The following is a 72089-nucleotide window of genomic DNA, read 5'->3' as shown; positions in this document are numbered from 1 at the left end:
AAAAAAGAAAACAAGGGAATAGGTACGAGGGTCTTATTAATATCTGCTTAGTATAAGTCAGGTGCTAAATTATCAATTCAGGACGCTGTTTGAAGATAATCTGCCCTCCCATATTCATGTGGGGATGTTTTGGCGTTATCTATTTCGAGTTTGAATCATTCGAGCTTCACCTTATAATTAAAATCCAATAATGAACTTTTATCAGTTTGTGAAGTCGGCTTAATTTTTAGTAATTTACATTTGAGTTTAGATAGTAGATTAAGGTTTTAATTTGGAGGGTTCACGTTTTCATGGGTTACTTTTTTTTTCTTTTCGTTTTACATGTAACAAGACTGTATTGGTTAATAGCATATTAGACAAAAAAAAGAATTCAGAACAATAAAGGGGGGGAACAAAACAAAAAATCATGACAAGATAGATAAACTTAAGTTACGGGGTTTTAACTCAAAGCTGCAACAAGGAAACAGTTAGCGGTAATTAGAACAAAATAGATGTCAAAAGTTAGATAGAAACATTTTTTAACCTTGGCTTAAGAGCCTGGAAAATGTAACCTACCCATTTTTAGGTCATATCGGAAATGAGAGGCTAACAGAATTCTAGGTACAGAACGATATGGAGGACGTTGTGTGTGTATGTTGGAGAGGGGGTAGTGCTTTTATTTTATTTATTTTTGTATTTTTATTTTTTATTGTCATTCTATTCTTCTTATTATTTAAAACATTTTGTGTCCCGCTCTTTCGCGCGAGAATTAATTCAATAGAAGATTAATTCTATACATACGCAATCTGCATAAATTAAATATGTTAAAGCGCATAACACAACCGGGTAACGCCAGACGTCCAGCTAGTTTTAAATAAGAAATTATTTTGTATGAATAGACTTTATTAGTCTTTCCGTTGATATTGACTTCCCCCCCTACAATCATGCTTTACTAAATGCTTATAAAATAAAATTTATTATTGAAACAATAAAAAAATTTCTATTAGTTCATAATATGTCATAAAAAACAGCTAAATTAGTTAATTAAACATTTAACAAATGCCAATTGTAGAAAGAGATGCTCTTTTATGTATGCTGTTGTGTCATGCGTAATAGTGATGCAAGGAAGAAAATGGACACTGGAATTATTTTCGACCATTTCGTAAATTTCACAATCAAATTGTAGATGCATAATCAAGGAAATTAAAACAGTTGGCCCAAAATAATAACCACGTTCTTAACTGCACTAGTTTGCTCATTAACTGTAATTGTGGTTACAATCAATTCTAAGTTATATTCTTCTAGAATTCTAGAACGTATTCCCCATTAGAATAAAATGCAAACTACTAAATATATTTAGTTGGTTCTGGTTGACAAAATGTGAAAACTAAAGAAAATCTCATTCCGCGGACAAAAAACAAAAAACAAAAATTCCCTTCAAAATTTTTATTGTATACCCAAGTTAAGTATACCCGAGATTTAAACGATGAACCTGAAGATAGTCGAATTTACATCAGTCGTAGCACTGTCAAAATAACAACCAAGATGAGTATAGTAGTCCGAAATTCTTAATAATCTAAATTATTATTTTTTTATATTACTTACATATTATATGTATGTCAAAAAAAAATAAAAATATATGCAGCTCATATGAGATCAGAACAATATTAAATAGTGATTCGACTCTCAAAAAACACCTTCTACGAGTCAAGCTCCCGACCGAAAATCTCATGACAAAAAACAAACAAACAAACAAACAAACAAACAAACAAAAAAACAAATTGTATATATCAGATTTCATGCAAATGCGTAAAACTATACAAAGGTGAAACCGGTCGCTCCCTAAAGGTAGCCCTAGTAGAACACCGTAAAACCGTGGCACGAGGAGAGGTCGAAAATTCGAGACTAGCTGATCACATATGGAGAGAAAAAGGAACACACCTCCCTTTGTGGAACGAGGTCAAAATAATTGACAGGGATGCAAGGTGAGAGTTAGACAACTCCAGGAGGCGGTTCATATGATAAAAAGAAAAAAAAATACTAAGCAGACCAAGCCTAGAAATTAGTAGCATCTGGGAGCATCTAATTGTAGGAAAAAAATATTGAACACCTTTAAAATTAAGGCGCTGGAAGGAAGATAATCCCGTCCATCTTTATTAGAGTTGCCTCCCTTTTGTCAACCAATTTTTCACAAATACGAAAAAATAACCATATAATACAGACTAACTCAAAGAATACGAAAATATCTACGGAGTCAGTAATTTTTCTTTTCCAAACAAATAATATACATGAGGATGGTCGAAGGCTAATCCGACCGAAACGTGGCACAGATAACACTTAAAATGAGCACAATAGTCTGATTAATACAAGTAATATAAACAATCAACCATCATCTAAAAAGTTAAGAAATTTAATGTACTCTTCTTACCCACAAAACATCATGCTAAGCTCATCACATTACTCACTATATAATAAGAGAAAGAATATTACTAAGATGCGCTACAATTCTTTGTATATCTAGCCATAAAATGCTAATTTTAACTTAAATATAACAGAACAATGTACATACACGGAGGAGACGCCCCTTTATAGAGGTCGAAATATTACGCTACAATGTCTATCTTTCAAGGAAAAACTCGTATGTTCAATAACACTAGTGTAATGGTTTATGCATATAACAGTAAGCGAAATTTAAAACATGGATATAATTCGTTATAAGGGAGTCATAACTGTTTGATCATAATCTTTAGTCGAAGTGCGTACACACGATCTTAATCTAGAGGCTTATCAAATTGGCTGCTATATTCATATTTTGATGGCTGCCGGCGGCGATGACATTAATTTGCGTAATTCTTCCTTGTCAACAAGAAAAACTCATTATCTTATCCGCACCTGTTAATAAATCCATAAAGATAATCAGAAAGTTTGAGAACAGAGTGCGAGAGAAAACAGGGGAAAACGAAACAAAAAGAACTAATGTATGTAGACACTAATATCTATATAGCTTAGTGGTAGGGGGCGCCCGGCGTTGCTAGATCGTAGCATATGCTTAAATATGATATTATAATTTATCCAGATTTATATATTATATACAGTCAATTCTTTATCTATTATTGTATATGATATTTTAACCAATATATAGATGTGATTTCAAAATTAAATATGACTTAGATACCATCAGCTAGAATCGAAACTGAATCCGTAAGCAAAATTTGTAGCGTCCGAGTTGAACATATATATACAATATAACAAATATATTTGCTCATGCGTAGAAGAGCACGTTTAATCGACTTACACTTGACGAGTTCTGATGTATTTCAATTTGGAGCCCATTTTAATCCCTTAGCAACTATTTTAATCGCTTAAAGATCAATAAAAACGGTTCTACAAAAAATGCAATAGTCTGAGCCACGTCTCGCCGGTTTGCGACCTTCTGTCTTGGATGAAATACAGTTTGAAATAATGGAGATAGATACAAAAACATAGAGTTTTCTCAATGAGATTAGCACAAAATTTGATCCAGTGATTATACATAAATGAAGCAAAGTTTAATGTATTTAAATTTACAACTTAAAACAACCTTACGCTTTGGCTTTAAATTTCCGACATTTTCTAAAATAAAAATAATGTCCTAGATTTTTGTCAGATTAGCATAGAATTCTAGATTGTTGTTTAATAGCATAACATCTCGATTTTATTCAGGTGCCATAAAATACAATATTTTCTTATTCAGGGAATAAAGTATTCTTAGCCTTGTGTATGCACTACATATATGAATTAACTTTAGCCACTCCAAGACAAGTATTGTACACTACATATATGAATTAATTTAACTGACCGTAACCTTCTAGTCTGAGACGTTATCATGTCAATTATTGTCAGTCGTATATTAAATTCTTTAAATAAATAAGCCTCAATGTACAAAATGTCTGAATATTTGTACATGCGGAGAAAAGCAGTTAAAGTCGACTATCGATTTGCAAGTTCTATGTCTTTCCATCTTGACCCTTTTTTGACCGCTTAGCATCTATTTTAACCAAGTAAACACCCATAAAAACGGTTCTACAAGAAATGCAATCGTTCGAGCCACTTCGCTCAGTTCTGCAACTTTATGTTTAGGAGGAGATACAGTATAAAAAATTTGGGGACAGAAAAACAGAGAAACATAGTGAGTTTTATAAATGAGATTTACAACTTAGAAACTGAAACTAGAAATTTTACTGCCGCAATTTTACAAAATTTCACAAGAAGAATAATTGCGGTCTTGGAATTTACAGGAGAGATAATTAACATTAAATTACTACTAATACTTCCACAACTAATATTCCTCATTATCATCCAACTCTGTCTCCACCTCCTGCAATTTCTCCCCCTTCTCTTATCTTACTTTTACATCCTCCTACTACTCCTACTACTATAAGAACTAGTACTACCACTACAACTACAACTAATGATAATAACGACGTTCATCAATATGTAAAGTTTCAAATTATACTACAAAGTACTTAACTACTACTAATAATTTTAACTAGCAGGACCCGTGGAAATTCCGCAGAATGAGAAATATATTTAATAAAAAAATATGTTTTGATAAAGCTAAATATGTTCTGGATAGTACAAACACTTAGTTTCTTCGACAGAAAAACTAATAAGCCACATATGCGTTTATTAACTTTTCTATGAAAACATTGCCCAACTTATATATAAATATCGATAGAATTCAATTCATATATTATTTCCCAATTAATGATATGAATATACAACTTTCAAAGATTTTTTAAAAGTGCAAAAAAATGTAGATAACATAAAATAAATCCATAGTAATTTACGATTCGATTAAAATTAAAGTTTCATAATTTACTTTGTGAAGTTTATAAAAGTGCACATTGAAAATTCATATAAAATCCTGTATCTTAATTTTTAAAGTTTGTAATTTTTAAAGTTTGTAAGATAAACCATTTTGTTTAACCATTTTATGCCTTAAAAGAAATACTTTTCTTACTTGTATCACATTTTAAAGATTATATTTGACTTATGCTTTGAATTAAATTTTTAAAAAAATAATATACTTTCGCAACAAGTTAAAATAATTTTTATTGCAATGTTCACCCAAATCTTTTCACTTATTTTCACATGGCACTTAAGCAAATTAATAAGGCGCTGATATAGATTATGAATCGTTTAAACTAACACTTCGGGTGAAAACGTTATTACGTACGTACTATGTTGAAATTCGTATAAATTCCAGCGCATCATGTAAAACCTAGTACAAATTTCAATACATTTCATGTGATAACATTATACCTATTTAAGGGGACGTAAGAATAAGTAAAATTAAAGGGTTCTAATGTAGATTTTGGATCTTTTAAATCATTACATTTCGAATGAAACATTATTACGCACTTACGTTTCATGTTGAAATCAGTATAAATTCCAACGTATTTCAAGTTATACCATTATTACGTATTTAGGTGCCATGAGAAAATAAACAAAATGATAGGATGCTGGTGTAGATTATGGATCTAAAAAATTTAACCCATTTGGGATGAAAACATCATTAGGTACTTACGTATCACGTTGAAATTCGCATAAATTCTCAAAATTATTCAAAGTAAATACAGATAAAAATATTTAAAGGAAAACCATAAGGCATTTATTGTTTAGAGATAATTGTATCAAATGCATTTCAGGTAATTATCATATACTTACGTGTCATGTCGAAATTAGTATAAATTTTAAAAAATTAAGAAAGATTTACGAATAAAAAACTAATTAAAATGAGTGGGGTAATTTTATAGATTGGTGATCTTTGAAACGGAAACATTTGAAGTGGAGACACTATTAATTATTTATGTGTCATGTCGAAATTAGTAGAAGTTCCCAAAATAATGAGAAATAAATAAATTGAAAAATATGCCTTCTGACTTTTAATTTTAAGTGTTACCTGAAAAATCTATTCTGGGGGCAAATTGTGTTTTAGTAGTGCTTGTAAGACTAACTTACTTTTATTAAGTTCTTACTATAGAACTAAGGAAGCCTCTTAAGTTTTATTTATTCAATGTACACATGAAAGAATAATTCTTCCTTTAACAGAGTATGAGAAACCTGCTTTTAGTAGTGCTCTAGATGCCTCTTAATTATATTTTCCGCTTATAGTTGGGAACGGCAGGCATTCTGAGTAATATTGCTTTCAATGTTCACTTAAAAATAACTCTTGTACTTGGTTTTAGTAGTGCTTTGGATGCCTCCTAAATTCAGGGCTTCAGTATGGCTTTGGAGGCCTATTTATATCTTTTTATATTATAGAATTGTTTGTGCTTTATTCATAATATTTTACTTAATATACTTCATAAACATATTTTAAAAACAAATAAGCTCAATAATCTGAAACAAACTTTAGAGCAATAAATCTCAATATATAAGATTATGATTGCAGAAACCCCCTTCTGGACAAAAGTATCGTAGGTTTGTAAAAGTAGATGTCACATGCAAATTTATTATGGCTGGACTATTAGTCACTATCTTATGTAACTTTAGAACGAAATTTTAGACACATTTAGTCGTTATAATAAAATCTTACATTTCATCCCAGGAGCAACACCATCACAATCACAGCATCTTTAAAGGAAGTAATTCCTATTTTTCCCCTTAATATTGAGTTTTCCTACCACCCCAATCAAAACTGAGAGGAAATGTACACATTCTCTATATATTGTGCTTTCACCCTATGTAACTGGATCATAAACTTATACACATGACATAGTCTTCCCATTACCCGATTGAAAAATAAGTTCTCTCTTCTAAAATTCCGCCCATTTTCATTGCATGAGAGCTGATAATTCGATTATTCCGGAATCGATCTCTTAATACAAAAACGAACGCTTCAGAACTGTTCAATATGACCACACTCTCAACATGAGGCAATAGTTTAAAAAAATAAACCATTACATTTCTGTTTATGCCGAAGAAAAAACAACAAACATTCACGGCATCAACACTACCTATAACAGGTTTAATTCCTTCTCTCTCTCATTCTTTCTCGCTTGATTTTTTAGATTTATTTTTTTTTTTGCTGAAATGAAAAACAAACAATCTATGGCGTCAACATTATCTAAACCAGTTTTTAATTCTCTCTCTCAATCTCTCTCCCGCTCACTTTTGACATTTTGACACTACCTACAACAATTTTTATTCCCCCCTCTCTCTTGCTTTTTACATTTCTTTTTCTACCGAAATAAAATAAACAAACATTTTACGGCGTCAATATTACTTGCAATAGTTTTTATTTCATTTCTGTCTCTTTTTCTCTCTCTCTATCACTCTCTCTTGCTCGCTTTTTACATTTATTCTCATGCTGAAAAAAAAAACAAAACAACCCCAAACATTTTACGGCGTAAACACTATCTACAACAATTTTTATTTTTTCCCTCTTCCTCTGTATATACTCTTCCCAACTCTTCTTCTCTCTATCTTTCACTCTCTTCTCTCACTTCGAGTATTATTTTTCATACGTGTTTCTGTGTCCGTGTGTTAGTTTTACCACGCGGCTCGCTACGATAAATTGCAAAAACAACAAAAAAAATCATATACATATTTCATTCTGCCTTTACTTACGTGTTCACACATTGTCGCGGAACAAACACTTTAGAAGATATTAATTAAACGATATTTGTTTATAATAATAAAAAAAAGCAGAAGAGTTTGCCACACTAATTCTTTTTTAAAAAATGAATTTTGTCTTTGTTGGGTGGGAGTGGGAATTTACACACACTGAGTCACAGCATCACGTGGCCGGGTTCAATTAGGTTTTAATAAAGTATGATACTCTGTAAATAATATATGCTACATAAAATAGGGCTTAATGTAATAGACGAAGCAGCTGCATGCAATAATGCAGTAAACCATATTCAACGAGGTATATGCTGAATCCAAATATACTCAATACTCTAAATACAGCTGCTATCTGTAGTAGTAGTAGTAATAATAATAATAATAATAATAATAATAATAATAATAATAATAATAATGATAATAATACTAATAATGATAATAGAGAGAGAAAGAGAAAGAGAGAGAGAGAGATAGAGTAAAGATAGACATACAAAAAGGAAATAGAAGAGGGTGAAAAAAGAACAATATGGAATTCTTTTTTTAATTTTTTTATATTTTATATGAAATGTTAAAAAAAAATTATTACAAAACAATTTCACCGAAATCGAACATCGAAACAAAAATAATTTCAACTTTTTATAGGCATGCGAAAGAATATTCACTTTTTGTAAAGAATTTAAATTCAAAACATAAGTAAAACATAATCTTTAAAATACGATACATGTGAAAATACATTTTTAAGCCATAAAAATAGTTAAACAAAATGTTTTTTTCTTACAAACTTGTAAAATAAATAAATAAATAAATAAATAAATAAATATACAACAAAGAAATAGAAGTAAAGAGAAGGGAAAGACAAGTAGAATAAATGGTTTATGTTTTACATCAGATGTAAATAACTTTGATAAATTCATACAACACACTTTAATTTTTCACCTGAATAGAACATTGAAACAAAAAATAATTTCAACTTGTTACAGCAATGAGAAAGCATATTCACTTTCATAAACATTTCAATTCAAAACGTAAGTAAAATATAATCTTTAAAATACGATACAAGTGAAGATACATTTTTTTCTTACAAGCTTGTAAAATCAAGATGCAGGATTTAATATGAAATGATCAATTTTCAATGTACACTTTTATAAACTTTACAAAGTAAAATATACAACTTTTATTTACATCGAATCATAAAATTACTACGGATTTATTTTGCATGTTTTAAAAATCGTTGAAAGTTGAAAACTATATATTCATATTATTAATTGATAAATAATTGATGAATTTCATTTTATTTATATTTAAAATACATTAGGCACTGTTTTCATAAAAATTTTAATAAACATATTCCCTCATACCCCCCCCCCCTCGGATTTTGCGCTATTCACACAGATGCAGCGGGCAGCACAACCCATAGCTTCACTATATCTCACTCCCTATAACAAATTGTTACGTTTCCAACCCGTTTCCCTCACCAGGAAGAACAACACGCATCACTTCTAGATCTGTTTTTGACCACAGTTCCCGATGACTGCATAACGAAGGCCCACAGCCCACTCGGGAACGCTGATCATGCAGTGATAATGGTTGAAAACGCCCTAAACTCTAGACCCAAAACTGAAGAGCCAGTGCTCAAAACAACGAGATATTATAATAAGGCTGACTGGGAAGCCATCAGGGAACTAATTAGAGATGCTCCATGGAAAAATATTTTCTCTCTCCCTGCTGAACAATGTGCAAACGAGACCACTGACTGGTTCAAAACTGCAATCGAAGCGCATGTTCCCATGCGGAAATTTTATAGTAAGCCCCACTCTCCCCAATGGTTTACGTCGACTTGTCCAACTGCCATTGCTCAAAAGCAGCATGCATACCGTAGGTTTAACCGACATAAGTCCAGTTCAAACAGACTGAAGTATACAGAAGCTAGAAATAACGTTAAGAAAGAAATAGCGACAGCTAAGAGAGAATTTATGGAAACCACTAAAAAGCGCATCGAAGCACAAAAACTAGGAACTCGAGACTTCTGGAAAATCTACAACAGTGTAGTAAATAATGGGCAATCAACAATTCCCCCACTAACCAACAATCACGAGGTTGTCTCCTCAGCAACCGACAAGGCTAACATGCTTGCCAGTCGGTTTGCCTCAAACTCCACACTGGACCCTTCCAACCACCCCCTACCTGACTTTCCTATGCGGACAGACGCCATGCTAGACGATCTGAAAGCCACCCCTGCTCTAGTGCATGCTATCATAAAAAACCTTCACACCTCAAAAGCATGTGGACCCGATCTTATCCCAGCTGTGCTATTAAAAAAGTGCTCAGCCGAAGTAGCTCCAGTTCTCTCCAAACTCTACAACAAATGCCTTAATGAAGCTTGCTTTCCGGGCTGTTGGAAAACTGCTTCTGTTGTACCAGTATTCAAAAATTCTGGCGAAAGGACAGACCCATTAAATTATCGCCCAATTAGCCTCCTCCCACTTTTTGCCAAAATATTTGAGACCATAATTAACCATGCTCTAGTCCATCATCTTACAGATGCTAAACTACTGACTGACAAACAATATGGATTTAGACAAGCTCGTTCCACAGCAGACATCCTAACTGTGATCTCTGAACGTATATACCATTCACTGGACAAAGCGGGGGAGGGCAGAGCGGTAGCTCTAGATATATCTAAGGCTTTTGACAGGGTATGGCATGAGGGTCTCCTCAGTAAAATCAGATCATACGGTATCACTGGTAGAATACTTAACATCATTAAATCCTTCTTAAAGAAGAGAAAAATCCAGGTTGTCCTCGACGGTCGTACATCTAAACAATATGATATAAATGCGGGGGTGCCCCAGGGTTCTATCCTTGGACCTCTATTGTTCCTGATATTCATAAATGACCTCCCCGACAACATTGCCTCTGAGATGGGTATATATGCTGATGACACTACACTCTATGGCAGGCACGACAGGAAGACGAATGAACACATTTCTAAAGAAATGGCAGAAACACTAGAGGAAGACCTCCAATCTTTAGTGGAATGGGGACAAAAGTGGTTGGTCACGTTCAATGCTGCCAAGACTAAACTAGTTTCATTCAATAATTACAAGAAACCCTCTCTACCACCCATAGCAATGGCCAACGACTCTTTATCTGAGAGTACATCTTTCAAACTCCTTGGCCTAACGTTCACAGGAAACATGAGTTGGAACAATTACATTGAAGGCATTGCCAGGGCCGCTGCAAGAAAGGTGGGCTCTCTCTACCGTGCTAGAAAACTACTAACACCCGAAAGTATCCTGTACCTCTATAAGGCCACCATTCGCCCATGTATGGAGTATTGCTGCCACATCTGGGCTGGTGCATCTGCTACTAGTCTCTCGCTCCTTGACAGGGTTCAGAAGAGAGTCGCAAACCTGATAGGCCCTGAACTGGCATCTAAGCTTCAGCCTCTGTCCCATCGACGAAATGTTGCATCCCTCTGCCTTTTCTACAAGTATTTTAGTGGTGAATGCTCTGACGAACTGCAATCACTTGTGCCCCCACGACGTGAGCACCCTCGACAAACCCGACAGGCTGCTAAATCCCACCCCCACACTGTAGAGATCCCTAGATGTAAAAGATCTTTTTACTCCAATAGTTTCTTCCCCAGAACCGCTAGACTCTGGAATTCTATTCCAGGTCCCTGCTTCCCCAACAGTACTGACGTGCAGAAGTTCAAGTGTAACGTGAACCGACACCTTGCTGCCCAAATCCCAACATAGTACCCCAGTAGTTGTTGCCCCTGATAGTAGCCCCCTACACCAAAGTGGCAATGTGCCTTGTTTGGGGTGAAAATGTAAAATAAACAAACAAAAAAAAACATAATTGTCGATTAAATATATTTTTGTGAAATTTCCACAGGTCCTGCTAGTTTATATTAATGCTACTATTACTGATGATCTGAAAACTCGTCGGATAGTGCTGCAGCGAACTATAAATGCAGCATTCTTGCTATGAGGATTGCTTCATAATGTAGTTAAAAAGAAAACTCTACTAATATTACTACTATTACTATAATTGGTGCGAATTCGTGTACTACTTCTAATAATACGAATAAACTCGCATCTACTCACAAAATGTTAGAGTTTCACCAAATTTTGCATGATTCAGTATAATAATAATAATAATAATAATAATAATAATAATAATAATAATAATAATAATAATCTGCAATATTGAAAGGAAATTATATTCATCGGATATTGAAAATGTACCCTCGAGATATTTTAAATTTCCCAGCATAAACTTGTTTGTCAGAAAATCATATATGTCCTGGCTGCGCCTGTTGAATATATATGTGCCGTTGGCAAATCTATAAAATCATGCCTGTTTTTTTCCCCTCAGTATGGATTTCACTCATTAATACATCGAATTTCTCATTTTAGTACTTCCTTTAAGCCATTATTTGTAACGTGGAAACACAATATCTTAACGCTATATTCTTATCAACGTTTGCGACCAATTAAATAGGTTGTGAACTTATATTTTCCTGTAAGTAATATTTACCGATATTTTCTGTGCATGACTTTTACTTGAGTAGTTCATAATATATTTATTTCCATTAATTCATTATACTTTCGTTAGGCAGTTCTTCCTTGTGTCACGTTTAGAGAAAGAGTGACTCTTTTTTTCAACGTTGGAATGTAATTTTTACATTTTTGTTCAAGATAATATTTTACTAATTGTATGTACTAACTTAAATATAATTTAATTAATTGTACTGTATTCTATTTAATTCAATTAATCCATTATAACTGCATCAAACAATTACCTGTTGTGCAATGCTTAAAGAAAATGTGGATCTCTTATTCAGCTGTTGTATATAATCTACATTCGTCAGCATCTACGCACCACTACACGTATAGACATTAGATACCAAATTAATAAGTCTATTCATTTCTTAATTCAATAATAAAAAATAATAATAATATCCACATTAACAAATTAGTTCCCAAAGAATAAAGAACAGACACGACTTCGTGAGAGAAGCCACTATGCAAACATCTGCATTTTGAACACGCGACTAAATGTTACACACGATACTAGAGACATTACCTGGGAAAGAAAATAACAAAATTCCACAGAACAGAGTTGTACAAAGGAGGTAAATCTATCCAAGTCAGGAGACCAAACGTCAGACGTCATAGTTAACAATGATGAACATCTGTTTAATTGTAGACTTTGTCGTCCCATCTTACCACAGCGTAAATATATAGGAAACAGAGAAAACGAAGCAAATACACAGAACTTGTCAGAGAAATGAATGAATATATAACACAGAAGTCAAGTTAAGCATGCACAGTGAACAATGCATAAAAAATGACTAAGTTTAGCATCCCCCCTCCTAGTTAGTCCCTAAAGTCCCCAGGGGACGTCAAATCCTGGTGAAAATGAACAAACGGTTCAGTTTTATTCTTTAACATATGTAAATTTGAGATTTGCACCATGAAAAAAAAAGAAATGGCTAAGTTAACCATTTGCACCCCTCTCCATTTAGCCTCAAAAGTCCCCAAGGCCTTAATATATTTAAATTTGAGTTCAGCACCATGCAAAACTGCTAAATAGATATACACAGAAAATGTTGGATACATATGGTAAAATAGTCCCCAAAATGAAGTGTTTTTATTAGCTCTAAAAGGGCCCTGGGGCATACCCAAGAGTTATCGCGAAGTATAGAAGAACAAAATTATATAGAAATCAGTTAGTTACAACTTTTTAGAAAGTTTTATAAAAATCCAAAGCATAAACTTTTTCTTAATAAGAACAAAAGTGTCAATTATAGCGATTTTTACCCGAAAGGTACCCCTCGGGGGCAACTGGAGTTTTCCCGGAAAATCCGTTCTGTTACTTTTTTTTTTTACTCATATCATGTTTAATGTTTATGCAAAATTTCAAAAAATTCAAAGGCGTAATTATTGAGAAAAGTGCGGACAGACAAATGGACGAACCCACAAGGGTGAATTTACAGGGCCACCCTCCTTTGTCGGGGGGGGGGGACTAAAAATCAATGTAGTAGTAATAATCATAGGAACATTGAGAAAAGTATGAATATGCATGTTACTTCCTACAAGAATATGATTGATTGATTAAGCCATAAATACCGACTGGCAGCGCCACCTGGAACAGATGTTGACAAGTAAGCAAAACCTTACACTAGGAGTATAAAAGTTTCGATCACGACGAATCATTTATTAAGGAGATTTACCAGATTATTTCCTGTATATAGTGGCGAAATCCGCTCAGGTATTTCAAATTTATATATACATTTCGCAGGACATATAAAGATAATGTAATTTTAGTTATTTAAAAAAATAACTTAAAGCATATCATATGTAATGAATTTTTGAATGAAGTGTTTTTATGTGGTTTTAACTCAATAGATGATTGTATGTATGGTGAATTAAAAATGGTCTCAGTTTAATGGATTAACTTTTTTATTGCATTTAAGATGCGGTATTTCCTATGTTTAAGAAAAATATTTTTCTGCTTTTTTTTTTTTAATATTAATTTGTTTTGACACTGCTAGAAAAAGATAACCACTAGACAACGTATATTTAGACTTTTTGCTGTAGATTTTCAATTGTGCACGATGGATAAATTATGTTTTTATGATATATGTAAAAATGACAATTGAGTTTTAATATATTTGTCTCGGGATTAAGAAATTTATTTTAATTGTATGTTTCATTGAAAGTAAGTCAGTATCATGTATTTAGGAAGGGGCACGTAAAACCTTATTTGGGACCTAACATAGTGGCTTAGTTTGTTTAAATGGACCCCTACCCTCAAAGAAAAAGAGAAAATTTAAGCTTTTTATAAGAAGGAATTAGTGTGACAAACTGCTTTTGTTCATTATTAAAAATATCCTTAGAGAGAGAGAGAGAGAGAGAGAGAGAGAGAGAGAGAGAGAGAGAGAGAGAGAGAGAGAGAGAGAGAGTTGAGAAGAATATATATATATATATATAGAGAGAGAGAGAGTTGGGGACATATATATATATATATATATATATACACACCAACTGTCTGTCTGTCTATCTGTTTCTCCCCCTCTCTTTATATATATATATATATATATATATATATATATATATATATATATATATATATATATATATATATATATCTGAAGTTTACATCCCGTTTCTCCATGAGTCTGGCTTGGCGACGCTCGCCTATACCGAGCAAACAGACCTCATTACAAAAATGACAAAAAACTTACCAAATAAATTCATAACTTTTTCTATTTTTGATTATCTACTTTTCTTTTCATAACTTTTAGTAGTTTTGATAATTCTTTTCCTAATGTTGGTATATGTCTTTTAAAGTATTTTTTTACATTAGGTCCACCACCTCAAATTTCTTTAAATTGACGACTTAAATAGGTTTCTGAATGCGCTAATTACGAAAATCTTAATTAGATTTTGCGGAGACAAGTAATTTTCTACACATAAAGAGGCGCCCGTGATAAACAAATCTTCTTCTCTTCGGCTGATGTGTTTCTGTGTGCGTGTGTTTATGTGTTCGTCATTTACCGAAATTTCGCCGTGTAATACGATTTGTAATTAGGAAAACTTCACGTAAAAACAGAAAGAACCAATGCATTTTACTTCTTATATTATAGGTCCGGTGTGTTTTGTCAGGGTAGTCTAAGAAAAAGAGCGCAGCAATGTAGTTAGATGGTAAAAATAGGTATCATTGCGACGCAATATTTGAATGTTACGTTAGCGTTCGTTTATGATGCGGATGTCGTTAATCCTGAATACAAGAATGTTCAGAGGACAGTCAATCACAATGGACGATATAAGGTAGGGGAGACTTTATTATTTGTGAATCGAAAAATGGAAAGCGTATGTTATGTGTATGTATGTAAAACCCAGTTAATGGCGGAGCAAGAAAAAATTGTAGGTAAATATAGAATTTTACCTGATCTCCATTAGTAGCGGTGGGGGTACTGAATATTGAGAGAGAAAATAGGAACTTCTTCCTTTGTAGACTCGGCGATTGTGATGGTGTTGCTCATCGAATGTAATGTAGCATGTTACTATCACGAGAGAATGTAGTAGAAATAGTGGTCGTAAGATAAATAAGATAGTGGTTAGCAGGGTAGATGTATTGAATTTGTATCTGGCATCTGTTGATGTAAGCCTACGGTACTTTGGGCCAGAGACGAATTTCTGCAATTAAAATATTATATATTGAGATTAGGGTTCACACGATAATTCTGAACTTGTGCAATCGGTATAAATCCGAAATGATTTACGATAAAAGGCGAGGCGATCCATGAAATATTTTCCTTCTCTCATTAGTGACTCATTAGAAGAGGTTTTTAGATAGCGACGAGTATTACTTTTGTCTAAGTATGGATAATTGGGTTAACTTTGTTACTATTTCCATAAAAGGCAGTTTTGATTAAAAAAAACATGATTATAGAATGAAGGTTAAGGTAAAGATTTTAGGTGTAGTTCATTGATAACAAAATATTTGAACAATTATAATAGTGTTTTTTCTTCATATTGTTCATTTCACATTAGATTAAAGTTATAAAAGGTTAAATTTACAGAAATTTGTAATTCGCTTTTTGAAATTAATGAGCATTCAATAAAATAATAATTTTATTGAAGGCTCATTAATTTCTGATTAAGCGAATATTAACGAAGAGTTGATGACGTGAAGTATCCACAAATGGCGATGAATAGATCTTAATTAAACATTATACTGCTAGAAATTGTGAATAGCAAATAAAGGACAGCAACTACGATAGATGTTTAAACTACTACATATATGTTCCTGTGTAAAACGAGAAGTAATTATAATTAATCATTAATATTAGTCGCTTTAGAGAAATCATTTAGAGAATATTAATCATCGGCTTGATTTCTGATATTTTGGAATGAATGATTTTTATATATCAGTTTTAGAATATTAAGTAAGTAAACAGCTGGTCATGAAAATGTCAATAATGGTACTGCATCATTGATAATAGTTAAAAATCGAATTCCCGGCACTGTTATATGATGAACCTTTTTATTTTAGAATTCAAATACACAACAACACATTAGGTAAGCAACAGTCCGTTTTTATTCCTCGTTGTTTCTTGGTTATAGTGGACAGAGAGAGAGAGAGAGAGAGAGAGGAAGAGAGAGTGGAAGGGCGACAGAGAAAGGGATATCGTTGCGTTCGCTTGGTTGACAAATCAAATCTCCATCTGCCAAATCTTTTTCGTGTCACCTTTTCTGTCAACTTTTAAAAACATTCACATAACCAGATTCCGTTTAATTGCTACATTCCTTCTCAAACAATAACAAATTTTGTTTACATTTGTGAGAAGTATTAAAGCAATTCTTATTTAGCTGTCATGTTCCTATATTCCATCCACAGATGCGTGCCACATTTTTAGCCATATAAATACATATATGTATATACACCTATGCACATAGATATATACTAGCATGTCAACCCGGCTTAGACCGGGCCCTTGTGTAACAGCACATGTTTATATAGAAAAGGGACAATGTCTTTTGGATATTTAAAAGTATGCTAAGTTTAATAAAGATTGTTGTGTTTCGAATTGCTCTAATGTTGATAGTAACATAACTTGATTGTAATTTATTAGTTTGGTTAAAAAATAATGTCGTTTTTTTTATCATGAAGTTGAAGGTAAAAAAACGACATTATTTTTGCACCAACCTAATACAATCTAAACAGCAAGCCTCTTTATCAGAGAAAACATAGACTTTTTAAAGATTGACAATAAGAAAGTATGCTAAATGAGCGTTTGAATTATCTTTATTTGTGATGTGAAAATGAATGATGTAGGCTAGAACAGTATTATGCGTTTATTGGGAGAGTAGTTGATCTAAGGGAATTGAGATATATTTACTTTTTTAAAGATTTGCAAAGAATTAGAAAAGCGAGTTTGTCTTCTATTCCGAACAACTCAAAACGGGGGTTTGCTCATTGTCGTGAAAGTGTGTGTCTGTCTGTGTACATTTCCCTACACAATAACTCTGTCAATTTTCAGTCTACAGACGCAGAATTTGATATAGCGAGTACTGAGATTTGGAAAAATCTTTGTAATCGATTTTCGGTCAGAAATTTGGCTGTTAAGGTGTCAAAATTCAACGATTTGTCCTTTGAAACTCTACCAAACGCCTCCGCCAATTTTGGGTTTAAACACTTGAAATTTTAGATATGGGTTCCTTAGTAACTTTATTAGAGCCCAAAACAATAAATGTTAAGGAGTCATAATAGGGGTCAAAGTTAATTTTTTTTACCTCTGCAGCCTCTACCAAATTACTCAGACAATTTCTGGTCGAAACATTTGAAATTTTACATAAAGGGTATTCAGAGATAGGGCAAGCTTTTAAATCGGTTTGGGTCGAAAATTTGAGCTACCAATATATAAATGTATTTACGTATGTTTGCAAGTCTGCCTAAAACTTTCGACAGAGGTGACGGATTTTTATAAGATCGATATCGTTTTTAAGATTGACCCTTCAGACGACAAATACCGAAAAATTGGCTAAAACATTAATTTATTCACCCTCAACTGGGCACTTTTTCTTGAGGGAGGGTACGCCGATATTTTCGAAAGTCATCCCCTCTTTTCGATTGTCTAGCCTTAATTTAAACCTACGTCACTTCCGGTTTTGCGGTGGTCGTAACATCATGGACGTCAGGGGTTTTCCACGTTCTTTCCCTCCTTCGAGGCACGGGTTCGAGCCTGCCTTCCTCAACATTTTTTCTTTTGCTCAACAGACACATCCAAACACCCGGGCAACGCCGGGCTGAAATGCTAGTATATTTATGTTTACGTATATATATTTGTTTAATCTATCTATCTATCTATCTATCTATCTATCTATCTATCTATAAAAGTGAACGTGTCTGTGTGTCTGTCTGTGTGTCTGTGTACATTTCTCTACGTTATAACTCTGTCAATTTTTAGTCTATAGACTCTAAATTTGATATATAGGATACTGAGATTTGGGAAAATCGATGTGATCGATTTTCGGCCAGAAATTTGGCTGTATTGAGGGGTCCAAGTTGAAGGATTTGACCTTTGAGAACTCTACCAAACTCCTACTCTAAATTTCAGATATAGTGTGGCAGGGATATCTCTAGAGAAGATCCTAATTTAGCCTATATGTGATTCTGGGTTGCACTTGCTTACACCACTGCATTTATCTTTGCCCTCTATCGGCCCCACAACAGCGGAGTTAGTATCTTTAAGAGTATATCTGAGAAAATAGACCACATCCTGTCTGCACATCCCTCGGCTAACATCCACATCTGTGGTGACTTCAACGTCCATAACGTGGAATGGCTGACCCATTAGACCTCTTCAAAATCGACCTTTTTCTTCAAACATATGGAAACTGCTATTATTCCCATTCTCCAAGGTCTAAATTAGGTAAATATACCAGTTATTGGGATCTTGGACCTTGGCTATGCCTGCCTCAAGAGCCATGTAATTTTATTGTTGACGGTTTTAAAAAACGCTGCAAAATTTGGATATTATATCCTTATTTTCATTGTAGCTTTCCAGAGGTTGATGCTATGGTAGTAAACACATGAACACTTGTATTAATTTTTATTAATTTTGATGCACAAACCTATATATTTTGTATGCTTGAAAAGGATGCCATCATATAATACATAACTTTATCTCAAAAATGTTACTCTTAATGCATGTATATAATTTATTATCACTAAGTATGTTTTATCTCTTCATTTCAGATTGTAAGTTAAAGCTGATTTGTTAAGATTTGTGAACTGCTGACAACATGGCATCTGGAAGACAACTACGTTGTGGGAAGTGGTCAGCGATACAAGTGAACGGGATGAACCAACTGAAAAGAGAAGAAAGGTGGAAACTCCTGCCACAAGGTCATTCAGTGATGTGTATCTCATTGGGCAACCCAGCTCCAGCATTAGGGGATCTCAACTTCCTACTAATCGCCAGGTGTTCCAGTATTTCCTGCATTTGAGGAATGATAATCACAACAGTGACAATAGGTCTTTAGCCGATGATACACTGGATGTCGTTTTGCCATTCTGGAATATGGCAAGGATTAAAACACTAACTAGACCAAATGCAGTCAACCGTTTCATGATCCTCCATGAAAAGTACCGGAAAATTGTTAAAAACAAGGGAAGAAATAACAAACCAGAGGAAGAGAAACGAGCTAACTTTCTGAAGGACTTAGACAAGTTATTTGATATTGGAGCAAAGGATGTTGTGGAGGAGATAGGAAGCAACAGGCTGCTCACAAAGGAGACCAAGGAAGAGGACGTAAATTTCTACTTGGACCAACAGACCACTCGCCTGGCACACATGTCAGGTCATGAGAAGGTGTTTGAGAAGAAGTCTAGAGAGAAAAGCTTCCGAGTAGAAAGAGAAGAGAGAATGTTATCATCAGTGACTGCTGCAGCAGCAGCAGAAGTTGGGAAAATTTCAAGTGATGAAGACCCAGAGAACAGTCAAGGCTCTGGTACTAGTAAGGGTTCAGAATACACTGAGACAACACCAAGCTGTTCATCAAAACCAAGTACGATAATCTTACACTTTCCACACTCAGTTATGACCAGTGAAGAGATTTGTAGCACTGCAGATCGGTTGTCACTCTCTGACAACCAGACTACAGCCATGGTGTCTGCAGTGTTGAAGGCAGGAGGCGCAGATCTTGATGACTTTGTTATATCAGCCTCTACTACAAGACGAAATAGGATAAACATTCGTCATAACTTGTGCCAAAGTTACATGAATAACTTCAAGGAAAGTCCGCCAGATTACTGCACACTACACTGGGATGGAAAACTTCTACGGGATGTTCTTGGTGAAAGATACCCAGTGGAAAGTCTTGCAGTGCTCGTCTCTGGTACTCCACAGTATGAAGAAGGGAAGCTGCTTGGTGTGCCCTTCATAGAAAGTTCCACAGGAATCCAACAGTGTAATGCTACATTGGAACTGATAGAAACATGGGGTCTCACAGACAACATTGTAGGCTTGGTATTTGATACCACAGCAAGCAACAGTGGCATCAACAAGGGTGCAGCGAAGCTTATTGAAGAAAAACTAGGCAAAAAGGTATTCTACTTCGCTTGTCGCCATCACATATCAGAGGTAATAATTGGAAGTGTATGGGAGGCTGTGTTCAGCAAGGTCAAGAGTCCTGACAACCCAATGTTCAGCAATGTGAAAGAGAAGTGGGACAAGTTGTTTAAGGACTGCCCAAGAGTTCTGGGCCTAGTTAAACAAGACTTGAAACAGAAGAAGACAAGCACAATTGCAGTCTTAAACAAGTTCCTTTAGGAAGCAAGTCCGAGGGCAGATTACAGAGAGGTGGCAGAGCTATGCCTGATCCTGCTTGGTGAGGAACCGCCTCGAAGTATCCACTGGGCCAAGCCAGGTGCCATTCACCAAGCCCGCTGGATGGCCAGGAACATTTACTGTATGAGGATGCTCATGTTTTCTAAGGAACTAAAATACAACACAGACACTATCTTCAAGCTGGAGAGGATGAACAAGTTCCTGGCCTTATTCTACACCAGCCACTGGGTGACCACCACATCTACAGCTGATGCACCTATCCATGACCTCCAGCTTATGAAGAACATGCTGCAATACAAGCAGTATGACTATGAACTGGCAACCTCTGTTCTCAAGAAAATGAACATCCACCGCTGATATCTGACCCAGGAACTAGTTCCATTCACCTTGTTCAGTTCACATGCCAGCATGACCAAGTCTGCAAAAGAGAAGCTCGCAGTCAAGCTACCAAAAACAGAGAAACCTGAAAGTTACAGGAAAGGCAAGCCAGTGTTTCCTGTCATCAATGCAACTACAGTTCTTACAGACCTGGTAGGGCCAGAGTCTCACTTTCTGTTTGATGCTCTTCGAGTGAAATGTGACTGGCTCAGTACTCCTGCTGACACCTGGGAAGACAATGACAGCTACAGGAATGCACAGAAGTTTGTGAGGTCAGTGAAAGTGACCAATGATGTGGCTGAGAGAGGTGTGAAACTAATGAGTGACTTTGCAACTCAGATCACAAGTGACCCAGAGCAAAGAAGCTGCTTACTACAAGTTGTGGAGTACTACAGGAAAAATTTTTACAGTTTCAAAAAAGCCACATTGAACAAGTGAAAATACACGTATTAGTAACATCCTATCTGACAGTTTCTTATGCAATATATGTGTCAGTGCAGTGCTATCATACTACCAAACTGATTTTTGTAGTGTCCCAGCTGTTTGTGCATTAAAATTAGTTAAAATTTACACAGGTGTTCATGTGTTTTATTGTGCTTACTACCATATGCAAGAAAATTTTATTAGCTTTCATTTGGTACCACTTTCAATGCTATAGCATCAACCTCTGGAAAGCTACAATGAAAATAAGGACATAATATCCCAAATTTTGCAGCGTTTTTTAAAAACGTCAACAAATTACATGGCTCTTGAGGCAGGCATAGAAAAGGTCCAAGATCCCAATAGCTGGTATATTTACCTAATTTAGACCTTGGAGAATGGGAATAATAGCAGTTTCCATATGTTTGAAGAAAAAGGTCAATTTTGAAGAGGTCTACTGACCCATTCAAATAAGACAGACGATGAGGGGAGGTTTTGTCATGATTTTGCCACTGCTTATGACCTCACTCAAATTGTTCGCGAGCCCATCCGTGTGCCCGATACTACTGGTCAATACCTTTTTCTCTCAACTTCCCCTGAACTATGTTCATGTTCCGTTCATACTCCTCTAGGATCCTCGGATCATTCCGTTGTATCAGTTAAGATAAAAATGAAATATAATAAGTCCCCATACGTACTTCTCCACCGTACTGTATACCGATACTCTATGGCTGACTGGGATAGCTTCCGTATATTCATATCTGATTTACCTCTGCACTCCATGTTTAAAAAGGATGTGTCCTCTATAGTATCAGATCTGACCGAATGGTTAATTGTAGGCATAGACCAATTCATACACCCCCAAAAATTCCAACAAAAATTTAACAGCCAGCCATGGTTCTCCCCAGAATGTGCTGCTGCTATCGCGCACAGAAATCACTTTTTCCATTGCTACCAACGTAATAGATGCACTGAGACTAAGGCTGCTTTCAGGAACGCCAGCAACCACTGTAAAAGATTAATAAAAATGCAAGAGAGCTATATGCCCAGTCTGTTAAATCCAAAGTAGCTGATCAGCGACTTTGTTCCTACCAGTTTTGGCAAATAACAAACAGGATCTTGAACAGAAGTGTGCGTTCTATCCCAACCACTATCAATGGACCAGAGGTCATCTCGTCAGCATAAGACAACGCCAAACTATTTGCCAAGAACTTTGCAGCTAATTCTACCCTATGCGACGAAGGCCATCAACTCCCCACATTTCCTCCTATAACATAGAACATGCTAGGTAACATACAAATATCTGTGCATGAGGTCGCCAAGCTAATCAAGAACATTGATTCCAGTAAAGCAACCAATTATAGTGTTAAAAAAGCTTCAACCAGAACTTGCTCCCATACTTACGAAACTGTTTAAGCGTTGCCTTAAGGAGAAGTGCTTTCCAACTCCCTGGAAAACCTCACCAGTATGCCCTGTATTTAAGAATTCAGGTGATAAGTCCTCTCTCTCTCAGTACAGACCAATAAGTCTCCTGTGTGTTATGAGTAAGTTGCTGGAATCCATATTAAATAGAGAAATAGTCAACCACCTCAGCAGAAATAACCTTCTGTGACATACAATATAGTTTCCGTTCTGCAAGATCTACCGCAGATGTGTTAACGGTTATATCTCACAGGATTAGTGAATCTCTTGACAAAGGCTTCCTTTCTAGGGCAATTGCTCTTGACATATCAAAGGCCTTCGACAGGGTATGGCATAAGGGTCTATTTCACAAGATTTTCAGCTACGGTATAACAAGAAATGTTTTCTCAATCATTAAATCATTTCTCTCCGATAGGCTCATAAGAGTAGTGGTCGATGGACAAAAATCAGAGGCCTGCAGTATTAATGCTGGAACCCTCAAGGGTCCATCCTGGGCCCAACTCTCTTCCTGATCTACATCAATGACCCTCCTAAACACATACTTAAATCATTCGTTGACATCTATGCTGATGACACGACCATATACAGCAACACATCAAAGGCTGTAAATGACAAAGTTCTCTCTGATTCTCTCTCCCCTGATGTCGAGCGCGTGGTTCAGTGGGGGAAGACGTGGCTGGTTACCTTTAATGCATCTAAAACCAAACTCCTATCTTTACATCATCAACGCTCTGATCCCCATCTGGCATCAATTGAAATAGATGGCTCTCGTCTAGGATAAGCCCCGTGTTTTGACAAGCTTCTGGGGTTGTCCTTTACTCCTGATCTGAAATGAAACACGTACATCAAGTCTGTTGCCAAGGTCGCTGGAAAGATGGTGGGATCCTTCTAGCGTTCCAGAAGATATCTCACTACTGATGCAATTCTCTATCTATATAAAAGCCAAGTACGTCCAAGGATGGAATACTGCTGCCATATCTGGGAAGGAGCTGCTAAAAACAGCCTGTCCTGCCTTGACAGAGTACAAAATAGACTGTGTGGCTTAGTGGGGGATGCCCTTTTCTCTACCCTGCAATCTCTCTCCCACAGAAGAGACGTTGCGAGCCTATCCTTGTTTTATCGGTGTTTCCATGGCAGGTGCTCGTCTGAACTCCAATCTCTGGTTCCCCCTCGCCAATCTTTCACGAAAAACACCCGTCTAGCTGAATCCACTGTGAAAAATTTCCCCCACTCTTTATCTGTGCCTAAATCAAAACGTGGATTCCATGAACAAAGCTTCTTTCTTAGAACTGCACGCCTGTTGAACTCTTTTCCGTCTGCCTGTTTCCCACTTGACTACAACTTGGATGTCTTCAAGTCCAATGTTAACAAATTCCTAATGAACCGCCCCCTTAAGTAAACACTTCAGCAAATCTCCACACTACCGTACTGTACTTGCAATAACCCTTATTCCTGAGTGGCTTCCGGGCCTTGATAAGTGGTGATCACTATGTAAACAAAAAAAAAATAGGACCTTTGCACATGGATCTGACTTACTAACGTAATTTGAGCTCCAAACAATAAATGTTAAGGGGTAATAATAGGAATGAAACGTCCAAACACCCGGGCAACACCGGGCTGAAATGGTAATCTATCTATCTATCTATCTATCTATCTATCTATCTATCTATTTATATATATATATATATATATATATATATATATATATATATATATATATATATATATATATATAAAAGTGAACGTGTCTGTACGGGTTCGAACCTGCCTTCCTACTACCACTTTTTTTTTGCTCAACATATACATCCAAACACCCGGGAAACGCCGGGTTGAAATGCCAGTATATACATAAAAGTGATAGTGTGTGTGTGTGTGTACATTTCCCTACGCAATAACTCTGTCAATTTTTAGTCTACAGACTCGAAATTTGATATACAGGGTACAGAGATTTGGGAAAATCGATGTGATCGGTTTTTGACCAGAAATGTGGCGATTAAAGGGTCAAAGTTCAACGATTTTTCCTTTGAGAACTCTACCAAACTCCTCCGACAATTTTGGGTCTACGTACTTAAAATATTAGATATAGGTTCCTTGGACATGGATCTAACTTAATAACTTTATTAGAGCCCAAAACAATAAATTTTAAGGGGTCATAATAGGGGTCAAGATTACAAAAATTGACCTCTGCGGTCTCTTCCAAATTACTCAGACAATTTCTGGTCTAAATATTTGAAATTTACATAAAGGGTATTAAGAGATAAGGCAAGCTTTTTCATCAGTTTGGGTCGAAAATTTTTAGTTACCAATATATAAATGTATGTATGTATGTTTGCATGTCTGCCTTAAACTTTCAATAGAAGCGACGGATTTTACCAAGATCAGTATGGTTTTAAAGTTCGATCTTTCATACGACAAATATCGAAAAATTGGCTAAAAACATTAATATCTTCCCCTTTAACTAGGCACTTTTCTAAAGGTGGTCACTTTTTTTGCCGATACTTTTGAAAGTTATCCTCTCCTTTAAATTGTCTAGCGTTAATTTTAAAAAATGTCGCTTCCGGTTTGGCAGTAGTCGTAACTGCATAAACGTTAGGTTTTACCCCGTACTTTTTCTTCTATGCGGTATGGGTTCGAGCCTGCCTTCCTACTACCACTTTATTTTATTTTTTTTGCTGAACATACACATCCAAACACCCGGGCTACGCCGGGCTGAAATACTAGTATATCTATAAAAGTGAACGTGTCTGTGTGTGTGTGTGTGTCTGTGTGTGTGTCTGTGTACATTTCCCTACGCAATAACTCTGTCAATTTTTAGTCTACAAACTCGAAATTTGATATACATTGTACTGAGATTTGGGAAAATCTTTCTAATCTGTATTCGGCAGAAATTTGGTCAAAATTCAACGATTTGACCGCCGCCAACTTTGGGTCTAAACACTTGAAATTTTAGATATAGGTTCCTTGGACATGGATCTAACTTAATAACTATATTTGAGCCCAAAACAATAAATGTTAAGGGGTCATAATAGGGGTCAAAGTTAAAAAAGTGACCGTTTTTTTTTGTTTGCCCAGCATACACCTCCAAACACCCGGGCAACGACGGGCTGAAATGCCAGTATATCTATAAAAGTGAACGAGTCTGTGTGTCAGTGTGTGTGTCTGTGTGTACATTTTCCTACGCAAATACTCTTTCAATTTTTAGTCTACAGACTCGAAATTATATATATAGGGTACTGAGATTTGGGAAAATCTACGTGATTGGTTTCCGGGTAGAAATTTGGCTGTTAAGGGGCCAAAGTTCAACAGTTTATCATTTGAGAACTCTACCAACCTCCTCCGACAATTTTGGGTCTAAACACTTGAAATTTTAGATATAGGTTCGTTGGACATGGATCTAACTTAATAACTTGATTTCTCCTAAAGCAGTAAATGTTAAGGGGTCATAATAAGGGTTGAATAAAAAATATTGACCGTTTTTTTGTGTTTTTGTTTCTTTTTTGCTCAGCATACACCTCCAAACACTCGGGCAACGCCTGGAACCCATGTTCGTATATCTATAAAAGTGAAAGTGTGTGTGTGTGTGCGTGCGCGCGCGTGTGTGTACATTTCCCTACGCAATAACTCTGTCAATTTTTAGTTTACAGACTCAAAATTTGATATACATGGTACTGAGATTTTGGAAAATCTTTGGGATCGGTTTTCGGTTAGGAATTTGACTGTTTAGGAGTCAATGTTCCACGATTTGATCTTTGACAATTCTACCAAACTCCTCCGACAATTTTGGGCCTTGAAATCTTATATATAGGTTTGTTGGACATGGATCTAACTTAATAACTTTATTAGAGCCCAAAACAATAAATGTTAAGGGGTCAAAGTAAAAAAAAAATACCGCTTTTTTTTTTGCTCAACATACACCTCCAAACACGCGGGCAACGCCGGTCTGAAATGCTAGTTTATAATTAAAATTAAAAATCGGTTTCACAAGGAAGAACAAACAAAATCAATAAATTATGTGATCGTTTCGGAAACGATGTTTTTATTGAGATAGACAATAAGTCTTGGACAATAATTTTATTATTTGTTTTTTTGAAACAAAGTCTCCTCATCAGCAAAACTATTGGGTAGGGTTTTTATAGACACCAAAAATAAAACTAGCATTTTCTAAAGTAAGGCAGATGTAGCTTTTAATGGTCCGCCTTTTAAAGCTCAGAAATATCATCGTCAATGCATTTATTGGGATGTTTGGGTTTCAAACTTTGGTCCATCTATCCAGACCGTCAAGAGTAGCATGGGTCCCATCCCTTAATAGGACTTGTTGGAAATCCATTTTTATGTAATTCTGTGTCCAAGCTATTCGTTTTACCCAATGTTATTTGCTCAATGGAGGCATTGGAAGGGGTTTGATATTCCTTGCACTATCATTCAACACATTCTATCGGGCATGCATTGATCTTGAAGCGATTTCGGCTTTTGCAAAAACGAAAGCACTGGTGCTGTTTGTATTTCAGTTGACTTCCCTACGAATTTTGTGAATATCACGATCTAAAAGGTTTCTCTTGGTGCCCTTATTTTTCTGGATTTGGGGCTCGGGTTATTCAAGAAAGCAGCCAAGGTTTTTGGATCCCATTTCAGCTCCGTGACTAAATTTTTGATGGACAATCCTTCTGCGAATCCAGCAAATATTCTTTGCTTTTCGATGACCCTTATTCGCCTGACTTTTTAGCATTATAAGAGGTTTGTAATAAAGCGATGGGCAGTACATTTTTTTTGATAATAAATAAAATGTCATAACTTTGTGAATATAACATGTATTTAAATAAAATTTTGGGAAATAACTAAACTTAAAGTAACCCTTTGATGGTACAATTTTCTTTTTTTGTAACGTATGTTTAGGAAAATATTGATATTTTACTAATCTGCAATATAGAGATTGACACAGTTTGTATGTACATATATATGTTTTTCATCAAAAGTTTTAGTTTTGGTTTCGATTCAAGCTAATGCATCCTAGTTATATATATATATATATATATGTATATATATGTGTGTATATATATATGTATGTATATATATATGTGTGTGTGTGTTTGTGTGTATGTATAACAACGAAATAACAACGTCATAATATATAAGGATCTATAGAAAATTGACTCTATAATGATATGTACGAAATTTGCATGAATCAAAATATCACATTTAAGCGAATTCTACGATCTGGCTAAATACATTTGCAGTTTTAACAAAAGAGCGACAATAATATCAGGGCGTCTACATTTACGCTGAACATCCACTAGATGCCAACATCAATATATTACATGTGAAAGAGTCCGCTGTGGAATTTCCACAGATCCCGATAGTTTATATTGATGTTAGAAGCAAAGAACTTATTTGTTTTTATTAACATCAGTCATTACGCATCCTCTTTGGCTACTGCAAATTATGGAATGTTTACTTATCTGCTGTCCTATGACAGTGGGATGCCTGATCGCAGCTTCCCTAGTGTTTCGACTGCTCCCTTCAATTTATTAGATTTTTATTTCTGGCGGCCATTGAGGTAAAGTTGTCTTTGATGACTACAAATTCTCCAAGACACAAGTTCCTTTCCAAATATATGCTGTTTTCTTTAACTTCTTCGGTTGTTGTGAATGAAGATGTTTTCACTGTTTGAATTGAATATTTGATTGTCGGATTATCTTGAATTTATAATCTGTGGTGAAACTCCTCATGATTGGCATGCAAAGAGTCTTAAGTAATCGAATAGTGTGCGCGTTAGTTTTACAATCATAAGATCAAACTTTGCTGGATCGTAAGAAGAGTGTCATCCAGTCATTTATGTTCACACGTAGTTGAGCTTTTTAAACAAGCTGACCGACGCCCGTCTTCTGTATTGTTTCGGCCTCTTTTCAGAAGAGGCAGCTCCCATCAATGTCTCATGGACTCCTTTGGATATCAATTACAATTCTAGCTATTGTCATACTGTGCGGACCTATCTATTGCTAAACATCACCTGTGCATAAATTGAGATAGAAATCTTAATAGCGTTTTCTAATTTAAAATGTCGAAAAATGCAACTAAAATCTTCACAAAAATAATACATTTTACAACTTGTACTATAGCGCCAAAATTATAATTTTGGCGCTATAGTACAAGGATGCCTTTGAAAATCAAAAGTAGTTGCATAAAATAATGCGGGAATTTCTCAATTTATATAGGATGTAAAAACGACCTTCTTTTATTGCAATATATAATTTATTTCGTGTGGACATTCTCTTAGAAAATACAGAAATAATGTTGATCAGAATTAATCATGAAGGGTTTTTTTTTCTACAAATAGCTATGTGTAAATATATATTACGTAACAAAGAAAGACATTGGTAAATTAATCTCCTTTTTTCATTTTTTCTTTTTTATTATGAATATTTAAACTTAAAGAATTAATTCCAGTGTAGAAAACAATCGGAAAATTTAAAACGAAGTCCCATAAGTATGCATCCATGTCACTTTCTGCTTTCTAAATTATTATCCGTCACATTTGTTAAGTGCGCTTGCATAATCACCAAGTTGACGAATAAAACCATCTGTAAACTTGCATAATCACCAAGTTATGTCTTTTTGTTGTTAACATTCTAACGAATACAAACATCTGTAAACCGTTGTAAACGCAAAGTAGCCAACAGGCTTGTTTCATGTATATAGTACCTTACCAAGTAAATACATTGAAAAGAAGGATTATGTACGCCGTTTTTCGTTTTCTCAATCTTTCGTAGTTATTTCTTTTTCCATATCTCTTAATTACTTTTTTTATCTTGTTCTCTTCTTTCTGAAACAGCAACCTTTTCATTCCTTGGCCCTTAATCGTCATATGAACAACTTTCTGCGCAGATAAGAGGGACATTTTGCTGATCACTCAATAATGGCGTTTCACCCACTACTTTCGCTGGCATTCGTGTCTGTCGTATATTTTGCCACACGTGTCAACGGCCTTAACAAACCACAGGTATGAAGAGTCTTTATTTGTTTCAACACATATTAAAACCACTTAACACCAAAGGGGAAATAACTGAGTTATCCTTTATACATTTTACATTATTTGTTTTCGGACGTTGCGTTCCTTATGTACTCATTCCGCCCACAACGAGGTACATTGCCTCTTGAATCATAAGGGGCTACAATTGCAAATCGTGTCTAAAAAAAAAGGACTGTGGACAGTTGAGCAGCGAGAAATCTGTCTACATTACACTTACTTCTCTGCAGTTTAGTACAGTCAAGAAATCATGAAACATGGAGGAAATTTGAAAATCTTTCACTGAGGAGAGAAACCACTAGAATAGAAGATTTTCCTGTATCTATAGATTTCAAGAGTTAAGGGATTGGATTTTTTGCTTGTTAAGTTAGTTAGGAGTGGATAAAGTCTTGGGTAAAATTCAGTCGTCTGGAGGTTGAAGGTTCAATTTTTAGTGTAGTAGCAAAAATAAAATTGCGAATTACTTAGGACTTCTACTATCTACGTCAACTGGAACATTGTGAAATAATACTCACGTTGAGAAATATAGTTCAAAGAATCCTTACATTTCGTTTATCACTGATTTGTAAGTTATTTTGTTCGCGCCATGTTCACAAATTAGACTCTCTACCTTTGTTGCCCTTGTCTCTCTCTTATCCGAAGTCATTTTTCTATCTATTGTTCCGGTGTTAAAGGATGCCAACCAAATGCTAGTCACCTGATACACACACTATCCGTACTTATATCCTGCTAGCATTAATTTCCAAATTCAATTCTACATATATGAGAACATGATGACGTCAATTTAATATTTAAGGTTTCTTATATATATATATATATATATATATATATATATATATATATATATATATATAAATAAACATTGTTAAAGACAACAGAGAGCTTTTGTTCAGTTATAACTTTTTTATTTTTTCAATTTTTCTGATGATGTTAATTATTTATTTTATTAATAGCGTTGATGTATATACAAATATATACATCAACGCTATTAATAAATGCGTGATAGTTGAATTTTTCTCTTCGAAAAATATCGCGATTCTCTTTTGCTTTTCATCTTTCATCAAGATATCGCCAGGAGAATGTGTAAGATTTTGTTGTGTCGATGGGTGAATGGTGGTTAGTAGTAGTCGTAACGGTTAATGCGTGATAAGTCGTTTGTGCCCAGTGGGGAGGGAGGGAGTACCCGGTTGTGAGATGTGAGCAAGGTAGTTATAACTGCTACTAACCACTATGCAACCGTTAGCACAACAAATCTTACACATTCTCCTGATATGTTTTGACGAACTATGAATAATGAATAGCAAAAAAAAAAAAAAAAAAAAAAAAGAAAAAAAGAAAAAATATCGCACAATGCTTTGAAGAGAAAAATTTAACTATGGGGCATTTATTAATACATTTGATATATCCAAGAAAAAACATTACGAGAAAAATTGAAAAAAAGTTATAACTAAGCAAAGGTTCTCTGCTGTCTTAAGTTTTTTTTAAACGGAGAAACGTTATATATATATATATATATATATATATATATATATATATATATATATATATATATATATATATATATATAGGACATGCGTACAAGAAAAATATGTCGACTTACGCCTACCAAATTCCAATTTAATTTTTTTAACCCTTTAGCAGCTAATTTTACCAGCTAAAGATCCATTAAAACGGTCCACAAAAATGAAATCATTTTACCCGCCTAGTACTGCTCTACGATCTTTCGTCTCGGTAAAGATGCAGTTTAAAAAAACATGGAGACAGACAAACATAGTGAGATTAGATAAGATTAGATTTGATCGACTAAAAAATCAATTTGGAACAAGCCCATTTTTTCAACCTAATTTAAAAAAAAAAGAACTAAATATATAAAAATCATTGATGAACGAACTCGTCACGTTACCAAAATGTCATATTGCAAAAATTACATAAATTGATCAAATAGTTTTTAAAGTACAAAAAATAACATTTAAAAAGAAAGCAAGAACGTTGTCTTCATTCATACTTTTCAAAGGTATCCATTGTTTCGTATTGTTTCGTATTGCGACCGACAAGTGTTAAAAATTATGTTATTGCTGTATATTTAGTTATGCACTCATCAGATGTGTACCTAAAACACACAGAGTTACTTTCGTTTATATAATAGATTACATTTCTATGAGTTGTTGCATTTTGTTAGTGTAATTTATTTTTATGTGTGAGAAATTTGATGAAAGGTTAATAGTCTATAAATGAAAAATATCAGATATAAAATCCGATTTTGTCATTGAAAATTTTCTTGCGGAAATTAAGTGTGTGAATGTAAAATGATAAAAAAACTGATCGGTGATAAAAATAAAATAACTATTTGAAGATAGTTTTGATAACATTTTTAATTGAATGTTTTTAATATTTTTGTCTTTGTTATTAAGGTGCCCTTAATCGGTGGATTCCAGAAGATTGATGTTAACTCTAAAATAATCAAGGAATTAGTGAATGATATACAAAATAGATTTGATGAACTTGCTGATCATGAGATCGTTGAGGTGATTAGCGCCAAAGGACAGGTAAGCACTGATTTTTTGGTTTTGATGTGGAATTGTTCATGTTTGTATAAAGCAATGTCACAGCTTTTCGATTGTTGAAGACTAAATTCACGGAAGAAGAATTCTCTCGGCAGTAAATTGCTTGAAATGTTCGGAAAACCTATTTGAAATGATATTATAGTCTAAAACCGAACAGAAAAAAAGAAACGAAATCTATTATGGTAAACTATTTATAACGGTTATCAAAATCGACTGCACGTGCTATGAGTGAAAACCTATAAGGATTTTGGAAAAGGACGGCATTGTATTACCAGATAAGATTAAAGTAAGTAAACTAGAATTCCAAAGTGCAAGAAAAAAAGATGATTGTGTAATAGAAGCACAATAAAAAAGGATTAAGCAATAACCTTGTCTCCTGAGTAAGATTATCTGACTTCTTTATAACGCAAAGGTTCTGCTAAAGGTCAGAGAGATGGTGTTTTCAGAAAATACTGTTAATAGATTTTTACATGAAATAATATGGTTACATTTAACGTAGTTTGCTTTATGTTTTATCACATGCAAAACACACACACACACATATATATATAAAGAGAGAGAGAGAGAGAGAGAGAGAGAGAGAGAACGAAAAAGAGACCTAAGAAGAGAGAACGAAACGGAGGATTTAGAATGCATACACGAAAGAATTTGAATATCTAGATATTATCCTGGAGTGTCTAATATTTCTCTTTAAAGGGATTTGTCAGGGCAAAATTAAGTGAAAATACTTAACCTTACAAGTAAACCCTGACCAAAATATCCTAAAACAGCATAGTATCTGTAGCAAGAAAATATCCCCATGCACTTACCTATAGGAGGAATGGTGAAACTCCAATTGATGCTGCCTCAAATAATTGCACAAGGCAAGACACTCCACAAAATTAAATACATAATTGTCCAAGGAATTAGCTAGATACAGAAATTAGAAAGAAGATGTACACATTAACTGGTTTATTCAAACGAAGAAATTTGTTGTTATTCTATTTTTTTTTTATACAAGCATCACCACATTATCAAGGCCAAAGGCCACTCGAGGATAAGCGTTAAAGAGTGTAGAGTAGAAATTGGACAATATAGTAATCATTAGTAATGGAAATTCGTTAAATTTGTTAACTTATATGGAACGGCTCATCAAGAATTTGTTTACGTTAGACTTGAAGACAACCATATTGTAGTCAGCCGGAAAGCAGGAAATTCCATAGGCGTGCAGTTCTAAGAACGAAGCTTTGTCCATGGAATCTACGTTTAGGTTTAGGCACAGATAAAGAGTGGGGGGAATTATTGATAGTGTTTTCAGCTAGACGAGTGTTTCTTGTGAAAGTTTAGATTGAAGCTCAGTCGAACACTTTCCATGAAAATAACGATACATCAGAGACAAACTCGCAACATCTCTTCTGTGAGATAATGGTTGCATGGAAGAGAAAAGGGACATCTCCTACGAGGCTACGAAGTCTATTTTGAATTCTATCAAGGCAGGACAAGTCCTTTCTAGCAGCTCCTGCCCAAATGTGGCAACAGACTCTTTGTTTTACAATTAAATATCTTTCATTGAATACTCGCATTGTTATATATTTCATATAGTTAGGTCCTGGAAAACGACTCTTATTTTAAAGATCTTATATATATATATATATATATATATATATATATATATATATATATATTTGTGTTGGGACGATTACTCAGAATCGGAATTGGGATTGGAAAAATCGGAATATTTGAGAGTATCAGAAGCGATATCGGAATCGGAAAAATTGGGGCTCATATTCCGATGCCAAAACGATTCTTTAAATTGTCTTTTTTATTTAATTTTGTTTAAAGCTAAATCTACCAGTGCTAGTAATAATGATGAAATAATAAATATTTATTGATTTTAAATCACCAGTCGATGATAGATCTCGATAGATTGTCCTCCACAGCTATATTTTTACGTTTAGGAAAATATTTGCACACTTAACGTGTGTTTTTATGGTAATCAGAAAAAAAAACAATATATGATTAAATACTTAGAGGTTTATAAAGAATCGGAATCGGGAATTGTATCGGAATTGGAATTTAGTAAAGAATCGGTAATTTTATCGGAATCGGGAAAAATATTGAAATCGTCCCAATCACTAATATATATATATAATATGAACACATGATTAATAAAACATGTTAAAAGACATCTTGAAAAAGAGTAAAAACATATTTAATGTTAAAAAAGGAAGCACAAGATAAGTGGATAGTCCTTAATCCGAGGAGTTTCGAAGAAATACTCTCCTTCTCATCAGAGGGTAGGAATTAGCAAAATGCAGGATCGGATTTTGCATATAAAAGTATTTAATGAAGCTACAAGTAAGTCACAGATCTTACTTGGTTAAAAAAAGGGCGAGGTAAGGGGAACAGGAGGCAAAAGAAAAATGATAAAAAGATTTCACATGAATGGATAGTCCGGTGAAGGGTAAAATCCCAAACGGTCGAATTTAAAATTTCAATCCAATGGGTAAATTACAAATGGTCCAAAATAATCCAAAAGGCAGAGTTCCTTGGAAAAAAGCGCAAATAGAATGAATTCCAAATCATTAAAAGAAAAGCACTGGAGATAATATTTAAAACACGTCTGTCAAGGCTGGATGAATAAAAAAAATTAAGGTTAAAAAAAAAACCCCCGAAAAGCGGTGAAAGTTTAAATTTGAAAAGCAAGGTCAAACTGACCCAGACAAAAAGCGCGAAAGTTAGCGTTAATAATTAGGTCAGCTTAGATATGCACGTAAAAGTCCCAGAATTAAATTAAGAAAAATTATCAGAAGAACAAATAAATGGCCAAGTTCAAGAAATGGGGCGTCTGTTATATATATATATATATATATATATATATATATATATATATATATATATATATATATATATATTTTAAACATTTTAATTTAAATGTTCATTACGTCAGACAGACAGTGATCAAATCGTTATACGATGATCTACGCATAAGAGCTATATATATATATATATATATATATATATATATATATATATATATATATATATATATATATATATATATATATATATATATATATATATATAGCTCTTATGCGTAGATCATCGTATAACGATTTGATCACTGTCTGTCTGACGTAATGAACATTTAAATTAAAATGTTTAAAATTCAACGCTATTTCACATGATTAATGGTAGCCGAATGGATACGGCCTCCGCTAATCGAGCCACAGATGTCTCGTGTCGCGGGGTTCGAATCGTTCGACTGGTAGTAATCGTGACACCCTGCACTGAAGAATCCCGAAAGGATGAAACACTAGTGTCTGTAGGTATTTAATTATTATAGTAAACAATAATTATATATATATATATATATATATATATATATATATATATATATATAAAGCTCTATTTCCTTTTCAGTTTTATTGAGCTTTTACATCTGGCTGAGTTTATTTTACTTGTAAATATCAACTCTTTAATATTTATAATATATTTTAAGTTTACTATTTTGATTACCTTGGTAAACTTACTGTAATTTTTATATTTTTATAATATATATATATATATATATATATATATATATATATATATATATATATATATATATATATATTTAAAAAGGTTTTTGTGGTACAAAATTTTATTACAGTTTTTAAAAGGATAAGTGGAGTCATTAGAATTTGGGGCAAGATCGATGCAGGGAGAAAAAAATAGACACTAAAAATAGTCAAAAGACTATTCGACTAAAAAAGGAACCTCGAGGTTCCTTTTATCCGACCCTTGTCAAGAGATCACGTCGGCAGCGATTAAAACAAAACAATTTATACAATTGAAAAATGGAGGCGAAAAGAGAGGTGAAACAAACAAAAATATATATATATAAAACTACACGGGGTGAATTAAATAAATGAATAACCCGTGATATATCGTCCATATTTCAGAACCTGGGACAAAATTAAAAAAAAAAAAGCAAAAAAAAAAAGAAAACGTTAACTTGCCTGCAAATAAGTGCAGAAACATAAAATAATGACGCAATGTAGGCAGTTTTTTTCTTCCAGGTTAATAAGAGCTTTTTAAACAGGTCTAATTTATGCGACAGCTCCTTTTGCTTATAGAGCGATGATTTGCGCATTAGTACAGTTACAGCCGCCAAAATATTGAGATGTTGTTTGGAACGGGCCTTGTGTACAATGCGAAAACAGCCATCCGAATACCCTTCACCACATGATTTATTGTCCCACAAGTGCGCACCATTTATGACTCATGAATAGGTGAGCGCCCGGATGTGCTCCGTAAATACCCGGAAGTGTTTTGGGAACGCCCGGATGTGTTCAACAATGTGTTTATTCTAGACCCTCTGGACTTTCGAAAACATGCAGGGACATGCTGTGCCAATTTGACTCCCAGCCGTTGAAACGTACAAATCACATAGTAAGCATGACACTGACATTTAAATTGATATACAACTAAACTTGTTTGTAGTGTGGGAAGTGTATCTTTCTTAAAAGCTGGGAAGGCAGTTTTAGTGCCGAACACCACACGAGGCTGCACCGCGTATAAACAGTGAGATACAACCGAGGTAATTTTATCGACAAACCATTTACTGATAGAACCAATATGAGTGAGTTTCAGATAAACTGGACACTTAGCCGGACCAAAAGAAGGGTTGGTATTAAATTTAACAAGATCTTGGCGAACATGCTTAGAGATTACACCCACAGGGAAACCATTTTTCGCAAGAATATCAGCTATCTTCTTCAATTCATTATCAAGTTTGACGGTGGACCAGAGTCTTGATCAAACTGATTTTTCTCCTAGTAGGGGCAAAAGAATCCCAACTTATATACAGGCCTGTAAATATCGGTTTTCTGCAAATAGTTGTCTTAAACCGATTCTCTGTCCTTTCTACAAGGACGTCCAAAAAGGGTAAAGAGTCATTTTGCTTTTCCTCTATAGTGAATTTGAGTGCAGAATGGAGACTATTCAAATTCAGGAAAAATCGCTTACTTCGTCGCGAGATTTGAAGGCGACAAAAGTGTCATCCACATACCGCCAATCATGGAAAGGTCTAGAGACCCGAGTGAAGAGTAATGACTCCTGAAAGCCTAGGAAAATATTAATTAAGATAGGACCCAAAGGACTGCCCATAGCCACCCCGTCGACCTGCTGATACATTACATCTACTAAAGCTAAAGCAAACCGACTTGGTGGCTAGTTCCATTAGTTCAAGGAAAATATTCTCAGGAAAAGTAGGAGGGGTCAATATACTCTGATAAAACATGTCAGCACATATTTTAATGGTCTCCCCAAGGGGCACATTTGTGAATATTTATTTATAAATTCATTATACAAATTTATAAATTTATATTTTATATTTATATATATATATATTATAAAATATATATATATATATATATATATACATTTATATATATATATTTATACATATATATCTATATATATATTTACATATATATTTATACATATTTATATATATACACATTTATACTTATATACATTTATACATACATACATTTATATATATACATTTATATATATACGTTTATATATAGATATACACATATATACACATTTATATATATATACACACACATATATATATATAAACACACACACACACATATATATATATATATATTTCTGTAGAAATATGTTTTCTTATAATATATATCAATTTTTCTGCTTTGTCTTACAGGTTGTTGCTGGATTTAAATATATCTTAACAGTCCAAACTCGTCCGAAAAATACAAATGGTCCACCAGTAAGTAATTTGTGGATAACTAAAATATACTGTACACTAGCTCTTTAGTATTGCTAAAAAGTAGTGTATAGTATGTTACGAATGATTAACATCTATGTATGATGTGATGTCTGATTTATTTGTACAAATAATGCATCTGATTTGTTTGGTAATATCGAACTTTATGTCTCTTCTGAAAAACATTTTATGCCGCACGCAAAAACGATTCTCAATAACATTAAAAGGGATTCGGTGCGCTATCATTTATAATTATAATTAATGCATAATGTGATTGCCATGTGATAGGAGGTGGTTTCTACAATAATCACTTTAGTATCGTTTGTTAGCCAAATATTATTAGAAAAACATGTACTGTTACGTAAGTATTCCACCAATCTTGGCTCGCTTCTCTGCTAACAATCGATGTTAATGCTAGTTGTTGTTGTTGTTATTATTATTATTATTATTATTATTATTATTATTATTATTATTATTATTATTATGTTTTTTTCTAGACGCATGAATGTACTCTCACAATTTGGGACCGACCTTGGTTGCAATCACGTACGTTGCTGGATAAGAAATGTGCATTGGCAAGTCAATATAAACATATGGCAGGAGGCCGTACGAGAATGGAAATCACCGATTATGTCCGCAAGGCTGCAAAATTTGGTATGTCTGATATCAACATGCACACATTGGCAAACGTTAGGCTTATCACTAAAATAAAGAAAGTAGAGACACAAGTAAGTTCTAACCTATTGTCGGATTATTTCATTTGTTTTCATTGTTTAATTATTATTTTATTTGTTTTCATTGTTTAATTGTTTTAATTCATCCAAATATACCTTTAATTCATATATTTTAATTATCAGGCGTTGAAAATATGAAAATATACTTAAAATGATATTTTAATTTATGTATATTTAGTATATATTATTACAGAGCCAATTCTCTATTCATTATTAAACTGTACCCAATATATAGTAGTAATTTCAAAAGTTAAAAAGTAAAATATAAAAATAAGACTTGGGCATTTATCTTTACCATCTGAAATAAGTCCATACTGACTTTAAAATACAGTTGCTAAAACTATAAATTTATACTTTCGCATGTGTAAATGTGACACGTTTAATCGACTTAAGCCTGCCAATTTTCAATTTTTAAAAATTTTGATGACTTAGCAGCCATTTTATCGGCTGAACATCAAATGCCCTTTGTTCCCCATGTCCAAATCCTATATATACTTCAAAGAATGGGTTGATAGCAACAAATAGTGTATTTCATAGCTAGTTACGATTGTTTCAAGTTGCTATCAACCCATTCTTTTAAGTCTTGGTTTTTGTTAAAACATATGAATTCTCAATTATGAAATATGATAATTTTGTAGCTTACATGTTTAATTCATCTCTTTTTGGCTTAAAATTTATTGGTGTATGAACGATTACTGAATTATATAAACCCAGTAAAATTCGGAATACTACAAATAAGACTATATATATATATATATATATATATATATATATATATATATATATATATATATATATAAACAGTTGGAAAATAAAAGAAATAAATAAAAACAGTGTTACGGTAGGCTGTTTTGTTGACAGAAACGATATTTATACAGTAAATAAAAAAAGGAAATTTTATAAAACAAGCAGAAAATAGCTGCCAATTAAAAAAAAAATAAATAAAAAACACTATTACTGTAGGCTGTTTGTTTTGACAGAAACGATATTTGTACAGTAAATCAAAGAACGGGAATTTTTATAACAAAAACCCCCAGAGAATAGCAGTTGCAACTTTTAAAAAAATAAAGACAGCATTACGGTAGGGTGTTTATTTTTACAACCACCAAGAAACAAAATAAGTAAAATATTGAATGACCTATTAGAGACAGTGGACTTTCACAAGACATGCGTTATTATTTAGTGAATCTACTACGGGAAAGGTAATGGTATATATGTGTTTGTCTGATCCTGTTAATGGCGGTGTAAACGGATTATCTGTAAAACGTGTATATTTCCCTTCGGTGTCGACTGGAGGCGGTAGACGAACTTAATATTTAGGGGTAAAATAGGAACTACTTCCTCTAAAGATGATGCGATTGTGACGCTGTTGCTCGTAGGATTTTATAACGACTAAATGTATCTAAAAATTCATTCTAAAGTTACATAAGATAGTTTCTAATATTCTAGACATAATACATTTGTATGCGGCATCTGTTGTTGCAAACCTACGGTATTTGGTCTAGAGGGGAATTTCTGCAATCAAAATATTATATATGGAGATTATATTGAACTCAATACATAATAATGATTTAAAAAGTAAAAAAAGAAAATGACTCGTGCGCCACTACCGAGAATCGAAACCAAAACGTTTAACTTATGATTTTCTTTTTTCTTTGACATTAATTCCTGAGCTATGAAGACCTGTTTGCTGTAATGCTAAAAATTAAAACGTGAACTAATAACTCTTACGTTACGCATGCATATTCGTCGTTCAACCTTCACCTGGGGAATTCTATTTCTTTAGTTTTCACACTTTTGCACCGATTTTCCGCAGCTAAAACTCAAATATAAAGTTTTGCATGGTTTCGAATACTCTATATATTAAGTTTCATGTCTGTAGACCAAAATCTGACAGAGTTTTGTAGGAAACATTTTTTTAAACAAATATATACACGCATACATAAATATATCTAAAAATAGGTTTGTGTATACTGTAACCTTTTACGCAAATATTATGCAAGTATAAATCATGTAGAATATCTGCATGAATATAATTACACGTACTACTTGACTAAAGATGATCATCCCATAGGACCCCCCCCAAAAAAAACAAACACACTAATATTGAATTGATAAAAATTAATGTTTAAAAGAATACGGAAATTAGCTGGATCTTTTGCAGATTAATGCAATTCCAGGACAAAGAAAGTTGGTTTTTCTTTTAAAATAAATAATAAAAAAAGTTTTTAATATGAATATCATCACACAAACACACACACAAAATTATCGAAGTATAGATATAAGTGTCTAAAAAAATAATGCATTCTAGTCATTCTATTTGTTCGAATGAATTAGAGGGGATTGCGTATTACATATTTATGATGATTGAACTCACGCATTCATGATCTGAAAGTGTCATCTCTCTGTTGCAGATATTGACAGTGTGAGACTCTAAACGAAAAACGCTGTTATGGACGTGCATCAGAAGAAAAGATTCGTCATTAGATTCTGCCATGCAGAAAAATTATAACTGATCAACATTTATTGGTGCCTGTTTTCGATCTCAGAGTCGCAACAGAGATGTGACTGAAAAAAGCGCTTCCGACGCCTATGCACAGCAACCGTATTAGAAAACAATGTGCACCTCAACCAGCTCATCTGCACTTATCGGCGAATAACAGTGAATGAAATGTGTGTAGATTTGCCTGTGGCTGTCAGTGCACTGGAAACGATGTTGTCATCCCTAAGATACAGCAAAGTGTGTGCTAGGTGTGTTCCACAAATGTTCACGCTGGATAAAAATACTATCGATGGGGTGTCTGCCAGGACTTGTTGAATCAGTACGAAGCTGAAAATGACGAATACTTTACCTACTCTTCACTGGCGACGAGATGTGGTTTCATCATTAAAAGCCAGAGTCCAAACGACAGTCGATGGAATAGGACCACACACGCTCTTTAGCCAAGAGAAGGTTTAAGGCGCATGGCGCATGTAACATGAGATAAACTGCCTCTATGACAGGAAAAACATTCTTCTTCTGAATTTCTTGGAACCAAAGTTGACTGACAACTCTGACCGTTACTTTGAAATGTATGTAAACCTGGAGGTTCATATTGCTGGTGTAAGGCCAGAGAAAAAGAAAACATTCCGTTTGCAACACGACAAAGCCAGATCGCGCACAATTTGAAGACTACGGAATGCGTGACAAAGTTCAGCTAGGTAGTTCTTGTTCCATATATATATATATATATATATATATATATATATATATATAGATATATATATATATAAATGCGTGTCTATGTGTTATAATATAATAAATATTTTATGTTTCAGACCAATATCGAAATCTTTATAATCTTATTTTCTTTAATTTGCTATAGATCTATAATTAAATGTATTAATCAAATTCCATACTGTCACGTATTGTCAGTTTACAAGCAGAGAGGAATTTAATAGCTGCTAATGTTCCATTTACTTTCAAATCGAGCGAAAAAATTGAAATCTGCCAGAGTGAATATTTATGTATATTGGTGTTAGGGAATTTTAAGATATTAAGTGGTGGAACGAAACGTGATAGTTGCCACGAAACAGTATAGTTCATTAATTAAACATGAAATAATAAAATTTGTTTTATTAACGCAACAAATCCGTACAAGCAAATAGTCATCGATAAAAATTTATTTACAGATTAGGATAGCATATTAAATGTGCCCTGTGTACATTCTATGCGAAACTATAAATTTCCAATATTGTGTAATATAGGGATGTATAAATTTGATAATAAATATGTTCAAATCATTATATACTTTATTATTAATAAACCTATTAGACAAGATGTAATAGGCGATGTGTTTCTTGCCTACTCGTCATCTTAATTAATAAACATTAAAGTATTTGCTTTTTTAATATTTATCGAAGATTTCTTGAAATTAAAAAAAAATATGAAGTAAAACTAAAATTAACATTTACTTTGCAGATGGTTGCTGGCTGGATGTTTAAAATATATGTTACAATTACTGATACTATTTGCGCAAATAATGCATTCAATATAAACAAGGATTTAAAGGATTGTCCTAGCGATCCGAATGGAATTGTAAGTATATGTTTACTATCGTCTATTTAATACAAATAAATGTTAAACTTTAAATTATAATAAAACAAGCAAAAATTAAACAGAAATTAAAAATAAATAAAATATTTGAGCCACAAATGACAGGAACGTAAAATACACATAAAATTTTGCCCAAGAAAACAAAAAACAAAAAACGAAGACGAAAAAACCTTAAATGTAAATGCATTTTTAAAAGATGAACTTTAACTACATATTTAAAGCAAATACATTTATAAAACTTTAATAAACTATTTTCAACGGAAAACAAAACTTTAAATAGGTTTATTAAAAATTAACTTTAAGCAAAAACTATAAATTCGAAAAAGTTTAATTGATTTGAACTGTTTAATTGACTTTTAAATTTAAATTCGAAATAAAGACTTTATCAGTATAAATGGACTTAAATACAATGTTTAAAACGTGAACTTTTTATTAACATCTTTAACACGAACTTTAAATAAACTCACCCACAAGATAAAAATGAATAAAAATCCTTTAAAGTTATTAACTTTAAATAATCTAAAGTTAAAGGATTTTATTTCAATTCTAATAAATTTTTAAATTTAATCTTAAATACTATTTTCAGCAGATAAACATTAAATAAAACTTTTAAAATTAAGTACTTTAAAAACACATATCTAACTTCTAAATTAAAATACAGAGTAGAATGAATAATTTGTCGCCCTAAGAAAATACTATAACTTTAATTGAAAACACTATAACTTTAATTGAAAACACTAGAACTTTAATTGAAAACTTTAATTGAAAAAATCAATTCTGCCGTAGTAGAGCTGACATCTGCCTAATGTAGCCGCCTTTAGTCTCAATCACTGTCTAGAATTATGAGTATGCCTTTTCCACAAGCCATACGGAAATTCGGTGAATATTCGGCGATTGGCGGCGATCAGACTGGCTTTGGAGTTGTGGGAGGTTATGTTGGTGATGTTCTAGACATATGCCTAAACGAAGTCACCCAGCAGGCTCAGGTCGAGAGAGGATAGGGCCAATGAGAGAAGGGTACATAGTCGTACCACTCCTTCTGAAGCCAACCCCTTTGGACTTGTGGGCTGACGCCGAGTCCTACTGCCACGTCCAAGCTCTTCCAGCGAAAGCTGATTGTATCAGGGGATCAGTACACTCTATTACATATCCATTTTGGTATTGACTTTCAAACCGACTTTAAAGATGTTAGGTGGTATGATGTTGCCCTCACTTAAAACCACATTAATTACCATAACTGTAACTGGAAACTTTGTTTTCATTACCCTGGGAAGGTTCCTGTTATTCCTGTCAACCCCACAATGCATTTTGAGGGTGCTAGCAATGGTTTTGTTGGCATAACTTGGATTCGTAGAGAGCATGAGTTGTACAGCAGCGCATCTCCGTTGAACATTGTACCACTTTCAGACATCATAAGTTTCTATCGCTCTTGGGATTTATGCACAACTAGCAATCTAGTAGATAGCCTGTAAAAAAAAAGTTTTTCATCAAACGGAAATGTCTTTTTTTATGGCGACAAATTTATCGTTTCACTCTGTACATTTTCACTACAAATAAAAAGTAAACATACATTTATTTTGCAAACATTTCCCTCCATTGAAATAGTGTGTACTACCTATGACTCTCTTTATTAATACAAGTGTATAATCAGTTCTGCTGTGTCAGTCAATCTGGATTTCTTATTCCTTACAGATTAGCATGCTTATTCAGTGCTAGCTGTTTCCGTCGTTGCCCGAGATACAATGTTATTTTTTAAATTTTTTCTGTGACATTTTAAAAATTATACACGTTTTTGTTTGTGTAAGGTAAAGTACTTATATTATTGTGTCCCATTTTATATATAATTCATCTCCTTTACATTCGTCGAGTTATGCATGGAGATTAAGATAACAATTACTCATTATTCACGTAATATTTTTGACATCGAAAATTTAAGGTTTTTTAGTAACCTACATGTTTCTCTGGAAAAATGAAGATTTGAACTTTGAACAATTATTTGGTATTGAAATACAAACAATATATCACCTTTTAGTCTACTTAGAAAAATTTAATGCCGTTTTAATTGATAGCTTCCATCTGCAAATAAGATTTGTTAAACGAAAGGGAAATAGAAATTCCCACGTGAATTTTCTAAGCAGCGATTATGACATTTGGCAAGAAAATAAACCGAATTTAAATATTTCTACTTAACATAAACCAAAGCGAAAGAAAAGAAAATGTAAATTTAAAATAAAATACAGACTTGTTTGCAAGGGAACTATGTTTTTTCATCTAAAGCTGAGAATTTCGCCGTGTTTATTTTATATATAAGATCAATCATTTTTTAAAATTTTAATCAAATACAGAATAGCATAAATACGAATGTCATTCCAAAAGTAAATTATCCTATATTTTAACTCGGAAAAGTTGAAGAGCCACAAACAAGGGAGTGGCGCCATTAAAACGAGCAACTTTTTGTATGCTTCAGTATTTATGTTTTTACATAGACACCATCATTCTCAACAGTTGTATTCATAAATTTAACAAATCAGTCTTATTTTTTTCAAATTTCAGACTAAAGAATGTGAAATGACAGTGCTGAGTCAACCTTGGAAGGATCCAGTATTTAAGCTTATTAAACATACATGTAATTAAAAATGTATTCAATGAAGGTGAGATCTTACGTATTCATCTTTTACATAAAAATAGCAATAATAGTTTTTTAACTATTTTTTTCATCTCCAACAAAGTATATTACGACTTGGAACTTAAAGGGCTACTATTTGGGATGGCGTCTTTCAAGGGAATATGGGCAGTTAAGAAACAAGAAGTCTGTTCATGATAAATTTAATCTTTTTCAGTTTAGTCCATTTAGCAGGAAATGGAGAAAGTATTACAAAGTTTAGCAGTCTAAAGAAAGAAACTTGTACTACTAAAAGTTGGGGTATATAAGGAGTGCTATCAAACCTCCTTCGTCCTATGCTTCAATCAAAACGATTCTTGTCTAGCAACGGCGATGAAAACGGGTTGATAGCCAGTCTGCCATAAGAAATTCGAAAACTATTTTTGTTGATTAGAGCGGAAAAGTACCCGAAAGAAAATGACAAGATAATTTGGAAGAGGATGGCACCCGCCAGTAGTTTAGATGATGGCAGCTGTATGTAAAATTATGCATACACTACATTCTGATATCTACAACTTAACATCTATCTGACGTAATCACTTTTCACGATCAACCAAAACGAGATCATATAAGTTCGTACGTTTTACAGCATAACTAATGATTCTTGATGACTTGATCCTTCATCATATTTTCTTCTCGCCGCATTTCGAGTAAACATGCCAACACTCAGCTGTTGTTTTCAACGACACAGAATTCGAATAATATTAAACAATCAATTGCTTGGAAAATAGTTTTTAAAATTGGAAATTAATCAACACGAAATTCAGATTTTTTCCATGGTTTAAAAAATCTTCCCTAATAATTTCATATAAGTATATAATAGCAATTTATAAAGTGATAATTCGATTTACATCAAATTGTAACACGTACATTTTTAGAATGATAATAATTATATGTTTTTTATTATTTAATCAAATTATATGTCAGTTCCTGGAATTATTGAGTGATGTGTTAATAATTCTCTTTGTATAATAATTGCACGTCAAAGGAAAACCATGCTGTGTACAGACACTAAATATAACAAGTGAGATTTGGTAGAAAGAAAGGATCATTTATTGTAAAGTAGCCTAGAAAAAAATCTGGATTACACAATTTTGATTAAACATATCGTCGTCATAAAAGTGTTTTTTCCCTAGACGTGCTGAATCTTGGTGCAAAAACAAAACAAAAATAAAATAAAAAGGATTTCATGCCGATACAAGAGTATTATGCATATCAACTACATCTGATCGGAGTGCATTTCCATTCATAAAAGACGAGCCTGATAGAATTATTTAAATCGTGTTTTAGCATCGGAAGCCGACGAAAACTGAATGATAGATGTATTAAAATCAGTGTAAAAAATCCTATACTACATTAGAAGTCCCTATGTCGATCCGTTTGTTAGTGGATAAGAGTATACGACATAAGGATATCGCGGTGGGAAACTCGTTGTTTTCGCCTACTAAGACCTATATTTAAAAGAACAAAGGTATAATCAAGCAGCGGGATTGTGTTATATTTAACAGTGGTAAAGAGTGTGTAAATAAAACCTTTAATGATTAGGATGGAGCAAGGCATGAAGAAACAAATCGCTAGAATTTTAACATCAAAGCAGTTTGAGAAACACAATAAAGAAAAACGAAACGAGGACAAATAAACAACGTATGGATTTGAATAGAAATAAGTCATGGAAATAAAGTTAAAACAAGTTTTAGTCTAACTCGTAAATTGCACCCCCTCTTTGTCACGTTGTACAGCCGTTTACACACGTGTTCGACACGTGGTATGAAGCTTATGTCGTAAAAGAGATCAAGACAAAGAATAACGCGAATCCACTTTTTCGTGTAACAACGACATTTACTTCCAGGTACTTTCCTAAATAAATCGTAACTGTGCTCCTTCTCTCTTACCTCTGTAACGTGCTCTCGAACGTGTTGAACGTCATCGTCCGTCTGTGCACACGCTCTTCTCTTTTCTTTGCACACGGCTTGGCATTTGCACACATGCATCCTCGCTTCGTTACATCTTGTATAATCTATTTTTATACGAATAAATACACAAGTTTTTTTTCCATATATTGTATTATTATTATTATTATTATTATTATTATTATAATTATTATTATTATTATTATTATTATTCTTCCTCTTCTTCCATTAACTTCAGTGTTGTGATGTTTTATTGTTTTCTCCTCAAGAACGGACTGTTACACTAGCTAGCGAGGATAGTCAAAGAGTCAATTAAATAGAAAGCATCTGGTATAGGATGTTTTCTGAGCAAAGTAGAATTGACTTTTGGAGTACAATGATGTTGTATCTGATTCCCAAGGAGTTTAGTGGTTTTATAAGATCATTAGGAATTGAAACAAGCGCACCTATGATTGTTGGCATAATGAAAATTTTCTTATTCCACAATCTAGCAACCTTCGCTTTCAGTTTTTATTATTTTATATTCATTATTATTATTATTATTATTATTATTATTATTATTATTATTATTATTATTATTATTATTTCATATTTATTATTATTATTATTATTATTTCATATTTATTATTATTATTATTATTATTATTATTATTATTATTATTATTATTATTATTATTATTATTATTATTATTATTGCAGGAATAACAATATTTGAAAATAAAGCTCGCGATATGTGATCAACAAAGAAAGGTAGAAATTAAAACATTCCTTCTAATCGAATAAAAACAAATTAAATTAACGACGACTTTTATTTGTTTGTTTTGTTTTTTTTACATTTTATGTATTTGTTGTTTGTTTTTATTCTGTAATGATTGAAGAATCTTAATACATGTGTTTTAATCCTGATACTGGCAAAGAAAAGACGTCACTAAAAATAAGACGAAGAAACCTTACATATAGATCACTACAGAAAGAAGAAAAAAACTGTTTAATGTAAATAGAACTCATGCAAAAAAAAAACCTTTATTATTTAATTATATTATCATTATGTTCATCATCATCAATATCATCCTCATCTGGTGCAGTGGTTAGAATACTTGAAACAATCAATAGTTAAAGTGATATTTTCCTGAAGGTTGAAGATTAAATTCTCAGTGTGGACGACCGAAAAAATATCGTTGCGAATTACTTTAGACCTCTATTCAGTCATAACTGAGGAAACGAGAACATGCTACCCCCGTGAAAGTTAATAAAGATTTCTATTTGAAATTTTGTCCAAATTCCAAAGTTTGACAAAATATACCTGAAGAAGGTCGGAGGTTACATCGACCGAAACGTTGTGAAAATGACACTCATTGAGAACAGCAGTTCGAAAAATCCAAATGATCAATCCGCATCTAAAAAATTCAGAAACGAAACTTCATTATTATTATTATTATTATTATTATTATTATTATTATTATTATTATTATTATTATAAAGAACGTTTAGGCAATCGACAGTCTCCTTTGAGATACTCACGACTCTTTGACAGTGCGTACACCCACATAAACTTATGTAACAGAAACAGTGACGCATATGTAACAGCAGTGGCAAAACACATATGCAAATGACTAAGCTGGTGCAGGAGGTAAGTCACAGCAGAGGAAGAGAAGGGAAAGAGAAGTGAAAAGAAAAAAGAACCACATTATTATTATTATTATTATTATTATTATTATTATTATTATTATTATTATTATTATTAATGGCTCACAAGCAGCTTTCACACAGGTCATCAAAGATCTCGCCTTGCAAACAATATGTGGCGTTCCCTAGAAGCTGAGTGACCACATCTCCCTAGATTTCCAGTACTCTCCGCCCTTTTCGATAATATTTGCAAATGAATCTGCGTTATTGCAAAAGCCGCTTACGATTGATTTCTCACTGACAGCGGCCATTGGTCTTCACCGGAATTTGAGTTACAATATGTATCCCCAAGGTCCCAATTCTTTTTTACACTTATCCAGCGGAGGTCTTGCCAGTGCTATCCCCTCGGGGTTTCCATCCTCCTTGACCCTTCTCGGCTATTTGGTATAACTCTTTTTTCTGGGAGGGGGGAGCGGTGATGAGCCAATGGGAAGAGGGGGGATAGAAAACTTATAGATATGCAGCTTTAATGTTCTGTGTGCCATTTAACGCTTCTTCACGTTTTGCACTGGCCCGCTCACGTGGCTTATGTGTATTAGTATCCGCATTCAGGAGTTTTCCTTAATATTTCAGCTGTTTTTATTATTGCTATTCATTGCATCCTCTGATTTCAATTTCTCCCATTCTTTTTTCCAAGTTTCTCGTAATTGTTCCTATAATTCCTACTATTATAGATATTATATATATGATTTTCTTCATTTTCCATATCCCTTTAAGCTCTCTGTTTAGCTCTGCGTATTTGCTCCGTTTCTCCTTTTCTTTGATATTCAGCCTGTGATCAGCTGGAACAGCAAAGTCTACGATTTGACAGAACCTTTCTTTCTTGTAAATTTCTACGACATCGGGTCTGCTTGCTTGTATTGTCAATGTCTCTATAGGATTTTTTGATTCTCGGTTTCAGATACTGTTGTCGGCTGTTTGCATAATTTCCAGTGCACTGCCCTCCTCATTTGGTCGTGTCTGTTCTTGTATTTCTTTTGCTGCATTTGTTTACTATATGGTTTACCGTTTCGTCTCTTTGTCCACAGAATCTGCATTTGCGGTTTTCTTGTGTTTTGTTGATCTTTGCTCTCATGTGGTTGGTTCTTATTGAGTTATCTTGTGCTGCAGCTATTAGAAATTCAGTTTCTCGGTTTACGTATCCTTTTTGCATCCATGTCCAAGTGTTTTCTTTATTTTCATCGGTTTTCATTCTTATGAATCTTCCGTGTAGTTGTTCCTCTTCCCATTTTTCTTTTCTCATTTTATCCTTTGTCTCTGTCTTGTTGATTTTTCCCGCGTCTTTCGCTGTCATAATTATCCTTTCAGTGTTTTTTTCTAGTTCATTTTTTTTGTGTCATTCAAAGTCTTCTGTACAAACCAGTCCTTTTCTTCCGTCTTTCCTTGTTACATATAGTCGGTCATCATCGTCCTTTGGGCGTAGTGCATTATCCATGGTCATGAGTTTTCTTGTTTTTTGATCAAGCTATCTCAGTTCTACAGTTTTGTCATACAATCTGGCACGTTTGTTTCCTGTATATATCTTAGATTTTGAGCTAGCCTTTCGTGTAATGTGAACCTTTTGAAACAATATACATTCATTTCGTCGTGCCTTAATGCTCTCCAGTTTACCATTTTTCTATGGTTTTCTTAAATGTTTCCTTGCTGATTTCATTCACTGTCCCTTCTTCGATTTGTTGTAACTCTTTTTTCATGTCTTTCAGACATTCAGCATTTCTATTTGACCCTGTCGTTCTTCTCATATGTTACTCCAGTAGAATTTTTTTCTGTCGGGTTTGATCGTTCCGTTTTTGTTTTTCTTCCGTTCACATTTTGATAGAATTCGCTTACATTGTTTTCAAATGTCCTGTTTTCCTTTTGAGATTTGTATCTATATTGTCTCAATCTCCCTTATTTTGGTTCACTTCTTCGTTTCTTGTTTAGCCTCTCCCTGCTAGTCACATTTCCAATTTTACACCTCTCCACGTCACTTTCTTTCTGTTTATCGTTTTGGCTTCTTTTTATGTTTGTTGATTAAGTTTCTAGCCTCCTTTCTCATCCAGGTTTTGTTGATCCATCTTTACCCGGCTGTTTTTTTTTCTAATTTTAACATACCATCTTGGCGCCTGCGTAAATTAAATTGTTTAAAACTGTGATTGTATCTGTTGCAATGTGTGAGATGAACTTGTTATCCTTCTTTGTTTCTGTTTTTAATTTCTTCCGCTATTGGTTCCTTAAAGATGAGAGCTTTGTTTTTATGTCGATTATGAACTGTATTTTTTTTTCTATTTCATCTACTTAATCCTCTGTTAACTCTGTTTCATTGTTTTCGATTTCCACGTTTGTAGAATCCAGTCTTCCCAGCTCCTCCACCTGTGGCATTTCCACTTGTGAGGCTTCCACTTGTGGAGTTTCGACACGTTCGGTTCTAGTGGGGGATGCTTCATGCTCATTTTCATTATTTATTTTTCACTGTATTTTCGTTAGTTCCATTTTCGAAAGCAAACCTATTTTGAGTATCAGTCTTGCTTGGTCAGCAATTCTTTGTTCTGTCGTATGGTAGTACGTGGACAAGTCTCATAGCTCTTTCTTTTCCGGTAACCTCCATATTTATATTTAGGGTGGCTTCTATAATAACATTCCATTACGAGTCTATTATCTTTCGTTGTCCATGTCTTCCTTCGGGGTTTCTTTTTGATGGTTATCTTGGCTGTGCTGTGCTTGGTCTGTAGCATTTTGGTTGTTGAAATTAGAGGTTATACTTACTTGTTTAGTGATGGTGTTATTTACGTTTCTGAAGTTAAAAAGTGGACCACCATAGCAGGATTACGACTGGGTCCCCAATGCTGGATACTGAGGAAACACCCAGCTCTTTCTTCTGAGTCCCACGGTTTTTGTTATTTGTATTGGACATTTTTCGTGTGGTGTTTATGGCAACACCGAGCCCAGAATGTTTTTACCTGCGGTTCTTTCACAAGTATAGTGTTACCTGTCACGTAGGTAAAAGGCATTGCGCACTATCACACGTACATAAAGAACATGAAGAAACAACGACACAAAGACGAAAATAAAAACAAAAAACAAAGAAAGTATTATACTTAGTATAAGTCGTAATCTATACTCTGGTGGAAGGTATTTGGAACTGTTTACGTAGTCGCTAATAATGAAGAACTTGGGTTGCTTTAATATGTATTTTAATGTTTATATTTATTTATTTATTCTTTCTTTATCACACAGGAATATAATAAAGAAACAATTACAGTACTTAAGTGGTAGAAAGGTTATGTGTCCAAATTATAGTGATGCATAAATAACTAAAAGAGGAATTGATATAGGTTATTAGGAAATTATGTTCTCATATATAGTTAAAGGTATAGATGGTAATGTTAACACCAAAGAGAGAAAAAACTTACATCAAATTGCCTGAAATAAATAACCTATTTGTTACTTGATTATTGCGCTTAATCACAACAGACAAAAGAAAATAAGAACAAAATAAAGGCATATTTCGTATGCTTACTGGCCAGGTCCACTCCATTACTAGATTCTCTTTCTTCACTAATTCTTATTATTACAGGCGGTCGTCCATCCCTACCGCCATATAAACTGCGATAATTGAGCAGTCGCTAGAGCGAGCATAGGAAGTCTGCTATTAGTAGTGATTGGTGCTTTATTTATAGCAGTGACTTGCTTGAACAACTGCCCCATATTTTTTTTTTTGGGGGGGGAGAGCTTTCCACCCACGTTCTCGTTTGGGGTACGAGATTTGAGTTCTTATCAAAGAACATTTATTTACACCTAGGTATATGGCTAAAACTCACTTATTTACACCGAGATATATGGCTTAAAATCATCCTAGTTTATCTTTTAGGAGGAGATAATGCATGGGCATGTTCTTTTTTTTCTTTTTTTTTTTCTAAAGAATACCGATGTTTGAAAACGAACATTGCAGATTGTTATCAATGAAGAACGATATAATTATTATCAATGAAGACCGATATAAACTAGACCTGTTTTTTCTGATCAAATAAAAAGTAAAAGAAAAAACAAAAAAACAAAAACAAATTAATGACTGGTTTAAAAAAAAATTATGTATTTGTTTTGCATGTTTATTTTTGATTTGTAAGAGCGTATATTGATTTATTACCATTTTCCATGGGAAATGGCAATAAACAAACCAAATATTGCATACATATTTCTTTTGCCAAGAAATAACCATCTATCAAGGCCTGATGGCTACTGTTACATGATAAAAGGGCTGCCCCCTTTTTATGTAAGTAAAAAAATAGGGAATTAGTTAAATGTAAATATGAAATAGGATAGTCAAGAGTTCGAACTTGCAAAGCTAGATTTGGAATTGAAAATTCCAATCATGAGTTAAAATAAATGCAGAATGTTATTGAAATAAGGAACGTGGATTCGCATTTGTTTAGCTTACATATCAGTTATTGGAAAGGAATGTAATAATGAAATTTTTTCTATTATAAAAATGGAAATTAAAATAAGGAATTTAATCGTCAATTGGAATTGTAAACATATTTTGTAAAAATGTTATTTGAAAAATAGGTTACTGAACTCGGGGTCATGTCAAGTTTGGCAACGTGACGCATGTCACCAACATATTTATGAGCACATGTTTAATCGTGCGATGACGTAACGTGTTCTCAATATAGGAAAAAGTTTGAAGTTAGTTAGGGGGAGTTAGATCAGTCAGATCAGAGGAGCAGAGAGGTCCAGACCGATTCTCGGCACCCTCTGGAAGCGAGGTGGGGGTTTAGAGATAACCATGAAACAACTTTGAATCCCTGAAATACAACATCATATCCGACCGGTCGAAGAAGAAATAAACGTACCATCATGTGGTTTTGTATCTGCGTCTTCTGTTTTTATATCAACGAGAAAGGTAACGTGTTTATATTATATGCACAACTGTCAAAACGTAAATGTCAAACGCACTATCTATCGGTCTATCTATCAAGATATTCATAAATCTCCTCTCATTGAATTGGCTTTCTTGTAGTAACATGTACACTGTCTATTATATATATATATACAGAACTGTCTCTCTCTTTATATGTACTTTGTCTCTATATCTCACTAATGTCTCCATCTTTTACAACATGAACATCTTAAGACATATGAACACTCAACACATGGACACTCTTAAGACTGTCTCTATTACTCTAAGACTCTAAAATCTCTCACTAAGACTAACACAAATATGAACAATAACAAATATATAAGTCGTTTTCTGATAAGAATTACATAACATATACGAATGTTTGGTGCCGTATTTGGTATTTCTAATAATAACACCCAGTACGTAACAGCTACTCAAGGATAAGGGTTAATGATAGTCGTCGGGGTTCACCAGAGCACTAGCTTAGTGATCGCGTAACAGTGTGGTGGACGTTATTAAAGGAGATGGCTTAACACGAATTTGTTTGTATTGGACTTGAAGACCACCATATTGTAGACAGCTAGAAAACAGGCCAGCGGAACAGTTTCACGTGCGATTAGTGCCATCCCAATTCGCCATTTCTTAAAGTAGTTAGTCCCCAGATATGCAAATTAACGCAACATAAAACAATCCAATTTCAAAGGTTTTGTTTACTTTCTTTCCCCAATTCTGCTAACCGACAGACCAAACAACGCCACTTTTATGAGTAGTTTTTTCTACTACAGTTTCCTATACATGTTCTGGTAATTGTTATGCTGAAACAATTAAATGCAACATTTTTATACATGCATTCCTCCCGTTTATGATGGAAAAGAAGAGCAGCAGATAGATTGCTATATCTATTACATAAACTGAGATTACCTCCTATTTGTTTGACGCTTATAACTTTATAAGCAAAAGCTACTCAGAAATGCGTTATATACGATTTACGTTAATTATTGGTGCATGTTTAGAAATAGTTTAATTTGCAGTCATTGATATGCAAATACTTTTTGATCATTAATTCTCTCTTTTATGCGTAATTTTGATCTCTCTGCGTGAAATATCAAATTCAGAAACTGTCTCCAGTTACTTGTGCAACCTGATCAGGTTTTTGACGATGTTAGTTTTTTCTAGCGTTGTTTGTGCACTGTGGTATCGTACTACTCCATATAGAACGCCTGATATACTTAAGTGGTCAAACGTCTGGCACTGACTAGGCCCAATGTGGCTTAACTTCGGTTTTCTTAAAGAGAACAGATGTATAAACATCATTATGCAATACATACTAATTTAAGTACGGAATTGGGATTGATTAACCTACTGCCTTACAGTAGTACTTCCTCATCCTTAAACTCATAACACCTTAAAACACACACAGTATCCCTCCTAGTAGTCTTTTGTTGCAACGTGTTTTGATACCTTGAAATTAATTGATACGTTTAAACATGCATGTATACGCCAACCGAGCACAAGAATATACTTCAACTAACTAACTGCTTATAGTCATTAGAAAGTTCAAGATCGAACATCTAATATTTCTCAAATTAAAGATCTTTTAATTAAATGGTATCCTAAAGTTTAGCATTGAAGAATTATTGGCTTATTAAGCCAAACATTTTATCTTGAGTCATTCTCAGAATTTTACTTTGTTAATGTTTATAAAAATTACTGAAGGAAATCTGAAAGACACGAAATAAATTTAATTCTTTTTTGTAATTTATTTTCATATTTACTTTCTTTTTCTACCGCTGTGCTCTCTTAATATTCAGAATATACTGGAATCTTGCTTTACGTACATTTTATAGATTCTATATTGTTTGAAAGTGCAATTGTTCCTCTAATACTTTTCTAGAATTCACTCGAAAACTTTATTAAAAATAAGCAGTTAGTTAACATAGCCATATAATGTGAAATAGATTTGAAGATTACAGTTGCTCTCTCTCTCGTCATATTAGGAAAGCCAAAAATAAATAAACGTTATCCATAGGAAAATATCTCCATATGAAGAATTAATGTCTTATGAATCTCGAAAATACACGAGTCCCATGAAAACGGTCCCAAGAATATATTCTATTTGGCAAAGATGAACAATATACCACTGTATCTTTTTCATTCTATTCTTTAATAAATAATATTTTTATCTGATAGTTTATGTCGTCTATTTGATTCTGAATTATGATTTTATTTGATGTATGCTTTTATTTATAAAATATATTAATGAAATAACATTCTCAATAGTTAAATTAAAACATGCCTAAAAACTCATGATTATTAACTTAGCATATCTTAAAAAATGCTATTATTATTTACAATATTACCATAAACGTATTTAGAAAACTTTGCATTATTTGTCGTTTCCATTTCGGTTATTATATTCACATCTTCTTGTTCAGTATAATATATAGCATAGTATGTTGTTTCTCGTCCATCTCTATTGTGAACAAGTGGATGGCGTTGTGTGATGAACAGAAAGCAGCTCTTTGTCTCTCTCGCTACGACAGTAGTAGTTGGCTTATTGGATAACGACGTTTTCAGCAGTGCCGACATTCACAAGGTTTATCTTTTAAGACTTAAAAATCTCTATTCAGCTGGAGTTAATTTTTTACTGAAGGTATTTCTTTATTCGTAAGTGCATTGAAAGTCGTTTTTTTATGCTTTTCTTAATTACTATCGCTTGCATTAAATATTAACTCTTAAACTGCAAGAATAGCTAAGTTTAAACAGTTATTTTTATATGAATGTTATAATTGAGACTAGCAGGACAAGCAAACTTAAAAATACATATTGTTAATACTTATTTTAATAAAATTCGAAAAGAAAAAATAAATTGGTGATACATTTTTCAAGAATAAAATGATTTTTTCCAGAAACCATTCAATATGAAATAAGACTCTGCTTAATCATGCCTTTTTTATTTTTTATTTTCTCGTCTTACTTATTTGTGTTAAATTAAAAAATAATAGAAGTTACAGATGTATCATGAATGTTTTCGGTTTTTCGTCGAATCATCATCAGGTGAAAAACAAATGTCAAAAGTGCTAAGGAGAAGAAAATAATTTCAAATTGTGGCCATGAAATAGGTGTTTGAAGTCAGAAGCTGGGATAGCGTTTTACACTGTTCAGGAAAGACTTCAACAACTTAAATTTTGTTATGTACGACCTCGCGTCACGTTATATTATGTTAAACATAAAAAATATTATTACTTGGTTTATATCCATACTTATTAATTGTAGGTTGTTTAGTTTTGTTGTAAATAGTTTCGAGTAATTTTAATTTCTTATTTTAGATTTATCTTAAATCGAAGGAGAGAATTATGCTTGTGTAAGAATGAAAGCTTTCACGGTAGAATTTGCAAATGAAAGAGGAATTTTCAAAAATTTTTATTTGGTGAAACTGGTAAATGTAATAACACGTTTGCAAAAGTTCGACTAAAACCGAATACACAACGAATTTTCAAAAAGTAGCGAAAATTTCTCGTCTGTACCTTAAATTTGAAAATGAGAGTGCTTTATGAAGCTAAGTATATTTTACGAACTTGGCTAAGACTGTCGGTGAAAGAAAAGAAATTTACGTATGCATTCCATTTTTATTGGTATTATAAATTAAGAATATATATATATATATATATATATATATATATATATATGGACCCCCTAGATTCAGCAGAAGAAACCGACCTAGTTGGTCCCTTCATTCTATCCAATCTCACAAAAACTATAGATAACAAAAATATAAGACTATATAGAGACGATGGCCTTACACCAACCATTACGTAGGAGATCTTTAAAAAATCTAATGTATGTAAATCTTTAGACTATCCGTGTCTCCTCTGCCTGAACGAAAAACTTTTTTTATATTCAATTTTAAAGATAGAGAAAAATTACTAAATAGAAAACATGAAACCACCATAAACTGCCGGCATCACAAATCCCACCTCCTTAGCAATCATACACCTTTCTGAAACATCCCTCAGACAACATCGTTTTAGATCTGCTTAATCATATACAGTACAACATCTACTGCATACACCCAATTACTGTAACATCTACACAATCAAATCCCATTACCTCATCCTCCTCATACCCTATATTGCCTTACCTCTCGCCTCATAAATCCAACAGAATAACCTATATCTCCAATATTACCAATTTAAACATCACATAATCTCATCCACCACACAAAATTACCTTGTAATCTACTACCCTTTCTATCTAAATTTACCCACCCAACCCCAACATATCTCACACACAAACCACACAATCTGATGTAGGAAACTATCGTACTTGCAAATATATGGATCTGCACCTACACATATGGACACAAATGGGTATATATTGAAATGTATATCCGCACAATGCCTTATACCTACCTAGAACTATTATCCCACCCGACTATTAACCATACTCCATAAACCATAATCGTTTAGAACCCACATTCCCTTTTCTACTTGTTAGACATATAGCCCAATATCCTTCTAAATAATTTAATAGTTTTTATCCAACCAACTCATCTCTTTATTCATTAGGCGTTACTCGTTCCCTCTGAATATTCTGTCTCTTTAAGTATTCCACTTATCCTCTATCTCTATATATTCTCGGATATACTCTCCCCTCATACCCATACAGCATACTCTCTTCCTTCTATACATATTCAACTACCTATCTTACACCCTCTATTCATTCCTCCACTTACCCTTTAACATTTACACATTCGTCTATGTATGAATCAAACTATCCCCCACTCACTTACTAATTGCTACTAAAACTCTCCACAGATATGGGTGTACATTTCTTGGAATCTATATTGATATCTGTATGTATATATGTGTACATTTGTGTAGCTATGCCAGAAATACTATTGCCTTTAGCGCACCTATTTACTTACCTATCTATGTGCACGTACATGTATCTTTGTATGTGTATGTAGGTGTATGTGCGGGCATGATTGGGTCTATGTGTATGTGTTTATATGTATTTATATACGTGTTTTATATATGTACGTGTATGGGTGTATAAGCTCATGGCTCGTGCGTATATGCATGTATATATGTTTGTGGATCTATGCCTATGTGTACATATATGTATGCGTGCATCTGTGTGTTAGTGTGTATGTCTATGTGTATATGCATGTGTATGCATGGGTGGACGTATGTATGCAGGTATATTTATATCTGGATATATATATGCGTGTATGTGTTTGTATATATGTATCTATATTTGCAATACGTTCAGCACTGAAAATAAGGTTAGACAAGAACCCCTGACTCATTAGAACTTAACCATCACCTTCATAATCTTTAACCTTTAAACCTTCAGGCCCCATATATCGGTCAAACCACATTTAAACTCCTAGACATCCTACTAAACAACTAATATGATGTGAACTCGACGAAAAGTAACGGCGATAAAAACTGTTATAAATATTCGAACTGTAGTGGCTTGGATGTCAACAGCGAACATCCTGAGATAACGATTCCTGCACTAGCAAGCATAGCAGATGATGCAAAAAAGTGGGTGAGAAATCCCACACAATATTGAATTGTAAGAGGAAAGATGATTATTTATACTCGCCGGATTATGAACTGCTACTTATGCGAAGGTCGGGTGGAAGTTCCATTTTCCAAATCAATACATTGCAATCAGTTTAATTTCGAATTGATGTTTGGATAACAGCTGTGCATTAGATAGAATGACATGTTAAATATTCGCCTATAAAATAAATGCATTTACAATCCGACAGTTTACAAAACGCACGTGTACTTTTGCGAAAAGAGGTTTGAACATGAAACAGATTTTAATATTCGATTTCAGATTAGTTTTATTGATTTTATAAACAATGAAACGTGATTTGTGTCATGTTTCTTTATATTTTCCACGTTGCTATTTCGACGTATAAAGCCTCCGTCTGTTTTAGAATGCTGTAAAACACGGATATAGTAAATACTTCATTGTATACGATTAAGTGAATAAAAGTTGCCTTTATTAGATGCATTTAATCAGTCTGGTTTCGGTCTACCATATTTTGCTTTGGCAATAATTCTTTATCTGTGAATCATGCTTAAAGATTAAAATAAATATATTGTCGGTCCATAACGTTAATTTTCAAACAAAATTTTGTCAATCTGCCATGCTCCAACTTTAAACCATCGTTTATTTTGGTCTGTTAGGCTTAAGTCTTCAATAAAATTTTTGATGTCTCACTCTTATGTTTAATAATAGTATTCTTGTACGTATGTTACGATTAAATTTTGATTGGAATTTCCTCCCTGCTAACTGTTTTCCCGACCTAACAATGCAAACATTTATATGTGAGATGTGCATCTTGAAGCCCAACTAACCGCTTACTTTAAACCTTTAATTTTGGCCGCTATCACAGTAGTCCTTTTACTGCCAATGAAAATATGCCTTTTTTGTAGTAATTTTTGTTGCCATCTTACGTTTACGCTCTGTCAGGCCGAAGTTTAAAATAACATCTTTGACGGTCTGTCACGCATAAATAACACATAAGATTTAATAGAATATTTAGCCGGTTCGCCGCTCTTAAGTTTTAAAATAGCATCATTTTCGCTTTGTCATGCTTACATTTGAAATAAAATTGTAGTTATCATATGTGTTCGCATATTATTTTTGCTGGACTTTAGTAAATTTTCACACTTAAGGTTGAAATATAATTTTTGTTCGTCTATCTCGATTAAAGGTTAAAATATCTTTTAACATTTTTATTGAATCATGTTTTCTTTGTCCATTTGTCACGCTAAAGTTTAAAATAATGTTTGTGTCCATTTCTCACGTTTAATAGTATTTTTGTCAATCTGTTATGTTTAAATTATACGGCATAATCACATTGACACAACGGTTCCCTGTTAGATCACCGAAGTTAAGCAATGTTGATCCTGATCAGTACTAACATAGGTGACGATTTAGGAATTCTAGGCGCTGTAGGTGCTCTCTGCTTATCTCGGCATTATTTTTAGTAAGTCTTTGAGCCTACGTTTTGCCACTGGACCGAAGCAATGCCGATTCAAGAGAGGTGTGGTTGTGGTGACCCTTGTCTCACAATTACACACGCAGCTACTCTTACAGAGGTGTCAATTGTCTCTCAAGACTGGAAAGAGGTATTGCAATCGCGATAGATTAAAATTCGAAATAGCATATTTGTCGATTTGTTTAAGTTTGAAAGGCCATTGTTATTGTTCTATTACACTTAAATTTTACATAGCTTTTTTGTCGGTCTATCACACAATAGTGTGTAATATATATTTAACAATGGTTAGTATTTAATGCAAAATTGAGCACAAATATTTACCTATATATGTGACAAAAAGAGCTTATTCTTAATAAACTTTGGCTCGTTTTTACGGCTGTCTAGTTATTAGGCGCATGTTTTGTAAAATATTTTTATCTCTCTTCCCAAATGGCTATTATGATATTTTAGACATTTCACACAAATGTACTTTCAAGTTGCGGCACATTTTAGTTTGAGAAACATAAGGAAACTATTGTCCCAAACACACTGGTAATAACAATTCAGAGATTATTAAAATTGTAAAATATTTCAGACGAAGATGGAAGGTTTCCAGTAGGTACGCAATCCAAAGAAGTCTCGAATTGTAAAAGTTACAGACGAAAAGTAATGGTTCTTTTTTTAAAAACGAAACGTTGTGTACAGTAATTCTCAGAAGTTGGGCATATTTTCTGGAATAATTCCGGTTTCTAATTGGTTGGAATAATGTGAAGCAAAATGTAATAAAATTCTGATTGTAGTTAAGTTTGTAATCGGCGAAAATATTAAAAAAAATTCTATCCCATGAATTTGAGAAAATTATTTGGCAACAAATCTTGCTTTAATACTGTTAAATGTCAGATGCTGCACTCTTGTTTGTAGAGACCTATCGAGGAAAAATACATTTCTATCTTTTGTTGGAGTCATTAATGTATATGTGTCATTTTTTGGTAAAGCGTCAATTTCATTTTTTTTTTATATCTGACCTCCATTGTTGGCTATCTTTTAAATCAATTTCATTAATGAAGATTTTTGGCGTATTTTCTATGGAATAGCAATAATCTACTTGATAATGTTTAACATTATCAACCACGAAAAAATCTTCGGTTCTGACATGTTTGTAACCTTAACATCAGCATCGTCGGAGTTATCATTTTCAACATTTTAGTCGGCGTCAGCGTCGCTGCCGTCGCTAGATGTATGAATGGAATGTTGGGACAATATTAATTCGTCTTCTTCGTTTAATGGATTTTCGTTTTTGGAAGTAAATGTGTCTTTGAATTTTACACATCATATTTGTTTTATTGTACTTTTGTCTGGACAAAGTACTAAATAGGCTGGACTTTCTCTTTGCCATAGATTCTGTTCACTTTTAATATTTAATTTTCTTTTTTTCATCTATAAATGCGAAGAAAATTGAACCGAATATAAATTTAGTTTTATACCGTAGAACGCTTCATATGACGTTATTCTCTTTAAAATTATATAATTTACTCGACTACGGTCAACTAGGTCTAAAAAAGGTTATGGAAGTTAAAGCTAGTATGAATATTAATATAATAAGATTTCTTCGTGATTACATATGCAGTGGCTCCACAATAAACAAGAATGTTATTACTGTTTGTTAAAATGTCAAACGTACATGAAAACGAAAACGTATGTTCATTAGTTGAGCTCTCAACATTTTTGATAGAATCCAAAGTAAAATCATCATGATGGGCCCATTTTGAACCGTAAGCCAAATTGGTTTTAGAAAAGAGAAATTTTGACAGTATCAATCCGAAAATCTTGTAATTGTAAAAATTTGCGTACGAAGACAAAGATTTATTACGGTAGTTAACTAATCCGAAGAAGTTTTACATTGTAAAACTGTACAGACGAAGGCGACAGGTTTCTTGTTATTAGCCAATCCGAATATGACTTTAACTGTAAAAACTTGCAAACAAAAAGAAATAGTTCTTTCTCATTTAAAGCCGTAAAATGTTATATGTAGGAATTCTCAGAGGTTCAGTATATTTTATGGAGTAATTCCAGTTTCTAATTGGTTGCTAGCAAAGCGTGGTTCTATCTTATTGGTCAGTTTTTAACATTCCTGTTTTTAAATAGAACCTTCCAACTTTTTGTAATCATACCCTCAAATTTATACCAGAAAAAAGCAACATATACTTTATGTATCTGGAAATGTTCTTAGATAAGTTTTGTATCGGAATACATCAGATAAGTATCGAAAATCGATAATCGAAAAAAACTCAATTAAAGAAGAAACAGTCAGATTTTGACCAAAGTTAACACCCTTATAATGCCTAACATCACTTGTGTATGAATTTCACAAAATCAACAGTAAGTTCTCTACAGGCAATGTAAACTACAATGTATTGTGGACTAAGTCACTGTGGGAATGGATATGAAGCCTTCTCCCGGTATACTGCGTTAAGCCCCCGATCAGAAAAAGCAATCAACCGATTTGATTGAAAAATAGGCGGTTTCTACCGATTTCGATAACAATAAAAGTATTGTAAGTGTAAACCCCCTTTAATTGATTGCTGGGGAAAACTTAATGAATTTTTAACACAGATAATTTTAATTTTTACTGATGATAATAGGTATTTAAGCCTTTAGTCAAACAATTACAAAGAAAATACATATGCATTAAGGCATAAGTTTACAGTACTAATCTATATATGTATAAAAGTGAAATTGTCTATCTGTGTGTGTCTGTGTGTGTACATTTCCCTACCAAACTCCTCTCTCAATTTTCAGTCTACAGACTCAAGATTTGATATAAAGGGTATTAAGATTTGGGTAAATCTTTTTAGTCAGTTTTCGGCCAGAAATTTAGCTGTCAGAGGGCCAAAGTTCAACGATTTAACCTTTGGAAACTCTACCAAACTACTCCGCCAATTTTGGGTCTAAGCACTTAAAATTTTAAATGTTGGTTACTTGGACATAGATCAAACTTTTTAATTTGATTTGAGCCCAAAATGATAAATGTTAATGGGTCAAAATTGGGGTCAAAGTTAAAATAATTTTTGACCTTTGTCTCTACCAATTTTTGGTCTAAACATTGGAAATTTTAGATAATGTATATTCAGACATGGGACAAGCTTTTTAATCGGTTTTTGGACGAAAATTTGGCTGCCAAGGGACCAAAGTCCAAAAGATTTTACCTTTGCGGTCTCTAGCAAACGATTCAACTACTTTTGGGTCTAAACATTTGAAGTTTAACGCAAAGGGTATTCAAACATGCAGTGGGCTTTTTAATCAGTTTTGGGGCGAAAATTTGGCTGTCAAGAGGTCAAAGTTGAACGAAGTTGTTCGAGGACTCTAACATATTCCTCTGCCACTTTTGGGTCTAAACACTTGAAATTTTAGATGTCGGTTACCTGGACATAAGCAAAACTTTTTTTTTTAATATATATACACATATGCACATAAAGTTATGAATTTATGAGCAAAGCCGGACTGAACTGTTAATATGTAATAATCTATTACTATTTCGTTGACAATTTGAGTATGTAGTCGTTTAGAATATTCTGTTTTAAATTGTTCATATTTCTTTCATATTTTACAATTCTCCGTAAATATATAACTAATTTGCATGTTTGTTATTTGTCAGTTTCAGCTCTTTTTCTAAATCTTCAATCGGGATGACATCTGCGGATTTACAACAATTTGAAAACTATTTTTATGTAACACCGATTTCGTAACGTATGTTCCGGATCATTATCTTGTTGAAAGGCTCAGCGTGTTTTTAATCTACACTCTAACACGGTTTCTCTCCAGAACACCACTATAAAATGATTCCGTAATTATTTCTGTCTTTCATTTGAACATTGTTTATATTTAAGCACTAAAATAAAACCCGGGTCATTTTTGTATGCAGGGTGGTGTCGAGTTTCAGTAAGTGATCGGAGAGTTGGTTTGAGTATAGTTTGGTAGGTGTTAATAAGCGTGGTTAATTGTGTGCCAAGGAATACACACTCGAGAGTCCAAACAATGAAAGAAATATGCTGTTGTCCAAGACCTAGTTATAATATCCCCCCATCCAACCATTTCGTTATTATTTATCTTCTTTTTATATGAACACTTTCTGTAAATTTCCGATTTAAAGTTAAGACAGTTTACTGAGGACTCTGACGTTCTGCAATATCTTTAACATTTCCTGCAGACACAACTATTACATCACTGGCGTACAAATATCTCTTATTTATATGTGTGTGAAATATATGTGACATTCTGATTCAATTTTTGCGTCCACATATAATGTTGACCTGTGTGTAGTATTGGGGTGAGATTAAAAACATGAATAATCAACATACTATGTTTTTCAAAAGAACTATAAGTCTTTCTTTTTTGTTTATGTATTGGTTTGCTATTTATGTTATAAATTCGTATTCTTATTTCTGTTTTTGAATGTGTAATGAGTTCAGATTAAAACTCACTTCGACCATTAATAAAGACGTAATGTTACTTATTCACATTAGTTGTCTTTTTTTATTTTGCATGGTTTATTTTCAAATTTAATTAAAATCATTCATTTTATATTATAGAGTATTAAATTTATATATAACTGTTACATAAATTATATGCTTATAGGTTATTATACATTATTTCTATTCAAAAACCATGTTCTAAGTCTCATTTAAAGTCTTTATTTGTAATCCAGTTTTGTTCCAACCATGCCGTTAAATTTTATTCTCATGGAAAGTATCTTCAAATGGCAAATATAAAACCATTATTGTTTCTTACATGGCAACATCCGATGTAGAATTTGCGTTTAGGAAATATATAGTACTACGTCCGGCATATAGAATCGTAGGTTATAATTTAATTGCTTCAGAAGGCCAATGTGTCACGTGTCTGTAATACTGCAGAAAATAATGCTCCCGCCCTGCTGACTCTTTCTCTGCATTGATTGTTTACTTAGTTTATTTAAATTTTATTCTAAGTACTGTCGATTAAATGTATTTTTCACTTTTGTAGTTGTCTATAATTCTAACGTTACACACGTTTATACACGCGTTAACATGTAAACACCCGGAGCAAAACACGTTGTAGCAGAGTATATAATAACTGGACTTTTTTTTAATGACGACATTTATTTTCGGGTATTTTCCCCGAATAAATTGTGATCATACCTTTTCTCTTTGTCTTTTCTCTTGAACGTCTTCTACGTCTCTAAGGTGATCATCTTTTCTAACTCTTGTTTCTTTGAACGTCACTTCGAACGCGCTCTCGAACGTGTTCCCTGTCACTTCTTTTTATAGTCTTTTTATAGTCTTTTTCTTTATCCTTACGGTGATGTCATTTCGCATTTTGTATTCATTTGCATACGCTCGCTCAAGCTCTGAATGATTACGATTTCAAAATATCACAAAAACACATAAGTCATACATTTTCTAAAAATATTAGTGCCTTTCAATTGTGATGCATCAGAATGGTTTCCCCGTTTGTTTGGGTATTTGATGCATGGTTAACTAATCTACTATGGAATTACTACGAATAGGCTTTGGGGTTGGTCTGAATTGATTGAAGTATATAATCTATTTAGTACTGATTATTATAAAGCAAAAATGGGCATGTCTTAATTATAAATAATTTTTTCCAAATATCCATATAGTTAAATCAGTATAATATAACAGATAATAAAAACAGTTTTACGAATTAACCTCGTTAATTCACTAATATACTTTTATATATACTAATATATATTTTGAAGTATTTGGAACTTTGAAAAGGTAGATTTTAATCTAGAGAACAAACGTGGATTTTCCATGGGCCCCGTTAGTTTCGTCATGTTTTCTGAATAAATTTGTTACTGGTATGCAGTTAGATGTGTCTGTATATCTACAAACTTTCTTGTTTTGAAGATAATAACAAATAAAGACACTTACAATCTATTATTATCACGAACCAGCCAACGTGTTTGTTTTATGCACATAAAGACTTATCGACTAAAAATTGTAGATAAACGAAAAGAGATTGTGTACATACTCTGTGTTTATCTAGCATTTTTATATTATTATTTTATTTGTTCTTAGACTGATTGTTTTTCTTTTTTTTTTTCTCTTTCTTCCAAAACGACCACCCGTTCATTCCCTGGACCTATGCCGTTATATATAAATGCTGAACAATTTTCTGTTCAGATAAAAGGAACATTTTGTTGATCACTCAGTCATGGCGTTTCAACCACTACTTTCATTGACAGTCGTGTCGGTCGTATATTTCATTGCATGTGTCAACGGCCTTAACAAGCCCCAGGTATGAAAAGCTTTTATTTTCTTCAACACGTAGTGTTGTTTACTTTTATCCCTTATTTTATGATGACACTTCGAATCCATGTCGCGTTCCCCGAATTTATACTATTTCTATTTTGAAATAGATTTTCTGTTGGATGCATATTAATTTAAATGAATCTAATGATCTCTCTAAGATGCTCTAAACGCAACTAGCGCTGTCACATATTTATTTACATATATTACTTCATTCGCATATATTTAATTGGCATGTCTTAGATTACACACTCCCTAAAATATACATATACAATTGATACGTCATCTACCGATAAAAGACGAGTGTCTGACATTCGACATGTAACGAACAGTACAAAAATCTATCTATATAAAGTAAAGTATCTTTCTGTTAGAGAGTCTGCAATATCTTACCCCATTTACTATTGAGGGCTTTAGATGCCGAAATAACTTGTACTCTGTTGGTTTCTTCTATCGAACTGCTGGGACTTTGAATTCCCTCCCCGTTTCTTGTTTTTCTGACTGTACTAACCAAAATAATTTTAAATATACTCTAAACAAAATCCGACTGCTCAACTTCCCACAGTCTTCTGTTGGATGTAATCTCAAATTGTAGCACTTCACATCTAAGTGGAAGCATGCCTTGTTTGCGGGTGAAAAAGAGTAAAATATAATTCTATGTACGGGATTCACTTTTACGCCATTATGAATTTTGAAAAGCCGGTTATAGGGGTGATGTATTCAAATGCCGTCTATATTTACTTTAATTTAGGTTTAGAAAAAAGTTGGTGAAAGAGTGGTGATGTATTCCCTTCGTAAAAATTCAGATACTTTTCATTTTATTGAATAGTAAGAACAACTATTATACTTCAAATCATAAATGATCACTAAAGTTTAGTTGCCTTGTTGTATTTTACAATGGTTCATTAGACATAGCATGGACGCAACATTCCATTTTAAAATTCAAATATTTCAGATTTTATCGAATCAAATTCGTAAGTACTAAAAATAATTAAGCAAAATTCTCTGAATTTCAGTTTGGTTTGAAGATCCTTTAATCTTCCTAAGTATTCTAGACATTTCTAAATCTAGTCTAATATCACCTAAATCATTTAATAGATTTGGATCAAACTTGGAATAAGTATTCTACGTATAAGGCTTAATGACATTATATTTTGATTTTCATCATAATCTTGTACTGTATAACATAAAAGCATAATCTTTGTATTTAAACTTCAGCGGTTCTTCCTGAATTGAGGATTCATCGTCCTAACACTATCAGATCTAAAGAAACACAAACAGAAAAGGGTGATTTTCTATTCAAGATTATGTTTTGGTTTCGTTCTTGTTAACGGCGGGGAGAAGAATGAATGGGGCTGCAGATTTGATAACTTCACCTCTCACTTTTTTTTAACCTTTTGTTCTCAATAACATTTTCGTGTTGGATTGGGTCCAGATGCCTAATCAGACATGCAAGTTTATCTTTCTCATTCATTAACTCCTTTGGTGCCATTGCCTTCAAGTATTTCTTCCGTGTGTAAGCTCCAAATATCAGCATTCTGGCGTCTGCATAACATAACATTCTGACAAAGTGTTAAGATATCTTTTGCGAATTGAAATTTTCCAAAAGTACTAGCTGCCCAACGTTTACTATTAGACAATATATGGCTGTCAATTGCTGCATTCTTAGTTTGTAACGTCGCAAATTTATTTTCATCGTTACACACACAGATTAAATGGACGCATCTAATATTACATGCATTTTTCTAATCTGATTTTCTCGTTAATCAATCAATCGGGCACCATCAGTATGTGACGCTGAAGTTCTGTTCAGATTAAGTGGACGCATCTAAAGCATATTCGCCTTTCTTTTCTTTTCAAGCATTTCAAATCATGTAGTAAAAAACGCTCGCACTTGTTTATCTATTGTCTATTATCTTAATTTTTGAGAAGTTCACTTTTCATATCTATAAATAACTTGCAAAGTGACACATAGCAAGCCAGGTAGTGTGTACATGTAATACCACTGATGTATAAACAACTTTCCAATTTTATCATTAGATAGATTAGCTAAACAATATAAACAAAGTCCATATTTCAACGTCTGGCTTACTTATCTAAGACGACGGTCTCTTTTAAAAGAAAAAGTTGCACTCTAGAACGAACGATTATATACTTTCATATTTTAAATTTCTTTGGTATTCCCGGCTAAACTTACCACATAAATCGATTTTTCATTCTTATCGAAAACGCGAAACTTATTCAACATAACATCAGGCAAATCAAAATCCTAGTGAAAACATCTAAAATATTTCATATCTGTTTATAGCTTAACTGTTAAAATTCTGAAATGATTTCAGTACATTTTGTTTTGCGTTTTGTATCTTATTTTGACAAGAATCCTTCACATACAAAACATCGTATGTAAATCTGAAATGATATATTAAACACATACCTTAACACGTACACCCACCCCCATTTTCAATTATGTGTAAATTGTTTTATTTTAATCGCTATCGACGTTATCTCTTCAAAAGGGTCGGTCGAAAGGTTCCTCGAGGTTCTTTGTTTTAGTCGAATAATCTTTTGACTATTTTTCTCCTGATCTTCCTCATGATTCTAATAATGACTCCATTTATCCTTTTTAAAACATTAATAAAGTTTTGTACCATTAAAACATTTAAATATATATATATATATATATATATATATATATATATATATATATATATATATATATATTATAAAGAAGTGAACCATCGCGTAAATTCAATCAAGATGGAAAACGGGGTGAGGAAAAGGAAAAAAAATGGGGAAGTTATATATAACACATGTACAATTAAATAAAATAAATAAGTCGATTAAAAACAAGATCGTTAAAATACAACCGAAGCGCTTTTCGTTCAGACTAACATTTTCAAGGGTCATAAGTCTGAAAATGATTATTTTTTTAGAATATTTGGTAGTGGTATGGAGTAAGAGCGGAGAGGAGGTTCACTTCTTTATAATTATTCTAAAATTTTGCCAATCGAATAAAGATATATATATATATATATATATATATGTGTGTGTGTGTGTGTGTGTGTGTGTGTGTGTGTTTGTGTGTATTTGTGTGTGTACGTGCGCGTTGGTAGTGCATGTATAAGCAGAAAGGAAACTAAACAAGCCAAAAGGCAGATTAAAGACTAAATTAAATTAAAATAATTTTCTTTTTATAATTTACGTCTATTGCTGTCTTAAATCGACTATGAAAATGTATCCAATTTTATTTTTCTTGAGCTTACTTCGTTTTTAAAATTACCAAGATGAAGGAGCCACCTACAAAACTCCTGTTCATTTATGTTAGCTCTGACGTTTTTTGTTAGATGTAATTGACTGAAATGATGCCACAATATACATCTTTTAAGACAAGTGTCTATAATAGATGTAGGTGATCCATGTGTCCCTACTGACAAAATTTGCCTGAAGTCACCTCCAATATGAGAAATTTTCCACCAAATATTTTATTGTTACCCATTATATCTTGTAAACATCTGTCTGTAGTGTACCTATGCTTATGCCTCCATTCAGTCCTGAAAAACAAAGGATACCTCCTGTGGGGGCAGCTGCGCGTGTAATTGTCAAGCAAGAGTTGCGCAATCTCACTATTTGAGTCCAGTGGCAAGGAGAAGACCAGGACGACTGGAAACAATGCCGAGATAAGCTGAGAGCACATACAGCACCTGGAAGTCCTAAAATGGTCACCCATTTAGTACTGATTAGGTTCAACGTTGCTTAACTTCGGTGACTCAGCGGGAACCGGTGTTTCAACGTGATTATGCCGTATATTTCTATATCAAGCAGTTCATAATTAGGTATCATAGCAGCTTCATCTCTTATGAATACCTTTAACTTTTCTCCAAAAAGAAGCATGCTCTGATACAGAAAAACGTTACAGTCACTGCTTTCTGTCAGAGGTACAGGTAGTTTGAATATGCTGTGGAGTGTTTTCCCTGAAGTTAGTAGCATTGCAGCAATGCCAGTTCATGCCGCAGAGGCTGTTACAATACTGTTGAAGGTGATATAATCATACAACATGTTGAATAAAAAGTTTTTCCTGATCCACCCGGGGCATCTGAATAGAAGCAATTGTTGTCTGGGGCTTCTTTTTCAGTTGCCTTGATGATAGTATTAAAAACCGCTGAGTATTCATTGTTTAGCAATCAAAACTCTTCTTGGCTTTACATTTTCTTTTATAGCACGTGCTTACACTTCTAATTCAATGGCCCTCATATTTTGATAAGCTTGGGCATCAT

At 33.4% G+C, this 72089-nt stretch overlaps 2 protein-coding genes across 5 annotated transcripts in view; both read left to right on the top strand.

The window, feature by feature from the left end:
• Positions 1-13720: 13720 nt before the first annotated feature.
• Positions 13721-48738, top strand: LOC145256190 (uncharacterized). Of its 4 annotated transcripts, none has more exons than XM_080114779.1 (8): positions 13721-13872; positions 30065-30179; positions 32618-32752; positions 38469-38534; positions 39029-39259; positions 43227-43343; positions 45915-46012; positions 48633-48738. In XM_080114779.1, exons 2-7 carry the CDS (start codon positions 30096-30098, stop codon positions 45993-45995), a joined length of 714 nt encoding a protein of 237 aa, XP_079970905.1. In that variant the 5' UTR covers positions 13721-13872; positions 30065-30095; the 3' UTR covers positions 45996-46012; positions 48633-48738. The 4 variants fall into 4 exon arrangements, with proteins under 4 accessions (XP_079970905.1, XP_079970908.1, XP_079970907.1 ...); XM_080114781.1 differs by having other exon boundaries at positions 13736-13872; positions 30070-30179; XM_080114780.1 differs by lacking the exon at positions 13721-13872 and adding an exon at positions 16540-16688.
• Positions 48739-67647: 18909 nt separating this feature from the next.
• Positions 67648-72089, top strand: part of LOC145256099 (cystatin-like) — a 25637-nt gene continuing 21195 nt past the window's right edge. Inside the window, exon 1 of the mRNA XM_080114686.1 lies at positions 67648-67804. Coding sequence (XP_079970812.1) covers positions 67721-67804 — 84 coding nt within the window. The 5' untranslated portion in view covers positions 67648-67720. The remainder of the gene's footprint in view (positions 67805-72089) is intronic.

Source organism: Euprymna scolopes, chromosome 32 (assembly GCF_053919585.1).
Source record: "Euprymna scolopes isolate OS-2025 chromosome 32, ASM5391958v1, whole genome shotgun sequence".
NCBI lineage: Eukaryota > Metazoa > Mollusca > Cephalopoda > Sepiida > Sepiolidae > Euprymna > Euprymna scolopes.
This window is presented reverse-complemented; position numbering and strand designations above follow the sequence as displayed.

Excerpts from the sequence above, each read along its gene's own strand:
- LOC145256190 (XM_080114779.1), top strand. The coding sequence starts at position 30,096 with ATGGCGTTTCACCCACTACTTTCGCTGGCATTCGTGTCTGTCGTATAT. Across the intron at positions 32,753-38,468 it reads TGATTAGCGCCAAAGGACAG|GTTGTTGCTGGATTTAAATA; the intron begins GTAAGCACTGAT and ends TTTGTCTTACAG. Across the intron at positions 38,535-39,028 it reads AAAATACAAATGGTCCACCA|ACGCATGAATGTACTCTCAC; the intron begins GTAAGTAATTTG and ends GTTTTTTTCTAG.